Source organism: Lycium ferocissimum, chromosome 2 (assembly GCF_029784015.1).
Source record: "Lycium ferocissimum isolate CSIRO_LF1 chromosome 2, AGI_CSIRO_Lferr_CH_V1, whole genome shotgun sequence".
In the NCBI taxonomy this organism is placed as follows: domain Eukaryota; kingdom Viridiplantae; phylum Streptophyta; class Magnoliopsida; order Solanales; family Solanaceae; genus Lycium; species Lycium ferocissimum.
In genome coordinates, this window is record NC_081343.1 from 5,134,500 (window position 1) to 5,200,747 (window position 66,248).

General features: G+C 37.2%; 1 protein-coding gene across 4 annotated transcripts; it reads right to left on the reverse strand.

Annotated features, from left to right (window-relative positions):
* Positions 1–13,353: 13,353 nt before the first annotated feature.
* LOC132033098 (uncharacterized) lies at positions 13,354–41,774 on the reverse strand. 4 transcript variants are annotated; one of them, XM_059422978.1, is made up of 11 exons: positions 41,518–41,774; positions 31,872–31,936; positions 29,162–29,384; positions 28,881–28,979; positions 27,858–28,027; positions 26,586–26,728; positions 20,288–20,462; positions 19,622–20,216; positions 18,886–18,998; positions 15,368–15,611; positions 13,354–13,805 (listed from the first exon to the last, which is right to left on the reverse strand). In XM_059422978.1, the coding sequence occupies exons 1-11, from the start codon at positions 41,641–41,643 to the stop codon at positions 13,581–13,583; spliced, it is 2,178 nt and encodes a 725-aa protein (XP_059278961.1). In that variant the 5' UTR covers positions 41,644–41,774; the 3' UTR covers positions 13,354–13,580. The 4 variants fall into 4 exon arrangements, with proteins under 4 accessions (XP_059278961.1, XP_059278968.1, XP_059278954.1 ...); XM_059422985.1 differs by lacking the exon at positions 31,872–31,936 and having other exon boundaries at positions 28,881–28,967; positions 41,450–41,774; XM_059422971.1 differs by lacking the exon at positions 31,872–31,936 and having other exon boundaries at positions 41,450–41,774.
* Positions 41,775–66,248: the final 24,474 nt, after the last annotated feature.

Genomic DNA, 66,248 nt, shown 5'->3' on the forward strand with positions numbered 1-66,248 from the left:
CTAGTTTCACTAATTTTGACTTATACATTATAAGTACCTTCAGTACCGTATATCATGATCGTCCATGTCAAAAGTACCCCCATTACATTATTTACAACCCAACCTAGAAATATTCCACCGCAAGAGACTCTATGCAACAATAAAACACAATGTTTAGCTAAATAATGAGTTATAATGTTTCATGTCCTAAGAATATATATATCTATTCCGTTCAATTTGGACTTTCTTGTATTCTTTAAGAAATAATAATTGATGTGGGTATTTTACCACAATAATGTTCATATGAATTGATGTTTATTCTTAGGTCTGGGGAAATGATTTGAGAAATAATTAAGCAATTAATGTTAAGGGTAAAACATTAAGAAAAAATATATTTTTCTCTTGATATGCTAAAAGTGATAAGTAAAAATGAAAATATATTTTAGTATAGTTGACAAGTAAAAGTGAACGGAGAGAGTATAATAGTTGAGATAAAAAATATTCCACTAGTAAAAAACCTTGAGATAAAAAAAGATTTTTACAAATAGAAAAGTTAAACTAAATAAAAACGGAATAAAAAATTGATACCAAATGGGTATGAGTTTTACCTTGCCTCAGATAGAAATCCATCTCTTCCTGCAGTATACCAACATCATAATGATTAATTAGGATCAAGGTAATCTAACTTAAGTTGTTAAGGAACTAAACTGGAAAGCTGTTATTGAAAGAATTTTTTATTTTTTTTTAATTTGAAGCAAAGATTAAAGCTTGAAGCAAAGGAAAACAGAACATCACGTAAAGAAGAAGGAAGGTGGGGAGCGCCGGGGGGGCGGGGGGCGGGTTACTGTTGGAAAAGAGAAATAATGTCTTTTTCTTTTTCTTTTTGTAAAATCCTTTTTTTATTTGTTTAAGTTAAATCCACGTGTCTCCGTGTTATTGGTTATTCTAGCATGAATGACACACACTTTTTGTGTTTGGATGCATATTGATTTTGTGTTTAAATGGCATAGTAAAAGTGGTTTTGGAGGGTTCAGATGGTAGGAGTCTCAGTTGAAAGGTCTAAATGGATTTCACGGATAATTTCGAGGGTCAGTGATGATTTCAGCCTATAAAAATTAGTTCTATAAATTTGATTAAATTTAAAATTTAAATACTTTTGATAATATCAGTAGGTGTAATTTCGGTATTTAAGCATTATAAGTACAGGTCCTATAAATGGGAAAATCTTGTTATGTAAACTTGATAAGCATTTCTTGATCCATTAGCTTGTTCTTTTTGAAAAAAGAAAAATAATGAATTTTTTATTCTTAGAAAAAATAATGTCTTTGACTAAGATATATTTAATATATATTCGTATTTGCATTTTATTTTCTAAAATATATTTTGATGTTTCTCATATTTTGAAAAGAACAACAAAGAAGGTATGTGAAACTATTCCTCTTTTCTTCACCTTTTTTTTTTTTTCATTTTTTTCTTTTTCCTTTCCATTTTTCCCTTCTCTTTTTTCTTGTCTCTTTGTTTTTCTTTAATTCCTCTTTTGTTTGTCTCCCTGTATATATTTGAAAATAAAAGTTGTAGCTTACACATTTATTTTTTGGGAATCAAATGATCATGTAAATGTAATATTTGTATGAGCTGATTAAGCAAAAATAGTTTAAAAAAAAAAAAAACTCTTGGTCAGCATGAAATTCTAGGACTTTGTCCGCCTCATTACATACTGTTTGTTTATTGATTGTTGATCTGGTCAGAAACTTCTTTCGATGCCTCTTTGGTTTCCTCCCCTTTAACTTCGATCTCAATTTTACGACTTTTCTCATATTTGTCTCTCTACTTGGTTCTTCACCACATCTGATTTCGATTCTCTATTTTCACTCTCTTACAGACTTCACTCCTCCTTGAGTAATATTTTCTTCAATTGTAAAGGCATAAATAAAATCAAACTAACGACTCTTTCTCACCTCATTTGCCCACCGCATTTGTCCAAATTGTTTTCCGTCGTCGTCTGACACCTATATAACCTTCCACCGTGTGCACTTGCTTCATCGCATGTACTCCATTTCACCAAACCTTTCAAAACTTCCTCTTTTTTTCTTTATTATCAAGCCTTTTTTGGAAAAAAAAGTCACGCCCCGAACCATGGCCTGGGCGTAACACGGCACTCGGTGCCTTACTGCATGTGATCGAGCGAACCACATGGCTTGCTGAATCAACATGGGGCATAAACATGAGTGGAATATAACTTAAACATGATGAGCCTAAATAAACATGAGATGTCATAATAGTAAATAAATTACTTGATTAAAACGTGAATACGGATTGTCATAAATACTGAGCCAAAGATGGCTATACGACTATGAATATTTGACATATCTCGACTGACTAGTCTATGAAACTTACATACGAGTCTCACTAAACCATTTGTAGGGACAAGGCCCCCAAGATACCTTTACGCATATACGAAATAACATAAACAAGATAAAAACCCCAATGAGATGGGCTCACCAATAGCCGGTACGTGCGAGTCCCCAAAGAGCGATCCGTCGTCACCGTAATTACGCATCGTGAAATGCAATCCCCAGTGCAAATAAAGGGGATGTTAGTACACTTGAATTGTACTGGTATGTAAAGCAATTGAATGAAGCAAAGCATAGCACATGAAATAATAGAACTGAAACTGTAAACTGAACATGAACATGAACATGAATATCATCTGACATGAATATGTATGTATAACATGAGTAAAATATTTTAATTCTGTAAAGATATCTGTGGGAGAGCATTAGTATAACCGACATGTAACCACCACGTAAGAACGTGGCGTCTGATCTCTGCCCGACCAGCTAAGCCATTTTGTACCTTGCCGGGGTATAAGATATGAACATGAACATGAATGGATCCAATAACCACAATGGTTAAACATGAAGGTATCGTCCTAACTAGGCGGAGCAATCCTTATCCTATGTTGGCATACGTAGTTTCAGGCTATCTGAGCCTTCTCGGTAATCTGTGCAACTCCCAAAATATGAACATGGATATAGTTGGCTTAGTAGCCCATGAATTATATAACTTGCTTGTAAACATGATTCTTGCTTGTATTACAACATGAAGATAATATATAATATAACTTGTACAAAAACATGGAGACATGTAGGATTTTCATGAAAATAAGCATAATAGTTCATATCTTGCATGTAAGAACCCATGGAATGCAAAGTATGGGTTTTCATGGATTACGGATAGATTCTCAATAACCAAAATGGAACATCAAGAATACAATAATCAATACAAACATGGTATATCATGGTACATAAGCTTAGGATTATCATAAACATGTCTAGAACCCTAGTTTTGGGTGAACTTTGTATAATGATGGAAGAACGTGGCATGAGGAAGAACAATGATGTTCTCACACATAGATAGAAACCCTACATACCTGGTAATACTCCAAACTTGTAGTAAAGGTCTGAACTTTTGTCACACCCCCCCCCCCCTTTGGTGAGGCGTGATTGGCACCCGGCACCTTACGGAAACCGAGCGAACCAACTGATAACTGGTATCCTCTATGTCTCAAACGGCAAAATAAGGACAAGAGACAACTATGAATATAAAATCATGCAAACATATCTATGTAATGGGCCTGCGACGTCCACATATCCACTAACAAGACATAACTGAGTTGTACGCAGGAAATCTGTCATAAAGCCTCTATGAACATGACTGAAGTACACAAGTCGAGACAAGGCCCCCGACATACCCTCTTGTCACAAAAAAAAAAACATATACAACTCAGACTCGGCAATGCTCCAGGAGAGATGGAGCCCACCAATCAAAACTGGTACTCCGAAAGCGACCCTCGCGGAAGATCCTCGTCTCGTCTACTTGCATCTGCGGGACGAACGCAACGTCCACAAGAAAGGACGTCGCACGAACAATGTACCGAGTATGTAAGGCATGAATAGTAGTATGATATCAGAATGAAGATAACATAAGATAAAGTAAGTAGTTATACGTTGTACTTTTCTTAAGATCCCTGTCATGTAAACTACTCGTCTACAGGAAAAACATTTCATACACATCCATACACAACATGCATACATATGCATTCACATATACTTACTATACATACATCTGTCATATCGGTACTCGGCCCTTTCAGACTCGGTGTCATCCTTACCCTGCCCTTTCGGGACCCCGTGGTATCCGTACCCGGCCTTTTCGGGACTCGATGTCATCCGTACTAGGCCCTTTCGGGACTCGGTGTCATACCCAACTGATCAGTGGGAATGCAATGCATACATACATACATACATATACATAAAAATACATAAATGAAATCAACATCATCATTAGCATTAGCATTATCACTATCACTATATCCTTCCTTAGAAGATAAACTATCTTAAGGTGAAGTCGACGATGTCATGGGAGTCTCGAGAATCATGAACTTAGATAGCATTGAAAATAGAATCGTCATCGCTATATCTCACCTCGAAAGAACAAGTATTATGAGGTGAGATCAATCACAAAGAATAGTCTCAAGATCATGAATAAGCTCAATAATATCGTAAGGACCGTGAGATTCATAGACTTCTAGCATTTGTGGAAGCAAGGATATTATGAATATGGCACAAAGGCTTGTAACAAAAGAATCATACCTTTAGAAAGAAAGGGTTTAGCCTTAACATACCTTTCGATCGCCTTAGTCATTCAACGTTTATTCTTCCAAGCTCGCAACTCTACACATAAACCATCCATATTATCATTAGGCTCAATATCATACACTTGTCTCAAGAATTCAAATGAAATCTTTTTAGAATCTGTGCCAAAATTAAGAAAGATCTTCCTATATATATGCCTAGCCCGAAATCACAATCGAAATCAACAACAACAACAACAACAACAACAACAACAACAATACCAACATCAACCACAATACTATCAACACCAATATATTCCATAAAATGTCCCACTCGACATTTGTCCAATTTTTCAACCAACCATAACAACATCCATAATACCATAATCAAAGAATTATATTCAATTTAATCTCAAATTAATCCAAAATTCTCTTTCAAACTCACCTCATGGCCATCAACTTCAATTCAACTCTTTATGATTTTTCTCCTATGATTCTTTCCTCTCTAAGAATTTCTAAACCTTTATATCATCTCAATCATGTAAATAATAATAGGAAAAACATACATTATAGTAGAAGAACTTCACTTTATTCACCACTTTCCAAGATCAAGTTCATTGCCACCTTGAAGAGAAACAAGAACAATTACCTTCCATGGATTTTCTTTGAGGTTTTTGATGTTGATATTCTCTCTTAATAATATGGAAATGTTATGGAAGATTACAGAAGAATTATGGAAAATTATGGAGAGTTATGGAATGTTATGGAAGATGATGGAAAGTGATGGAAGATTATAGAACTCTCAAGAAGTGTGGAGGATGAGAAAATGGTGAGAATTGATGAAAATTAATGGGTTAGAGGGGTATTTATAGGTGTGTGTTGGGTCGGGTTACTGTAGCAGCATTTTCCTGCTCCGTCCGCCTAACTTGTAACGTCCATAATTCACTACTCCAATGTTGTATCGATGAGAAGTTTGTTGCGTTGGAAACTAGATTCGATGAACTTCATTTTAGGCTTTTGAAACACCTTAAAACTCCTAATATACTAGGAGATATACCCCTCCAAAGTTGACTAAAAATCTGCCCAAAATTCTGCCAACTTTTTTTTCAAATTTTCGACAAATTTATTTTCTTCGATATGCTTGGTCCCGGAGTCTCCCATAGCTTATTATATGAACTTAAACCCTCGTAACCTTAAGGTTAGCGCATATAATCTCATATATCCTTGAAGGTAACTCCAGTAACCGTACTTAAAACAACCATTAATACTTATAATTTCAATGTACGAAACTACGGGGTGTAACAACTTTGAAGAAGAATCCCAAAGCCTTAAATCTTGAATTCCTTAAATGGGTTTTCTTGAAAACCCTAGGTTAAGAATGATGAATTCTTGTTTAGGAATCATGGGTACACATTAGAAATGACTTGGAATGCATAGAATAGGCTTATCTTGATGTGTTTCAATGGAAAGAGGAGAAGACTTCGTCCTAAGGCTTGAAGAATGTAAAAAGTGGGAACTAAAACTGATCCCACGTATTTATAGTTTCTGGCTGAGGCGGGTGAAGTACGGCCCATACATTCTGGTCGTACTTGGAGTTCAATTTCCAGCGAACATCAGTATTCGACGGGGGAAGTACGACTTACGTGGTACGTCCCGCACTTTATTATACGGGCCAGAAGAACGACCCCTACATTATGTACGACCCCTACATCATGTATGGCCCATATAATCTGCCCGTACCTCATCTCTAATTTCCAGTGACTTCTGTTATTTTCCAGCGATGTACGCCCACCAATGTACGTCCCGTACATCATTGTACCGCCTGTACAAAATGTTGCAACACATACTTTTACCGTGACGGAGCAAATTTCGAATCCCAACATTTCCATCTTGGTTTCTAAGTCCTGAATCATGAACGTAGCTTAGTTTAAAGGTATGAGGTATTACAATTTAACTAGCATAGAATATCCACTAACACATTCATATCGATCACAAGATAAATTGTAACTATATTTGTTTTAAGTTCAAAGTATATATATATATATATATATGAAAATGGCTATTTTAGTCCCCGTGTTATTGTGTTATTCTTATTTTAATCCATGTGACATCTAACTAAGCACATTTGGCCTTCAATTAAGTAATGCATGTGGTTTTAGTCCTTTTACTACGGAACCAAACTAGAATAATAGACTGTTTAACTCTACGAAGGGCAATTCGGTATTTTTCAAGCTAAAAAATTCCAAGACAAAACAGAAGAGTCGTTCGTCCTGAATGTGTTGTTGTCGCAACTTATATATATGATCAAATCGTGCATGTTTTCAGAATATAAAATCACGACGTAGTTCATGGCTAGGCTGGGTATATTTTGCTCTGATTTTCAGTATATTCAAAGTCTATTCTCAATTTTTTTCTTTTCAATTTTAAGCTTTGTTTTGAGTCCAACATATTTTTTTCTCGGATTTATCTTTTGATACTTCTTCATTAACGTGAAACCTATTCATTGCTCAAATATAATTGTGTCAGATCCCAGAATAATCAAAACTAGTTATAATTCAATTACGATAATTTGATAGTAATTTGTGAGGATTGTGAAATAGAAGATGTCGCAGAAGTCGAAAAACATAACCCCGAGCAGCCACTGCAAATGCTTCCAACTTCACTCTACCTAGATTTTGTAACTTGCAATTTTAGTGTATCAGCATTCATGAGTCGCTAGTTCAACTGTCCCTCGGAGACAGGGTCGAGAAGTACCATGCATGGTTGCCCCCCGTCCTTTCTTTCTATCAGTCTCACACAGCAAGCCACCCCAACCCTATAGCCAAAAAAGGTAAGCGCCTAGCGCGAGCCTTATTTATTAGTTTAGTAAAGTCAAGCTTTATCTCCCTAAAGACTAAAGTAATGGATTAAAAAAGGGGGGGAGTTATGCAACGGGCTATGCCACCCAAACCAACTGAGGGAAGTCACATCCGTCCCATCGCAAGCACCTACAATGTCATGATCACATTGGTTTACCCTAGTTTCTTTGGTAGTTTAACGTACGGTCGCCCTTCCAACAAGAAAAGGTATAAATATGGAAACTTCTCTTTGCCATTTGGATCGGAGAATTTATAGGAAATCGGGTTTTAAATTCCCGAAACCGCACGATTATATAGCCAAAGGAATAGGCCACGCCTAAAATCATCCCAAGCGCTGCTAATGTGGCTACTAAGCTATTTCTTTGGAAAGCTCCCACTAAGATGAGAAATTCCCCGATAAAGCTACCAGTACCAGGTGAACTCATATTGGCCAAAATGGAAGAGAAGAAAATGGTAGAGAGATTCGGCATGGTGCTCACTGAACCTCTATAATATCTAACAAGTCAAGTCTTATGTCGGTCATATAGAACACCAACACATAGAAAAAAGGGCTGAAGAAACTAGTCCATGACTTGACATCGGTAGAATGCTACCTCTAATTCCCTATATGTTTGATAGAGCCAAAGATTCCCCCCCCCGATCGATCGAAGTACGCCGATTACCCCCCGAACCATACAAGATAGTTACCACCTATCATACGTCTTTCTAACTTCACTTCTTTTTCTAGTCGTTCCGCTCCGTCGATCGATGGTAGTATAAGAGATCCAGTAACCCCCCCCGAAATTTTGTACATAATGGTTCCTCGCTTCCTACCCATAGTTAGCATGTATCTCCCCCCCGATCATACTTTAGTATCACATCGTACTCCCTACCCCAACGCTATCTTCCTTATCGTGAACCGGAATATAGTGCATAGGTACTCTTCGATGCAGCGGGGACGAGACGACGTGACATACTACGATCACGTACAGAAGTGCTATCCTTCGTCTCGGCAATATGGAACCTCTCAACAGCTCCCGTTCTTTTATAGGGTCCTATCAGGATAGGTAGGCCCAAGACTTTTCCCTCCCTCCTCCCTCCATAAGACCCTCTTTCTCTTTCCCTCTCGGGACAGAAGATAAGAAAGGATTCATTTTTTTCTTTCATGTGAACGGCCCTATCTTGTATCGAAAGGTTTTTTGTGCTATACACCACGTTGAGAAAGAGCAACCTCCTATGTACCGTACTCTTTTTGTACCTTGAAAGGGGGGATCCTCCTTATGATGCTACGGACAGCTGTCCGAAGTGTAAGGGGTAAACTCGGACTCGGATAGGATAGGATTGTGCGCGCCGGGCCTTCGGGTCTCATATTTTGGCCGAGTTTACCGTACCTCCATCCCCTATGCTAGGCGACCGTAATATTTTATTACGTTCTACCGCTGTTACGCCAGAATAAAAGGTTCCACACGAGCTCCCGTTCTGCGGCGTGGTGGCAGGACTGCTAGGGGAGTGGCTAAAATTGGAATGGAGAAAGTGCAGATGATTAAGGAGGCTATGGTGGCACTTAATGAGAAAAAGCAGATTTTTCGTATCCAATTGTGAAGTAAATGGAACACAATCACAATGATAAGTTACTAGTGAGCTTCAGAAAGTTTTTGGTCTTCAATTGATGAACTCTGCAGGAAGAAAAAGGGATTCATTGTATGGCGGATAATCTAATCAAAATGGTAGGTCTTGAAAGTTTTTAGCTTGAAAATACCGAATTGCCATTCATAGTGTTAACAATCCGTTATTCTATTTTGGTTCCGTTAGTAAAAGGACTAAAAACACACGCATTACTTAATTGAAGGTCAAATGTGCTTGGTTAGATATCATAGGGACTAAAATAGGAATAATACAATAACAAGGGGACCAAAATAGCCATATATATATATATATATGCGAAAACCAGAAGGAAAAATGGATCATATGAGGCATAGGTTCATTTTTTTTTTTAAAATCTCCTATCATTGCTACATAATTAATACTACAAAACAACTCCAAATTTGTAACCACACCTCTAGCCGTAATTTGTTAATTGATGGATAATTTGTAATTGGATTCATTTGTTTCCACCAGAACTACTGGCCAATAGATTTGCAATCATGGTTGATCAATTTGGCAAACCCCGATAAGAAAGGGATTATCAAAAATATTTAGCGGCAAGAGCTGAATTCTTCGAAAACAAATACAATGATGCCGTTGTAATGGAGAATCTTGTTGATTAAGGTGGTGTGGCCAATAGAATCCACCAATTGGAACATACAATAGTAGTATTAAGAGCATATATCGATTTTCATCATTTGTAACTTTATAATTATATTATTAGTAGTAGTCTATATTTCTTTTCATCACATTTGCATGCACGTGATTTGTTTTTTCTTGTTAATTAGTTACTCCACTACTGTATATTGTATGGAGTAGTTTGTAACCATTTCTTTACTTTCTTTTTTTCTTCATATTAGTAACTACAAAGGGCCTATACTTTTTTTTTCAATACTTTTGTTATAGTGTATATCCTTAACAACATAAAGTTTTTAATTTCACATAGTAATATTATTGCTATTATCTATATTAGTAAGGATTAATTTAAGTTAATCATGTGTTTGCAATACAATCTGTAGGATATTGTTGTATAAAATTTATTTACTAATATGAAGATGTGAGTAGTCTAATACAAAATTCTAAAATATTTATGCAATAAAAATAGACAGTTTTTCTTTTCATTTTTTACTTTTTATTTTTCTACAAACTACAATGTTGTCTAAGCGAAGATTAAATCATGAAATTAACAATTAATTTAAAAAATTGGAGTCTCAACTTTTCAGGGGCCTAAAACGAAGGCTTCACTGGTCTCCCCCTTAAGCCACTTCTGAAGTGAACAAATATATAAATCACTATAACGACATCATAATTTAGAAAAATACAATTCAAGTATTAAACTTCAACTCTTCTCGATGAGCTTCTATTTTTTTAAATGTACCATATAAACTCATTAAAAATATTACTAAATACTTTTTTTTACGAGTCAAAAAACAACTACTAAATAACTTATAAATCACTATAGTGACATCATAATTTAGAAAAGCACAATTCAAGTATAAAATTACAACTCTTTTCGATGAGCTTTTATTTTTTGAAACATATCTATAATAAACTCATTTAAATATTACTAAATACTTTTTTTTTATACAAGTCACAAAACAACCACTCAAAAGCTCATCAAAGGCTAACTTATTTTTGGCAGCAATATGAACGTGATGGATATTGATTCACGTGGTTTAGAAACTCTGTTTTTCGGTAGGCGTCAGAGGATAAAGACCTGATGACCAGATCCGAACAATCGACCCCAATAGTAAAACTAAAGGCCGAACAATCGACTCTTTCATCAAACAATAGTTTTATTTAAACTAAGTTCGGATTATTTATATATGTATATAGATAAAAAATATCTTCGACCAAGCGGTGTCGGGTGACACCCCTTGCTCATGTGCTTCCGCTCATCAAACCCTCTTAATGAAGATCGATCGGCAAAGGAGTATCATTTTATTTATTTATCATAGCAATAGTCAAAGGCACTTGAGGGAAGCCATTTGGGAGGGGCTTATGTTGTTGAAAGCCTAGCTCATGGAGTGACGTGTATTCCTTTTTACTATGTTGCTTTTGTACTATGACATTCAGAGTATGATTCTACTGAATTGGCATTTTGATACTTTTAAGAATCAATTTGGCAGACTGATTAATCTTTAATAAGCTTTTGAATATGACACTAAGAGAAGCTACCAAGCTAATATTAACAGATTTGTGTCTTTTAAGCTTGTCTAGTTCGTACTAACGACAGCAAAAAGCTTAGACTATTAAGCACTATGATACAGCAGAAATCAAGAAATTAGAAAGTTCAATGGTAAGAGGGCCAAAAAAACAAAAGTGAAATACGCTAAATAAGTGGCCTGACCATTGAGCTATTTTTGGAAACTTTTCGGCAATCAAAAGAAGCTAGAGAAAGAGAAAAGAAATCTAATAGTGCAGTAGCAAAGCTGGTAAGAAGTTGCTAAAGAAGAAGAGTTGGACATGCGCGAAGAGTGAAAGAGTAAAAATATCAATTGCAGTTTAGATAAATCACGGTTTTTTTGCGCGGAGTGCCCTTCTTTTAAATATATCTCAATTCAATGTTGCAATGAAAGTTTTTGACAAATTATCAATTAAAATCCTTTTTATTTCGTCAAAGGTGTTTGTCTCGAAAACGTAGGAAATTTGCTTTTGCTCGTTTCAATATTTGTTTTTATGTTAAATTGTTATTTGTTGAATTAATATCTTTGTCTTCATCGTTTTTTATATTTAATTGATCCTTTTTTATTTAAAATGATAATGTCTTGTTATAGTGTCTAACTTTAGTTTCATCATGTATATATTTTAGTTTTTTGAATGTCGATTATGAATGTCGTGTTTTAGTTGATTTTGATATGCGTTTTGGTTTTCTCTTTGTTGAATCTATGTTTTATGTTGTTTACGGTGTTTTTATTTAATAATCTTGTGTTTGTTTGAGGCAACATATGACATTCAGAGTTATTGATTTTTAAGCTACTGAATTTATGGCATTTCATGAATTAAGTTAATTTATGTGTGCTTGGTTTTATGGTGTTTTCTTGTTAATAATTTTGATTTTTATGCAATCTTATGTTTTTTTGGTGTTGTTTTGTTAATAATGTTTTGTTTTGGTTATGAAAAATGAAAGTTTGCCTCTCACGGCAGACTGATTAATCTTTAGCAGAGGCTTGTGGTTTCTTTAATGAGCTTATTTTTTGTTTTGGTTATGAAAAATGAAAGTTTGCCTCTCACATACTTTGTAAGAGAAGCTACCAAGCTAATATTAACAGATTTGTAAAGTCTTTTAAGCTTGTCTAATTTTGCTTATGAAAATGAAAGTTGCCTCTAACGACAGCAAAAAGCTTAGATACTTTTCTAGTTCTTAACACTTGCGCTAAATTTTTGTTTTGCTCATACAGCAGAAATCAAGAAATTAGAAAGAAATTCAATGGTAAACACTTGTGTAATTTTTTATTTTGCAATGAAAATGAAAGTTGCCTATAACAACATACTTTGTTCTTTTGTAAATAAGTTCTAATGTAAACTTCGCCAGACCAATACTTGTGTATTTTTTATTTTGCTATGAAAATGAAATTTGCCTCTAACAAGATACTTTGTTGTTTTGAAAGTAAACTTTCTGCCTCCTCCATACTTGTTCGAAACTTTGCACGATTATTTTTTGTCAACCGAAGTTACTATAATTTCAAGTCTAAGTCATTGAGCATTGTATACTAATCAAATGAAGCTAGAGAAAAAGCAATAAATTTGATCAATTCTATGTTGTTGAAAAAATTATGATTCGCAATCTTGAATCTCAACAATAGTGCATAGTATTTGTTGTTATTTTCAAATATTAACAAATCTAAACTTAATAAAGCATGAAATTGGTTACATTCAATTGAAACGTATATATTATATATTTTATCTTTTTTCGATGTTGTAAGAAAATCAAAGAGTTGGACATGCTCGAAAGGTTTTGTTGTTGAAATGATGGATAAGAGTGAAATGTTATGAGTAAAAATATCAATTGCAGTTTGGATAAAAAAATTAAAGACAAAGGGCATTCGAATTGCCCATCTATTTTTGCATAACTTTTAAAAACGAGGACAAAAAATAAATATAAGCCATTCAAGGAAGGCCTGATTAAATTTTTGAAACTATCCTATTCATGCAAAGCTCTCTCATTTTCATATTCTTCATTTCAGTTGCCCGAAGCTTTTGGATAGCAATATTACTTTCAATTCGGATTGTAATCCAACAATTGATCAATAAAACTTCCAATTCTATCCACTTAATTTTTCATTTACATTCAAGAATATTACACAATCAATAATGTAGTTACATAACCACAATAACAGAAACCGGAAAATCTTTTACGAAGTCAAATTGGTTTTCATTGACTTTGTGCCATCTATCTTCATTGAAAATACAAATAAAGGCATCAGTATTTACACAACTCCTACGCTTAATGGTTCTTGTCCCTTTTTATAGGGTTTTCTTACTCATCTTGTCTTCTTGTCGTCAGGTTTCATAAGTTGCACCGGAGCTGCTGGTATCCTGATCCACCACTCCCTAAACCGTCGAAGATCTCTTTCACTGCTAATTCTCCTCAGAGGCATGTTGCTTGTGAAAGACTCCAAGAAAGCTAAAAGAATCAAATATTTAAGTGGCACAAAAGCAAAAGCCAAGGCCATGATCACCAGTAGAAGACCTGTCCGGTCAGTTGCCTAAAGATAAAGAAAATAAAATTCAAATAGTAAGATATCACCAAGAGTAAATATTTCGCGCCAAGTGTGACTAGAAAGTTGTAACTTCACAATGATCTTTATACGTTCTTAAAGTAGTGAGTGCAAAAATTTCAGCTTAGAGAGAATTTGTATCTAGATAACTTCTAAACTCCCAAGTTTGTGTAACCAAGGGAATAAGAACCTTCAAGTTATTTAGACCTTCATTTTAATATTTACTGTAAAATTGCACCAGTATCAAATTTCTAGAGCTTCTTCAAGTCCAGCTATTGCTAGGTTGGGAAAATATTACCATGTCCGGTCCACCCATAAGGGGTGCTAGTTAGCTCATTAGTTAAACTTTCACTTTAACCTTAACCGTTAGCCCATGAGAGACTCGTGAAAGGAGGATGATCATTGATGGAATATCATTTAGATAAGTCATAATTGTGAACACAAAAAACTATGATACATGAGATCAAAATGAGATGTACCAATGTGATTCAAATGATTTAGGGCATTAGGCATACTTTATATGATCTACTTGATGATTTTCATGATGACGACGAGATACATAATATATATAATCATGACCAAGAAATTCGTTTGGAGCCAACCGCAACCTTCGAAACACGGGATGATGGGGCCGCCCCTCTACCCTTCTCCATTTGAATACTAGAGTTAGTTCACTTGTTGCAGGGCTCGAACATGTGACCTAAGACACAAATCCCTTAACCTTCGACAATTGAGCTAAACCCTGGGGGCCGACAAGAAGCTGTATATTTCCCATTAGATGTATAGTGAAGTGCTCTCATAATATGTTGGTCGCACGACCTATTTATCTGGTATGAAATGATGCAAGAGAATTTAAAGGAGAATATGTTTTCCTTAGCTTGGTGAAGCTTGAGCACCCTTATGTGTGACGAGAGATGTTGGAAAATATTATTGGGTCCAGTCCACCCATAAGGGGTGCTAGTTAGCCCATCGTTAACCTTACACTTAAAACTTTTAACAGATTGCCCATAAATACCAATAAGGGTCTTCCTAAGGTTTCTCGTGGGAAACAAAGGACGGCTAGGGTTACCACTTACTTGCATCACAATAGGATATCTAGGTTGTGGACCAAGGGAGTTCATGTGTATCATGACGATTACGACCCGTGACTCAAATCGTGGTTGTTATCAATTAGCCTCCGCAAAAAGAAACCTATAAGTCTCCTAAACTAGTATTTATAAAATGAAATACTTTAGCTAGGTTTTCCATCACAACCATGTATGCATTAAGTACCTCAAACCGTGAAGTTATAATACAACGACATATATCAACTCTTCAACATTATCAACGGCAAAAAACAACTATGTATCAAATTTCTAGAGCTTCTTTGAGGTCCAACTATTGCTCGGCTTTCACAATCACTTCATATATGCATTAAACATCTCGAAATATTAAAGTGTAATCCCCTCCCATGTATGGAGTTTTCGAAGTTTCAACAATGCTAAGAATAAAGAAATAGTAATATCAAAACCCAATTAGCAGTTCAATATGAGGACTTCAGATGATAATACCTGAGGAAGGACAGCAAAAATGAGAGCTCGTACTTTCAGCAGAATGATGTTGCCACTTTGGATTAACGCCTCAAGTTGACTGATAGCTTCCTGCAATAACAAGAGCTGCTCAACAGCATTTTTTGGAGGAGGAGCTATGATTTTTAGTGGTTCTAATGGCCTCCCTCTTCCGATAATCCTACGCCAAAGCATGATAACTGCAAGCACAACCAACAGAGCAGGCAATGCATATTTTATCCACCCCCTGCATATAAAAAATGAAACATTTCAGAACAGCTAGGGATGACAAGAAAAAAGATGAAAGAGTCAGTATATTTTAGACAGATGAAAACAACACTGTTCTGCCAGAAGTCAGAATATCAGAATTGTCAGGTAAAAGCACAACCAATTTCCGGTCACCTCAAACCTAAGGAACCTGATCAATTTCCGTTTCACCTTCAGCAGAAAGGATTATAGTTAACTGAATCTTACTCCAGCATTACAACGCATGGAAAGTACTTCTGTATACGAAACTTTATGTAGCAACAAAAAGAAAAAAAAAAGAGAAAGGGGGGAAGAATAGAGAGAAATAGGAAAGATGAGAGCGAATAATAAGAGAGGAAGAGGGAAAGATTGTTCATTAGGTACTATTCAAAATCTTCCAAACAAATTATATGACAATCCGATTAAACTCCTGAAACTAACAGAACTCTTATCTCTAAGTAAAAAGATATAATTAGGGAAAACCTTATCTGTAAACTTTATTCCTAGCTAAAGACAAGATTATCAATTCTATTTCTAACTAAAAACAACTATGGCTACGCTTTAATTACAAGCAAGTTGGGGTCTACTATATGAATCTTCACAAACCGTGTCGCTCCATTTAAACCAATTCCTAACTAAAAAAATTAAAGAAAATAAGATTGCAATCTACATTGAGTAACATCATTCTTCCGCAACCGGAGAAAGCTCAAAACGATGATCGAATGAAGGCTGAAGGTTTTAGATGATCGAACTACTCAAAACGAAGAAGCCATGATTAAACATGGCAAGCTATTGGAACAGGAGTCAGTAAAATTGGGCGAAATAGCAGCGAATCTCAACAAATTGCAGCAGCGGCATGGATATTGTGTAAGCAGCATCGATTGCGAGTGCGACATCTGTATCGGAAGTGATGCTACATTTCCCGGAAGCGAAGGTCTGAACTACAATGAAAGTGGATGTTGTGTACGCAACATCGATTGCAAGTGCGACATCTGTATCCGAAGTGATGCTACATCTCCAGGAAGTGAAGGTCTGAACTGCGATGAAACTGGATGTTGTGTGCTCGAGAGCTTGATTCGTCTAGTGTCTACTTCAATACCTGGCTAGAAAGTACGAAATTTAAGACAACTATAGTTGCTTCCTATTTGTCTGACAAAATGGCCAAAAGTACTGGAGTGTATGACAAATGTGAAGAGGATCTGTTTGCTTCCAAGTTGTTCGACAAAATGTCGAACAGGAATGTGGTTCCTCAGGTGTGTGTAGATTCTACTTTGCTTGAGTTGGTTGAGCAACGATATAGTTTATGCTGGAATGCTAGACCTCAATCATCAAGTGTTGGGGGGAATTTTTTGATGTTTGTGCACTCCAAATTTGGTGTGGCTGAAGGCTTCCTTACTTATGGCATAAAGCTTTGGATTCACAATCCAAATCTGAGAAAGCTCTTTAAAGAGCCGAGGAAGCAAAGTATAAATAGTGTTAATACAATTAATTGGTGGCATGAGCATTACATCGGCTCACACATCTGCGGTTGGTTCGACACTGGACAGAGAATAGAGGTTTGTGGGTTCATGCATTGGTCCAATAAGCCTTGATTGAAATACATGGCAGGTTGTGTCTGTTATTTATTGAGACTCAACTTTTCGTGCGTAGCAGTAATGAATCTTTCTATTTGTAATGTGATCCCCCATCCTTCTTTAAAAGTCCCCTCAGGAATAACTGTAACTGCTCTCTATCTCCTTGTACAGCAATAATGCTGATGTACCTTCCATATTTATTGTATTTCAATGTGCCATAAAACTCTGCAAGGAGATCTTCCATCTTCCAGCATTTGACTGACATTTTTTGGATCTTTGATGCCATGTTGAGAACATGCACAATCCACTGCATAACTTTTTTTGAGAAACTAGTACTGTAATCCACCTCATAACTTTAAACTCAGACTAACTCTCTTGAACATATTCCTGCTGCGTTCCACCCAGTCGAACCAGATCTGGAATCTTGAATGTGTCCTTGTGATTTCATAAGATTTAAAACCTGAGTTAAAATAAATCTTATCTTCCCCCGCGTTGAATGTTGACTAAGTTTCTGAACAATCACTGGTAGATGACTGAGGAGAAACTATGTTCCTTGCTGTGAAGTTGCCGGAAAAGGGACTGTTTAACTTTCAGAAGAGAGAAAGCTGAACCTCGAAAACTGTGCCTGAGAGCATTTTTTATTTTGTCAGGAACCTTTTGGTTGGTACCTTTTCTTCTTTTCTTTTTCCTTTCTCCTTTTTTTCACTGAAAATTTCTTCTTTTGCCACAACCATGTTTTTTTCATTTCTCATCCTCTGTCTGGGTCTTGCTGGATCTCTCTTCTACTCTTTGGTTTACTGTTCTGAAGGAGAAAATATTGTTGGTGATGATATGAGCTTTTGACGATTTCTGTATAAATCAAAACAACTGCTTCCATGGCTACGCTTGGAAATTAAATTTTGGAAAGCAATATGGACTAGACATATATAAGAATATCATAGAAGTAGTGTTATATGTCAAACACATATCAAAGTGTAGCGAGCTCCATCATAATTCATTAACCCCTCGCTACTACCCAGTCAGGAGTGATAGTTAATCTGGACTATCCCATTTTGGCCTAGACAACCCTTGGTGCTCTATGTACCCCAAAAATGTATTTCCTCCTTCTTCAGGTATTCACAAGCTAACCGATTGTTTTATAAGTCACAAGCCAACTGGATTTTTCATCTTCAATACTCCAATATAGGTCTAACTGGCTGACTTACATAACGAGAGATTACTAGACTGTGGGAAAAGATGAGAAAGAAAAGGACTTCATAGGCTTGTAAGAGAAATGTGGCTTCTTAAAATGAACTGAGGGCAATGTGGCTTTGTAACAGCACACTCATATTGCCAAACTCAATATACAGGCTTCTTATAACTGTTTTTAAAATTTGAAACAATACAAGAACTAGGTAAATTTCAGCATTGCCTCCTCCCTCACTCTAGCCTTATTGTGATTTATTTGGATACCTAGAAAGAGTCACGACTGATTTCTATTACAAGGTAATGAGGAATGGGAAGGGATGACAATGCACATCCTAAAAGGAGAATTTCTGTTACAATTTTTTAAATAAAAAAGTCATCTAAATCAATCGAACTAGAATTTCAAGAGACAGAAAGTTACTATTAAAATATTGCCAAGAAAAATTAATCCTTCAACATGTTGGACTTGAGTTTTGTCTAACACATAAAACAAGAGAAAAGTTAAGTCTTAGATACCTGATTATAGCATAGCTTACAAACACCACAAATAACATTGACTTCCATGGATCTTTCCATGAAGCTAATAGTTGAAGGCGATTAATTGATCCGAGGAGAGGGAAAAGCAGCTCCTGCGAAAGAAAATTTCTTTTTAAAGAGTGTCATCCTGATGGAGAACATTATGTAGTAATAGCTCTGCGACTAATATGTTTCTAAGCAGCAATAATATATCACAACTCAATTATCCCCATTTACAAAGTGATACTCTTCAAAGATGAGGTCGCAGGAACTCATTTCAAATTTTACAACAAGAAGCAAAGCCAACAAAGTATCCCCATTTATGAAGTGATATTTTCAAAGATAAGGAGCAGGGACGACAACAACAACAACATACCCAGTGAACAACTTACTAAGTTAACGATAATAAGCAAAGCCAACCAAAGGGAGCCACAAATAAGTGAAGCTATTAACTATTCTAAAATCAAAGATGTACAGAAGACATATGAATGGCAGAACAACAATCATGCTACCTTCTTAATTCCCTAGAAAACCAGACTGCAGTTTTCATCTTTGCACCATTTTTAACCATAGGATGAACTGAAGTAACTCACTACGTAAGGCAGTTTCCTGTATGCGGAAGTGCCTTTAGCAGGGCTCAACTATCAAAAGGAGTACAAGCAGCAGCAATCTCCAGAATCACAGGAATGAGACATTAAGCAAAAAAAAAGAAAAAGACAAAGGAGTTCATTTATACCTTCATTACAGCTAAATTAGTATCAATTCCTTCAACTTTGACTTGGTCAACTGTCGCCTGTGCAGCTTCAGCCCTTCCAATATTCTTCATGGACTGCTTGACAGCATTTTCCAGAGGATTTACCTCACCAACAAAGACATCTCCTACTAAACTTGTTGCTTCTCCAATTATGTCAACCTCCTTGCATGAGATAATTCCAAGTCTACAAAGTGATACCCGTGATACTGGGTGTACCACCTGTCTCCTTGCACTAGGAGAACCCAATAATCCACATTGATTGCCGGCAGAGTTCATGAGTATCAAGCGGCTTGATAAAGTTTCCAAGATCGCATCTCCTCGAGGAAGACTTTCTGCCAAGTTAAAACACAGTAGGGTTTTGTAATTGGACGAAGATATTTTAAAAGCCTCTCTTACTGCCCTGTATCTGTAAATTCCAAGAACAGCCCTAGCAAGTGCTTCGGACTGCTGACCCTCTTTGAGATTATACTTCCGAGCAAAATTGTGAGCATGGAAGATCTCGAGACAGATATCCAACCAATAGTCCCGTCTTGAACTTCCTTTAAATTCTGGAAATTCAAAATATGCAGGATCTACCCTGTATTAACTAAAGTTAGAAATTCCTGGTGAGTTAAGATATAAAGCTTCAACTGAAAACATTAAACTTACATAGATGAGGACTTGTACATAACTGCTTTGTCAAAGAGGCGAGCACCTAAAGGTCCAGTTAGCTCAGGCTTAATGATTTGTTTCAAGTCGGATGCTAGATCATATCGCACTGCTTTATCATATAAGCCCATTCCAGACTCAAAGTAGAGAGCATAGTTGGTCAATGTTAACCTTCCTGGATGAAATTGAAAATGGAAGAATGAAGCATCTTAGCAACTAAGAGAAATTAAGCTTTTAGATGAGATGGTCACACAATTCAATATTGTATCAGAGTACCCAAAGGTCCTGCATGCTAGTCTCACTGCCAACCATTATCAAAAAAGAATATTCATGTGATTGGTCTATGGAAAACTATCAGACCCGCACGTGAAGGGCTGTGTTGAAGATAAAATTAAGTAAATAATAATGTGCTATCTAACCGCTAAGCCATTGTTGTGAAAAGATCGCTAAGTAATGAAGCGAAGCGAGATGAGGGTGAGGCAATGCAAAGTGAATGAATGGTCGGTTCTGTCAGTGAAGTGAGGTAGCAAAAAAGCGTCACTTCTTGGTTTCAAAAAAGCAACTTTTTAGAAGAAAAAGAAGAGGTGGGAACATGTTTGAGAGAAAAAAATTCAAGGATCTTTCTCTTCCTCTTCTCTCCCTGCGACGAGGGTTCTTCGACTGGCTGATGCTTCTTAAAAATCCATGTATTTTATTCTTCTTCTTCTTCTTCTTGTTTCATTGCATCTTCTCTGCGGTTTCCTTTTTTCCTCTTATGCTCTTTTTTTTTTTTTTTTTTGAAACTGGTAACTATTGTATATATATATATATATATGCGGCAACACAGTACATGGGTTGTACTGAAACCATATTTACAATTGTACTTCAGAAGCTAAACTGATCTACCTCATATTGAATCTAGCACATCAATTATGGTAGCAGTATCATCTGAAAATATCTGTTTACACCAAAAACTTAATAGCAAAAGACAATTCAGTTTGATCTTCTGCATGCTATTCTCTATATTTTTAAAACATCTTGAATTCCTCTCCTTCCAGATTGTCCACCAGATGCAAGCAGGGACAATTCTCCATCTACTTCTGTTCTTTGCCGTAGACCCTGCTTCCTCCCAACTCTGTAAAGCTTCACTAATCTTTCCAGGCATGATCCAGGATATGCCTTTAAGATTAAAGAAAATTCTCCACAGCTGTCCAGTCACTTCGCAATGTAGGAATAGATGGTTAACTGTCTCTGCTTTATCTCCACACAAAAAACATTTGGGACACAATGTTATCTGTCTTTTCATTAAATTTTCCTTGGTGAGGACAGCTTCCTTTGCCAAGAGCCACAAAAACAAGCCACTTTGTGTGGGATGTTAGTTCTCCAAATATGTTTCCAAGGCCAATTATCAATCTGCTGATTAGACCGATTCATCAACCTATATGCTGCATAGACCTTGAAATCACCACTGTTGTTACCTTGCCATCTCAATACATCTTCACCTGCCTGTACACCACTGAATTGTGCAAGTATGCTGTAAAATTCAGTTACTCTGTCCATCTCCAATCATTGAGTAATCTTCTGAAAGTTATATCCCAACCTTGAGGTGTCCACATTTCTGCTATAGTCTTCTGTTGGTGAAGCACGAGATTGAATATGTCGGGGAAGTGTACTTTAAGAATCCCTATTTCATGCCAGTTGTCCTCCCAGAAGCTAGTTTTGTTACCGTCCAGGACTTTGATCTTCGTTTTGCTTTTCAGTTCACCCAAAAGGTCCTGATAGACCTCCATAAACCAACCCCATATGGTGTATCAACCTCCTTGGTCATCCATTTGTCTTCCCTTCTCATATTTGGTATTTATAACTTTACCCCATAGAGTCTGATTCTCATTGGTAAGTCTCCACAACCATTTCATCTTCAGTGCTTTATTGTGAATCTTCAAATTCTGATTCCCAGACCTCCATATTTCTTTCCAAAAGTAAGAGCTTCCCATTTGACTAGATGATACCCTTTCTTTTCTTTGTTACCTTGCCATAGGAATGCTCTCCTGATTCTGTCCAGCCTTTTAATGACCCCTGCTGGGATTGGAAACAAAAGACATCATATATGTAGGAAGAGCATCTAAGACTGAGTGAATGAGCGTCAACCTACCCCCAAAGATAAGTATTGAGTCTTCCATCTAGCCAGTTTCTTCTCACATTTTTCAATAACACTGTCCCAAATTCCTATGGATTTAGATTTTGCTTCATTCCAAGATAAGTAGTTGGTAAAGCGTCAACTTCTCCACTGAATTGCATTTAGTTGTGCCATCTCTGTGACCTCATTGATGGGGAATAACAGGCTTTTCCTCCAGTTAATGTGTAAACCAGAAACACCTTCAAATAAGACTAAGATCACCCTCAAGTATCTCAACTGATCTTCTTGTGCGTCACAAAAAATGAGTGTGTCATCAGCATACTGGAGATGTGTCACTTCCATGCTGCCCCTATCACCTGTAGCCACTGCAAAACCTTGAATCCACCCATTTAAACTAGCAGTTTTTATCATATTATTGAGGCCTTCCATAACCAGAAGGAACAAAAAAGGAGACAGAGGATCTCCTTGCTGAGACCTTCTTAATAAGAATTGAGAAATTGACAGTTGTGATGCAGTGCTTGATCCACTGAATCCATTTATGTGTTCCTTTCTAATAATTTTAGTAGAAAAACCTAATTAACATGATCATATGCTTTCAATGTCTAACTTGCATAGAATTCCGGGTTTTTGTTGCTTAAGTCTAGAATCCACAGCTTCATTTGCCACTAGCACAGCATCCATGATTTGTCTTCCTTTGATAAATGCCATTTGTTGAGAATCTACCAGCTTTGTCATTTTTCAATCTTTCTGTCAACACTTTGGAAATTAGCTTGTAGAAACTACCTATCAAACTGATAGGCCTGAAATCCCTCAGTTCCTTTGCCCTTTCTTCTTTTTGTGAAAGTAGCATTGAAACTTCTTTCAAAGACTTCTTGATCATGGAAATTCTGCATAGCATTCATTATATCATGTTTCACCACTTCCCAGCATTTGATGAAAAAGCCCATGGTGAATCCATCTGGTCCAGGGGCTTTATCGGCTGCGCACAACTTCAAACATTTCAGTCTTCTTCTTCCTCAAATCTGCCTTGTAAAAGATTCTTTCCTCTGAGATGACAGGGCATCTTTCAAAATGACAAGAAGGCCTCCATTCTTCAGTTTCTGTATAAAGCTGCTGATAAAAGTCAATGATTTCCCCTTTGATTCTTTCACTTAACTCTCCTTGAACTAGCAATTGATCAATGTTGTTGTACCTCTTGTGAGCATTAGCCATTTTGTGAAAGAACTTAGTGTTCTTATCACCTTCTTTTAGCCATAAGGTCCTAGACTTCTGTCTCCATGAAATCTCTTCGTTTGACAAGTTCCTCATACTCCATATAAATTGCAGTCTTCTTTGCTATTTCTCCCCAGTTAAAGGTCTGTCACTAAGTACCGAATCCAGGTCTGCCATCTGAACAATTTCTTTCTTTGAGAGTTCAGGTTGCTCACTCTTGCTCCATTCCTTTAGCTTTGTTTTAAGAGCTTTCAGTTTGCAAGCAAGAATGTAGTCAGGTCTCCCAATAAATTAAAAGAACTCCACCAGACATTAACTCTATCAGTAAAACCTTCCAATCCCAACCACCAATTTTCAAACTTGAAATAATTTTTGTTCTGAACCCAAGTACCACATTGTAATGCTACTGGAAAGTGATCAGAAATGCTCTTTTTGTGCTTGTTTTTTCTTCTTTTTCTTTTTTTTTTTTTTTTTTTTTTTTTTTTTTTTTTTTTCTGCTTCTTCTTGACTTTTTTTCTTTCTTATGTTTCATCGCTTTGGTTTCTTTTAATTTCTTGTTTGTCTTTTTTTTTATTTTCCAGTTCTTTATTTATTTAATTGAATAATCTTCTTCAATTTGTCAATTTATTCAGTTTGATAATCTTGTTCAGCTCTTTTTTCCTTTTCTGTTTTTCATAAACTTTTTTTTTTTTTTTGGGGATAATGGTAACATTCTATCTATTAACAGGTTTACTATACCAAACTGTCTAGTCCCCCAAAGCCAGACAATTACAAAATAGAGGAAACTTCCTATCTATGTCCTCCTTACATATTGTCTAAAACATCAAAAATATCTTCAGTTCGTATGCTAAACATTCCTGTTTACACCAAAAATAATAAAGGACTAAGCAATTCATCTTCAGCTTCCGTATATTGCATTGCTTATCCTCAAAACACCTCTGACCAAATACATGCTGGGACAACCCTCCATCTCTCCTTGTGATTGGACAAAATTTCTTCTCTACCCCAACTATCTAGTGACTCCTTTGTGTGTTCCCTGGCATCACCCATCTGATTCCCCCCAAGTTAATCAAGATTTTCCAGATCTGATTTTGAAGTGTAAAAAGAGATGGTTGACTGTCTCTGCCTGTTTCCCATATAAATAACATCTGGAACATAAATTGTATCCCTTACTTTTCTTTTTAAAAAATTGTTTTGTGCTTTTGCTTTCTTTTATTTCCTTTTTTTTCTTTTTGTCCAGTTTGTTAATCTATTCAATTTGGTAATCTTCTTCAGCTTCTTTTTCCTTCTCGGTTTTCTTTGATTTTGCTTGTCTTATGGATGATTATGAGCTTTTCACTTTTTAAACAGAAAGACTTTTTTTTATAACCAGAAAAGTAATCAGCTGCGTAGCCTTTTTAAATTGAAAGATTTGCTAATAGATATTATTTTTATTCAGTTCTTAATAATTTAGTTATTTTGTTTATTTGCACAATGTTCATTTTGAGATTCTTTTAAAATAGTGTTTTACTAAATGAAGTGAGCGCTTTGCTTCTCTCGCGCTTTAAGCGAAGTGGGCCTTGTCTCTTTTTCCTGCATCGCACTTTCAAAAATGCTGGTCTAAGCCTTTAGATGAGATGATCACACACTTTAACAAGAAAACATAAGCGAAAGACTAACTACACAATGAATGATCAGTAGGCAGATACTTTCTTTTTTATGAGTACACATAAATTCTTAATTAGCAGTTAATAATTTAAAATATTTTAAATTGCCCAAAGGAAGGAGGGTGCCTTCATAAAGTTAAGGAGTTTTTATTGTATTTGCCTATATCTAACCCTATATAATATCGGAGAGTTTCAGAAACATTCTTACTCATAAAGTCTTTTAGTATCATAATTCTTCTTAGGTGGGGAGACAATATAAAAGTGAACGTCTAAGTGTATAATGGTTTATTTGCCTTTATATAACCCTATGCAAAATCATCATCAGATGGAAAGTTTTGAAAATATGCTTCTTCGATTTCTTTCTTTTCCTTTCTGAGGAAGGTAAATTTGCTTCTTCAGGAAGTCTTTAGGATCAAATTTCTTTATGGTATGTTTTGGATAGACATTTGACAATCTTTTCTCTCTTGCATCGTTTTTTCTCTTTTAACATCTTTCTTCCTCAGAGCACAAACCAGATATCTGATTTGCTTGAGCACACCCTGCAATTTTCTGTTTTTACCATTTTCCGGTTTTCGCAGAGCAATTGATCAGATCCAGAGTTTAAAGCGCAATGTGTTCTCGTCTCAACCAAATGACCTAAGGAAAACTCAACATAATCTAGGAAACTTATGCAATTTTCTTTTTCATTTCTTACTCAGATAGATGTTTCACTTCTCTTAAAAGAGGGCCTCCTGAATCACTGGTCAAGCATGTCATTTGTGTCATTGAGGTTTGGGATTCGAACCTCAACCTGGACATTTAGTTTCCTTATAATAAAAAAGGATGTTTCACTTCTCTTTACTTTGTTGCTCACGTTTTCTTAGGGATAAGGTACTTCTTCAGTCATGTTATTTAATGCACCCTAGATCTACATGAATATATAACATGAATTATTTCAGACAGAAATAGATAATTTTTCTTCTGTCTAACATGGTAAAATTTGGTGCTTCTTATAGCATTTTGGAAAACTGATCACATCCTGTCAGCCTTGCCACCACTTGTCACTGCCTAAATCTCCAAAAACTAAGATTTCCAAAGACTTCATTCAAAAATAAAAAATAAAATGAAAAACTATCATTTGCAAAACAATTTTTTTTCAGCATTCCTGCTTTATATATGCAATTTTCAATTTTCAGAGCAGAGGAACTCCTTAAAATTCAGACGCATCTCTTTTGTTTCATATTTCAAAAGAAATGTAAACTATCTTAGATGATTTTGGTAGAGTTATAGTATTCAAAGCATCAGACATACAATCATCCTTCGATAAAAAAAGGATATGGCTTACCAGGCCATGCAGCTATTCCAATATGTTTCAAAACTGGTTGTGTGGGAACTGTACCATCCACCTCTAGTATTATCTCTTCCTCTGCAAGTGAAAGGTTGGACACCATTTGAGGCCCACTGAAATTCTGGACTGCCTTTATCACCCTGCAGTAGGAATAGGAATGAGGAAATACCTGATAAGTAAACATTCATCTAAGCGCCAGATTTTACTCTGGATATACCAAGACTTTATATCAAAAGCAAGACTGCATGTGCATCCAAATAGTGTATGTAAAGTCCCTAAAACACAAAATTATCATGACGGTTCTGCTAACACAGGAGAGAGAGAGAGAGATAGAGAGAGGGAACTCAACTGGAGACAGATCTGTGATTTTTACCTGGTGACGGAGAACTTATTATATTTTATAACATAAATTAGAAGGCCAGAATCACAAAAATTCTCATCTGATGCTTTTGTTAACATATTTAATTTATAAATAGGATAGCTATCAGATAACTAAACGAAGGGATCTATTTCTTCTCTATTATATGCTAACCACGCCTTAACTAATAAATTATAACATTTGGACCAAATTCAGAATAGAAAATTAGACAATAGTTTGCTAGAGTGAGAACTCCCACTTCTCTCTAACTTTCGTTGTCGGAATAGGTTGTTTGAGATATAGAATGCAAAATTGAGGCAAATTGCTGGTACAAGTGGGTCGAACGAAAGATGAACTATGTCGCCGAACTCTGATAAACTCCTCAATGTTTATCTGCGTTATCAAGTCCTACAGGCAACTTTGCAGGAGACAAAGAAGTGGGACAAGTGCATGAATATTTTGTCTTCCAAAAATCCAACGACTTGTAGGGATATGTGTGAATTGTTGCAACAAATGGAGCTAGGAGAAGCATGATATTAATCCCCGAGATCATCCAGATTGAAGAACACATGATGAAGAAAATGCAAAAACGGCATACCCGAGATTTCTAGCTCATCTACACAGTATCACTGTGTATGAATTTTTTCATATTAAAAATCTTTAAGCGGCTTTCCAAGTTAGATCAAACTACTTTACCATCCTTAGTATCAGGTAACCTCCATTTCAACTCATAATTGAAAAAATTCTAAGTCTTGAGTGGAAGTTTTGTCCTTTACTGAGGACTTCAAACCAATTAATCTCAAAAGATCTCTGACCTGCTTGATTTCAATCTTTCGCGAAAAAGTAAAGTACCCAAAGAACAAAAAGGTAAAGAGGGGTACAACAATTTATGCACAAGTAATGGAGCATACTTTTCAAGACTCCGAAGGTACTTGTCGTATATAAGAAAATGGAGCCGTTGACCTGAAGAACTTGCTAGGACATCGAAAAGATTGTGAACTGTTATAATGTCTGCAACAATAGCACAAGCAGGAGCTATTCGTGAAAATGAATCTGCACCAACTGTCTTTTTATCATCAACCTGACAAGAGACAAAAAATAAAACGGATAAATAAAGGGCAGTTGAAAACTGCAGGACAAAATCATATGATGCCCTTCTGAGAAAATTATTTTGCAATTCAATGCAACCCCAAGAGAGAACATATTTCTCTTTCTTTAGATATAAACAACTTTTTTTTCTGTGCCCTTCAAAGAGGATAGAACCTTCTACAGTGGAGGTATACAATTTCTGTCACGGATAAAAAGTAGTAATGTAAAAATTTAACAACAACAACATAGCCAGTGTAATCCCAAAAAGTGGGGTCTGGGGAGGATAAGATGTACGCAGACCTTACCCCTACCTTTGTGTGGTAGAGAGGCTGTTTCCGATAGACCCTCGGCTCGAAAGAGAAGAAAGAATTTGAAGCAAGGTAGCAAGTAAAAATATGACAGCACAATAGCAAGATACAAGACAAACAAGACAGTAAATAATAACACACATTGAAGGAAAGAAACTACGCGATTCCTAGCTAGATATGACTAATAGGGAGAACCCTTGGCGACCTACTAACATTCTATCCTAATCCTCGACCCCCGCATCTTTCTAACTATTTCTACTCCAAAAATAAATTCTCCCTCCATCCCATGTAATGCACTTTGACTATGCATGGAGTTTAAGAAACATGGAAAGATTTTTAAGACTTGTGGTCTAAAACAAGCCATAGATATTTGTGTGGCTATAAACCATCTCATTAAGGGTAAAATGAGAAGTTTAAAGTTAAATTGTTTATAAATATAGAAGGTATCATTCTTTCTGGGGCAGACTAAAAAGGAAAGTGCATCACATAAATTGGACGGAGGGAGTACTAAATAAAGGAAAATGTTACAGTTACAACCTGAACAGCCATGTTTGTGGAATCTGAATAAAACAATGACCAGCTATCTTCATCCTCCACTTCCCTCTCATCAGAAGCAGCAGTTTCCTGTGACGACATCTCCATAAGGGTATTGTTAGACAGTTAGACTTACAAATGGACAGCCAAACCTATGGCATAGCAAGCGGAATTTAGAAAATCAAGAAACGAATACAGTCTTGCAAAATAGAGTATATCTTTTTCTTTTTTTTTTTTTTTTTTTGATAAAGGCAAAATAGAGTATATCTCATGTAGTTTAGTACTTGATTTCCAACACCAGGGGCCTCCCATGCTAGCATCATATCGAACATCAACCGACGGAAGTCCTTATCGCTCAGATAATCAGGACGGATGGTTTCCACTTGAAGAGCTTGGAAAGAGCAAAATTCCAGAAAGTTCCTTGCATACACTAAGGGTTGTTTAACATCATCAAGAAGATCTGAATCAAATTGATGTTGCAACTCTTCAATCTGTACCTGCAAAATCCTGCACTTGAGGGACAATAGACAATAAGTAATAAGACATCTCATAAACCAATATCTTAGCTTACACGAAAGATCAAAACTCCAGTGGCACGCACATCACCAGACAGATTAAGAAAAATTATAACAAATATTGAACCTAAAGAAATGTGTGATGCCCTGCGCTGGTGATGCCTGATTTTAGCAAACCTTTCACCATTGAAACTAATGCTAGCCACCAGGGAATTGGAGCCGTACTAACTCAAGACAACAGACCTACTATAGCAAAGGCCCTAGCTCCAAGACATGTGGGAAAGTCAATGTATGAGAAGGAACACATGGCAGTGATAGCAGCCATAGACAAATGGAGGCGCTACATTCAAGGAGGACATTTCATCATTAAGAGTGACCATCAGTTTAAATATTTTTTGGAGCAGAAGGTAACTGCAGTCATTCAGCAAAAAGACCAGACTAAATTACTTGGATTGAATTATGAAATCGAATATAGGAAAGGTTCTGAAAATAGAGTGGTTGATGCACTTTCCAGAATATCAAAGGACCAAGGAGAGACTTATGCAATATATGGTGTCCTTCCTACATGGATACAGAGGTTGAACAAAGTTATGGAGGAGATGATCACGTTGGAAGGATTATAGCCGCAGTTGTAGTCAAGTAAGGAGCCAATTCTCACTATAATTGGTCACAAGAGTGTTGAGATATAAGGGCAAGATATACATAGGGAAAACCACAGCATAAGGTAACAAATTACACACCCTGCAAACTAATGCCTTTGTAGGTCAACCGTGAAGAGTTACAACTCTGTTTTTACTATCCAGCCATGAAGAAAGATGTACAAAAGAAGCAAAGATGAAACTGTGGCAGACTTAGGAGGCTAGGAGTACAGCAACCTCTGGAAATTCCCTCACAAGCTTGGAGTGATATTATCTTGGATTTCATAGAAGGGTTACCCAAGTCACAAGGAAAAGATGTGATATTGGTGGTTATTAATAGATTTACCAAGTATGGACACTTCCTGACTCTACAGAATCCATTTATAGCTGTGCAAGTAGCAGAGTTATTCCTTGAGGAGATTAAAAACTTACATAAATTGAGGAAATTAAAAACTTACATAAATTTTCCTAACATTATGGTATCAGACAAGAATAAAGTGTTCACTAGTCAATTTTGGCAACATTTATTCAAGGGAAGCAGTGACTCTAAAGACTGCTAAAAGATTGAATAGATGTGTTGAAGGAGCACTTGAGAGCCATGGTATTGTCCAAACCCAAGCAATGGGCAAGAACCTATCTGAATGCTGGGATAACACAAATTTTCACACCTCACTGCAGTGCACTCCTTTGCAAACATTATAAGATATGAACCTCCTCAACTTCCTATGGGACCAATTCCTAAATCTCCAGTCCAATAAGTGCAGAACCTCATTCAACAAAGACTGCAAGTTCAGGTGGTCCTGAGGGATCACTTAGTTCAATCCCAAACTAGGATGAAATGGTAGGCAGTTTAAAGTTGAAGATTAGGTATATCTGAAACTGCAACCTTATAACAGCCAGGAAGCAACTTAAGAGCAGTAGCATACAAGCTGCGACTACTAATCATTCCCCAGTTTATCCTGTGTCATTACTGAAGAAGAAAATTGGGCATGCAATGCAACCTCAGCAGAAGTTTCCCTTGAAGTTAGAAGATGGACAGATTTTGGTTCGACCTTGTGCCATTTTGCAGAGAAGGATGGTGAAGGAGAATAATGCAGCAGCAGTCAAGGTGTTTCGTTCAGTGGGAAAACTTAGCTCTTCAGATTTTGTGCAGCAAATAAATGCACAGCCCTGAGGACAAGGATGATATTTAAGATTGGTGGATGGAAATAAAGAAGAAAAGAAGGGAAATAAATACATGAATATTAACAGTAATATAAGCTACAACTCTCGGTTAAACAAAGATGTGATATTGGTGGTTATTAATAGATTTACCAAGTATGGACACTTCCTGACTCTGCAGCATCCAGTTATAGCTGTGCAAGTAGCAGAGTTATTCCTTGAGGAGATTAAAAACTTACATAAATTTTCCTAACATTATGGTAACAGACAAGGATAATGTGTTCACTAGTCAATTTTGGCAAAAAAAAATCAAGGGAAGCAGTGACTCTAAGCACTGCTTATCACCCTGAGACAGATAGACAAACTGAAAGATTGAATAGATGTGTTGAAGGGGTACTTGAGAGCCATGGTACTGTCTAAACCCAAGCAATGGGCAAGAACCTATCTGAATGCTGGGACAAGGATGATATTTAAGATTGGTGGATTGAAATAGAGAAAAGGAGGGAAATAAATACATGAAGCGACTTAATATTAGTTTCATTAGCTAGACATTGTTATTATTTCAATATAGTTGAACTTTCAGTTGTAATAGTAGCATGGTTACATAAATATTAAGTAGTAGTTCAGTCGGTAAAAATGAAAATAGAAGTAATGTGAAGAGAAGGGAATAGTATATATACTTGGAGCAACGAGAGAGAACAGAATTAGCGAGTGGAGAGAGAAAAGGTAAAGGCTGGTAAGGAGGAGTGGTGGCTGCACCAGCAGAAGCATCACTCTTGAAAGAGAATAAGGATTTCAACGCCAACAAACTCCTCCCGCTACCATTCTTCTTCTTCTTCTTCTCATCTTTACTTTTCTCATTCTCCATATTCAGATCGATCGCCGGCGTGCTGGTCGACGCCGGCGAATAAATATGATTCTTTCTTCTTCTTTTTTTGGTTTCTTCAATTTAATTGTAGTAATTGGTTTCAGATTTAATCGTAGGGAATTGGAAAAGCAAGAGCGCGCTAGTGCTCAGCCCAAATTTGTCCGGTGGCAAACTTTTTGTTTAGGTAGCTTTTAACTGCCGAAAAGAATTTTGTATATTACAGCTGTACTGTGATGACCTTCCAAGTGATATTGCCACATGAGCACATATTTTAGACATGTGGATGCTTACGTAAACAAATGCTAGCGTTTATGGGAAGATTAGAGCCATGGAGAGTTTTCTTGGAGGCTAGAATTCTTATAAAATATTTAAAAAGACTTTCTTGAGAAGTCTTAGAATATTCTAGGCATTGCAGAGAGGGGGACCTACTTGTAAATATAGAGGGCTTGTGTAACAATTATTATTTATCCATTAGCCCCTAGGTGAGTAGTATAAATAGAGGGGCATACGTTTGTAAAAAACCATTCAATCGAGTCTTCATAATAAAAAAATAGAATTTCTATTAATATTCCCTTAGCGATGTTGAGTGTAGTAAACTAAGTGCCTTGGCATATCGAGATCGTGAGCAAGTTGTGCAAGAACGTGAGCGAGTTGTCAAGTGCCGCACGTGCGCTTAGTTGAAGACTAAGGACGTGACAACGTGGTATCAGAGCCAAGGTTACGACTAAGGAAATGACAAACGACGGAGAAATCAACGCTGCTAAAACCCAACCCAACGTCATCCAGATCTTTGCCGGCAAGAAGGATCGAGAAAAAAGGAATGCCGCCAACAAGAGCCGGGGAGGTCTTTGCCCGGATGTTGTGCCGAATGAAGGGCTTACATCCCAAGAACCATCTACCGGCTGAGGCGAGCAAGGATGGCGTGGAGGTCTGTCAGGGGCGTCTTTGCTCGAAAGTGGGTTATGAAAGTTAATGTGGGGATGGACGCCATCGACATATTTGGCCAACGTTTGGGCAAGGTAGAGGGCACTCTTAGCGTTCTTGAGGAGCATACTCTTGAAGAAATTGAAAGCATCCGAAATGACTTGGAGGGGCGAATGCGGTGATTGAGGTAAAGCGAACCATCAACGCCTTAGAGTGCGGACTCGTGGAGGCGTTGAGTACTATCGATGCCATGAAGGCAAAGATAGTACTTGAAGAAGCGAGTCAACGTTGGTGTGGCCAAACAACGTTGTCGTGACGAGGAGAGCTAAGATCGAGGCTCCCAAGCCACCGGTGTTGAAAACTTCGTGATGCACAAGAGGTGGAGAACTTTTTTGGCACTTGGAGAACTATTTCGAGGCATGGCAAAGTGAGGGACGATCGAGCCAAGATCAACAATTGTACCTAAGACTCCATGCCATGCTATGGTGGAGAAAAAGGTCGCCGATCTTTGACGGACCGTGCACAATCAACACGTGGGATCGGTTCAAGAATGAGTTCAAGCGACGGTTCTTCCCAAATAATGTCTTGTACGAGGCAAGGCGCAAACTTAGAGAGTTGAAGGGACGGGAGCATTCGCGACTATGTCAAGGAGTTCGCCACCCTTATGCTTCAAATTCCCAACCTCACGAGCGATAACTTGTTATTTCACTTCATGGACGGGTTGCGGGCGGGCTAAGCAAGAGTTGTAACGCCGAAGTCGAGGATATAGACCAAGCCATAGGAGGCCGAGTCTTTAATGGATTTCAAGCATGACAAACACGACAAAGGCAAAGGTAATGAGTCGAGGGGTGGCATGCCAAGGTGGGGAGACCGTGGTAAGAACAAGGACTCTCAACAACACTACTCCAGGACTCAAAATGCCAACAAGTTCGACGAAAAAGTCAAGTGGTCATCGGGGCTATGCGGGCAGAAGGCGCGGATCGAGAAGAAGGGATGCTACATATGTGGAGGACCACACGGCTTCGGTTGTCCCGACTCTCTGAAGAGCCTCAATGCAATGGTCCGTGAACGAAAGGAGCAAACGCAAGAGAGTTCGGTGCACGCACGGCTAGGTATGATAAGCATATGTGGCGGCATCAAGAAGCAACCTATCCAACCCAACGAGAATAAAAATCAATACGTGGATCTCACCATAATAACAAGCTCGCTCGTGCATTAGTGGACACCGGAGTGACTCACAATTTTGTGACCGAGGTGGCAGTGAAGAGACTAGAGTTGAAGCTTGCTACAATTAACGCCTCGTGAACCGTGAATGCTAAGCCGTAAAATGCTCGTGGTGTAGCTAATGGCGTTAGTGTCAAATTGGGCGACCGGAAAGGTACGACAAATTTTACCGCCACTACTATGATATCTTTGACATTGTTCTGGGGAAAGAGTTCTTTAGACATTGCCACGTGATGATCGACCCCTACCTTAAACGTCTCTTGGTCTTGGAGCGAGAAGGAGCTTGCATGGTGCCCTCACAAAGGACCATGCCGCATGCAAAGGGGCAAACACAACTTTCGGCCCATGCGGCCTAATCGAGGTCTTAAGAAAGGAGAGAGCGACATTCATGGCAACCATTGCAAGTTTGGAAGAATACAAGGGCCCCCGGAGACACTGCCGCCTTTGCATGAAGAAGTTGCTCGAGGAAAACAAGGATGTCATGCCCGATGAGCTATATAGATATGAGGTGGATCATAAGATTGAGTTGGAGCCAGGGGCTAAGCCACCCGCATTTTCCCCTTATCCCATGGCACCGCCTGAGTTGGAGGAGCTTAGGAAACAACTAAAGGAGTTACTAGATGCCGGCCACATTCACCCATCGAAGGCACCCTTTGGTGCACCGGTGTTGTTTCAAAAGAAGAAGGATGGATCATTGCGCTTGTCTATAGACTATCGGGCACTTAATAAGGTCACTGTGAAGAACAAGTACCCAATCCCGCTCATTGCTGACTTATTTGATAGACTTGACAAGCCAAGTACTTTACCAAGGTGGATCTCGCAAAGGTTACTACCAGGTTCGGATTGCAGAAGGGGACGAACCAAAGACAGCCTGTGTGACAAGGTACAGAGCCTTCGAGTGGTTGGTGATGCCCTTCGGTTAACCAACGCACCCGCGACATTTTGCACTCTCATGAACGAGATCTTTTATCCCTACCGGATCGCGTGGTAGTCTACTTGGATGATATAGTCATCTACAGTAACACCTTGGGGGAGCATGTGGAACACTTACGAAAGGTTTTCCAAGTGTTGCGAGAGAACGAGCTATACATCAAGAGGGAAAAGTGCGAGTTTGCACAATCAAAGGTGTACTTCGGGGCCATGTCATTAGCAATGGCGAGCTACGACGGACGAGGCTAAGGCACGGCTATCCAAGAATGGGAGGCACCTACAAGGGTAACCGAGTTGAGATCCTTCCTTGGCCTTGTTAACTACTACCGGCGTTTTATCAGTGGCTATTCAGGCAAGGAAGCACCCTTGACCGAGTTGTTAAAGAAGAACAAATCATGGGATGGATCGAGCACCGCCAAAAGGCGTTTGAAGACCTTAAGGCGGCCGTGATAGAGGAGCTAGTTCTGAGCGTTGTCCGACTTTAGCAAAATGTTCGAGCGTGCATACAGATCTTCCGACCCTGCCATTGGGGTGTCCTCTCAAGATAGGCACCCCATAGCGTTCGAGAGCCGCAAGTTGAACGATGCGGAGCGGCGTTACACGGTGCAAGAGAAGGAGATGATGCCATTGTGCATTGTCTTCGCACACGGGAGGCATTATTTGTTGGGGTCGAAGTTCGTGGTCAAGATCGACAATGTGGCCACTAGCTACTTTCGGTACAAGAAGCTCACACCAAAACAAGCTAGGTGGCAAGATTTCTTGGCTGAGTTCGACTATGTGTTGGAGTATAAGCCGGGCAAGGGTAACGTTGTAGCCGATGCCTTGAGTACAAAGGCCGAGCTTGCTGCCATTAGTTCAGCAAGTTGGGATATCCGAGAGGCTATAAAGGAAGGCATGAAACATGATCCCACGGCCCAAGCGACATTAGCCACCTAGGGGAAGACGAGGCGCTTTTGGGTGGAAGACGGTATATTGCTCACCACGAACAGTGTCGAGAGTCTACGTGCCGAAGTTTGGAGATATTGGCGACGTATTATGAAGGAGAGCCACGACACCTATGGGCCGGTCACCCAGTCAATGCCGCACCGAGCCTTGGTCGAGTCGGTCTGTGTGTTACGCGTGAGCGGACGAGAAAGTGTTATGTGCGAGACTTGTCTTGTGTGCCAACAAGACAAGGTTGAGCAAAGGCACCGGAGAATTTTAGAGCCACTACCAATAGCGGAGGTCCACGGAGAGCGTGACTATGGACTTTATCACCTGTCTACCAAAGTCCGACGGTTATGGAACTATCATGGTGGTCGTGGATAGATTTTCGAAGTATACCACTTTCATGCCCGCTTCACCAGGATGTATAGCTAAGGAAGCCGCCAAACTATTCTTCAAGAACGTGGTAAAATATTGGGGCTTACCAAGGCATATCATCAGTGATCGAGACCCCCGCTTCACTGGAAACTTTTGGAGGGAGTTGTTCGATATACTTGGCACGGAGCTACACTTTTCCACTAGTTTCCACCCGCAAACGGATGGACAAACAGAACCGGTCAATGCCTTATTGGAGTGCTATTTGAGGCATTATGTGTGCGCGCGAGTAAGAATTGGGCAAGGTTACCTAGCCTATATAACCCGAACGGGCCGAGTCCACGTCGGACACCATTTGAGCTAGCCACGAGCCAACAACCACAAACTCCACATTCACTACCGGCGAGCTGTTCGAGGGAAGAGTTTGGGGGCTTACCACATGGCCAAGGGGTTCGAGGAGCGGCCTTTTCGACACCGTAAGTCCTACTTGGACAAGGCAAACAAGAAGATGAAAAAGTTTGTCGACCGCAAGCGTCGTCACGCATTATAAGGTTGGGGACATGATTTTGGCGAAGTTTAATCCGAGGCAGTTTAAGACACTACGGGACGTGCACCCGCAACTCCGGTACTAAGTATGAGGGCCGTTTAGATCGTTGCGGGAAGATCTCGTATAAGTTGGAGTTACCGCCTCATCTTAAGATTCACCCCGTCTTCCATGCTAGCGTGCTCAAGACATACCATGAAGACAGGATGATCCCGGCCGAGGTCGGTCGAGTGGCGCGGGACACATTACCGTCTCTCATGATCGGAGATTGAGGCTATCATTGATTACCGAGCCGCGAAGACAAGGGCGTAAAGCCACCGCCATGTTTCGGTCCACTAGAAGGGGCATCACGGAGGAGGCCACATGGGAGCGATATGAAGACTTGTGGCACTTTAAAGATAAGATCCAAGAGTTTATATAGCGGTAATGCGCCGCAGTCGTCGCAACACCATGTGATGACCTTCCAAGTCATCTTGCCACATAAGCACATATTTTAGACACGTGGATACTTACATGGCAAAGATGCTAGCATTTGTGGGAAGATTCTAGAGCCATGGAGAGTTTTCTTGAGAGACTCCATTCTTATAAAATATTTAGGAAGACTTTCTTGAGAAGCCTTAGAATATTCTGGCATTAGAATATATATAAATATAGAGGGACTTGTGTAACAATTATTATTTATCCATTAGCCCCTAGGTGAGTAGTATAAATAGAGGGGCACATTTGTAAAAAACCATCAAGCAAAATCAATCAAGTCTTCTATAATAAAAAGCTTCCTTCTAGCAAATTTCTCTTGTCTTTCTCAATTACTATTCCCTTACGATGTTAGTGTAGTAAACTAGGGCGACTTGGCACAGCAAGATCGTGAGCAAGTTGTGCAAGAACGTGAGCGAGTTGTCAAGTGCCGCACGTGCGCTTAGTTGAAGACTAAGGACGTGACAGCTGTACCCTTCAATTTATAACCCCCTCCATCACAAAATTTATTTACTTAAGGATTAAGGACTATTAGCATTAGGACAAAAAGATAGTTCTAGTCTCTAAGGCCTCATTTGTTTTCATTAAGATTAAGACGTCTGAATCTGAATACATATCTGAATGATTAAGATGTTGTCTCTAATTCGAACATTGAATGATTGAGACAACATCTGAATGTGCATGATGTATTTATTTAAACACAATAAATATAAAATTCAAATAAAATCGAAACTAAAAACTAGAAAATAAATATAAATTTAATAAAATAAAAATATTATTTGATAAAAATATGAAACATTTATGTTTGCTAGTAATGATGGAGATGGAGATGTTTGTAGTGATGGTGGGTGGGGTTTTTGGGGGGAGGGGCAGAGGAGGCGTTTGTAGGTGCGGTGGTAGTGGTGGGGGGGGTAGGGGTTTGGTGTCACGTCCCGAACCATGGCCTCGGCGTAACATGGCACTCGAGCCTTGCTTGCATGTGTCCGAGTGAACCTCATGGCTTACTTGTCAACATGGGCATCAAAACAATATAATCTATATGATGCAATTTAAATGAATCATGAAAATGTAATTTGCGGAATAAAGTCTTGAAATCATCTCATAGATGTAAAATTCATGAAAACGTAATAGTCTAAAGCATAACCGACTCGTGAACTAATATCTGCTTATGAAACCTCTAAAACATGTCGAATGCTAACTACGGGGACATGGCCCCGGACTAACATTAATCGAATACTAATGCATTCCATGTTGAACCCCGAGAGAGCGGGGCTCACCAATAAGCCGATCCGAGGTGATCTACCGCGTTGGTGTATGCTCTTCGGTATCCGCATCGTGAAATGTAGCCCATGGGGACGTTAGTACATGGTGAATAGTACTAGTATGTAAAACTTGAAAATGGCACAACATAGGTATAGGATATGAACCGAAACCGAATATAACTTGAACATGAGCATGAAACGTGAGTAAAGTCCGAAAACAAATCAATGGAAATACATGTATTTAAAACTGCTTGTAACGTGGGGAATGCTATAGTATAACCGACAACATGATGCGATACTTGCGTCTACCAAAGCAGAACACTCACACCTTGCTAGGGATATGAGATTTAAGTAATAATAAGCATGTAAGGATCCAACCGCATAATAAAGGTGTTGCCTCCGTCGACAACCCTTATCCTACGGTGGCTACGTAGTTTCAAAGTTATCCGAGCCTTCTCGGCAACTCCCAAAAACATGAACATGATATGGTTGGCTAAGAAGCCCATTATTTTCGTGAAATAACTTGTAAATAACTTGTAATCATGATTTCACGAAATAACTTGTAACATGGTTTCATGAAATATCTTGTAATATGGTTTCATGAGATAACTTGTCGTAGTCTTGCAAACGTGTTCTTGATTCATGAGTAATAATAATAGTTCATAATTATATATATAATTGACTTGAAAACATGCTTGTAACTTGCTAGATAAAATCATAAAAATTTCATATAAACATAATGAGAACACATGAGGAAGAATTCATGATTCATGGATTAAGCTAGGGTTCCTAATAACCGTAATGGAAGATTAGGAAGACAATAACGAATATAGATACAAAATTCATGTACATAAATACATAAATACGGGCTACCAATATGTTGGGTTTAATGCCCTAGGATTTGAACTTCATGGATATCAAGAACGGAGCATGGGGAAGAACGTAGAGATTCCCACATGTGGATGGAAGTTCTACATACCTTAATTGCTCCAAAATCTTGAATTAAAGACTTGAATTTTGGAGAAGATTTCCTAAATCTTGATTCTTGAACCTGGGATGGGTTTTCTTGAAAACCCTAGATTAGGAACAATGATTTCTTGCTTAGATTATTAGAGTATATGTTAGAATTGAGTTGGAAGGGTTTGGATTAACTAACCTTGATGTTTTGGATTGTTTCTAGGGCTTGGAATTGTGAATAATGAAATAAAAGAACTCAAGGCTTGAATTTATACAAAAGTGAGGCGGAAGTTATATGGACGTATTATACGGTCCGTATAATATGACCATATTTTATCATGGCTGGACATAACGTCGATTTGAAGCGTCATGAATTACGGACAAGTTATACGGTCCGTATAAAATTATATGGGCCGTATAACAAGTTCGTATAACATGATCGGTGAACGGACTGCACCGTAATCCTTCGCAAAAATGGCCATAAATTTTTGTCCCCTTTGACCCCCATAATATACCGTTGGAAAGGCATTTCAAAGGGCTACAAATTTCAAGAAGGAAGTTTTCACAAATTCCTAACGCAAGTACCCGAAAACAGGCCATAAGTACAAACTGTCCTAGACTTAGACGAATTTAGAAGGCCTTAGGAACTTCACCTTTTGGTTTGACTTCCAAACGACTATTTATCACCTGAGTTCATCCCAAATAGATTCGTATTGCTAAAATATCACCTTTATACTAGATTCATACATTCATACCTAATTCGGATTTACGGGATGTTACAGTTGGGGTGTGGGTAGTGGAGGGTTGGGGTGGGTGGTGGTGGGTGGGTAGGTGGGGTGGTGGGGGGTAAGTAGGGGGTGGGGGGAGATGGAGCCGGTGGTAAAAATTATCCATACAAAATATCTCTTAATGATATTAAGACTTTGTTTAAGATCTTAATGATTAAGACCTATTCAGACCAAATAAGTGCTTAGATCTTAATGTAAACAAATGCACTTAATGGTTTAAGGTTTGAACCATTCAGATTCAGACCTCCATTAAGTGCAAACAAATGAAGCCTAAGAAAGAAAATGGGAATTTGGCCATGTCAACAACAATTGAGGGCTTTGGAAACCTACCCATGTAATTGAAATTGGGTTAATTACACAGTTTGACATGTTTGTCAGGCCAAGTAATTACATGGTCGCGTGTAATTGGGTGTAATTAGAGATAGTAATTACACTCTTCAATTCACAAGGGGATTTGAGAATTGGGTGTAATTATATGGTGTAATTACAAGGTTGCTTCTTACAAGGTTGCTTCTTAGTCTTTTTTCTTTTTATTTCTATTACTTTAATTTAAGTTTATACTTCTATTATTCTAAATTCTAATTTATTTTTTATTTCTATTATTTTAATTATTGTTTTTGACTTTTAAATTGTTTTTATTTTTTAAAATAATTTTTTTACATTAGTTATCTTTTATTTTCTTTCTTCTCATTTTCCAACCTTTACTTCTTGTGATTCTATGTAATTGCTCATTTTTATTTTATTTCTGATTTGTTTTTCTTTATTTTCTTCATTTAGTGTAACTAAGTTATTATTCTAATTTTTGAAACTATACCTCCTAATATTAGAGAATATGAGTCATGAACGAGTGATGACATTAAAGTACAAGTTAATTGTTGAAATGAGGTTATAGACTTATGTTTTCCTTTTTCTTATGAATATATTACTTTAAGTTATGTTAGAATAGAAGAAATATGAAGATGTTGAGAGAAGGGAATAGTATATATACTTGGAACAACGAGAGAGAACAGAATTAGCGAGTGGAGAGAGAAAAGGTAAAGGCTGGTAAGGCGGAGTAGTGGTGGCTGCATCATCATCACTCCCTAACTCACTCTTGAAAGAGAATAAGGATTTGAAGGCTAACAAACTCCTCCCACTCCCATTCTTCTTCTTACTTTTCTCATTCTCCATCTTCAGATCCATCGCCGGCGTGCTGTTTGACGCCGGCGAATAAATATGACTTTCGTTTTTTTGTTTTCTTCAATTTAATTGTAATTGGTTTCAGATTTAATCGTAGGGAATTGGAAAAGCACGTGCGCGCTAGTGCGGGAAAGCTCAGCCCAAATTTGTCCAGTGGCAAACTTTTTGTTTAGGCAAAAGTCATAGATAGCCCCCTAAATTTTGTCACATTTTTCTTTGGGCTACCTAAATCGAGGGTTGTACCTATTGGGTACCTAAACCAGTCTAAATTGATCCTATTGGGTACCTTTTGCCTATGTGGCGCCTACGTGGCGCAACAATTGATTCCACTTTTTGTTGGGCGCGTGGACAGCCCCTTTCATCCTTAATTTTTTTTTTTTTTGTTAAAATTTTACCTCTTTTAAATAAAATTTAATAGATAAATTAATAAAAAACTAACCCACCTCCCCCCCCCCCCCACCGCCTGTCTGTCCCCTGACCCCACCCCACTGTACGTTCCTTTTTTTCTCTTCTTCTTCACTGTAGTTCTCTTCTCTTCTCCTTCTTCTTCCTTTTTTTTTATCCACTGTACGTTTCTCTTCCTTTCTTCTTCTTCTTCTTCCTTTTTTTTTTCTCTTCTTCTTCTTCATTATAACACTTCATTTCTTTTAATTATTTATATAAAATTAATTTTTGAATTGGATGTTATTTTTTACCACCATTTTTTTTGTCCTTTTTAAATTTGAAAAGTAGCATTACCATCTTGTTCACCGAAAAAAATGGGGATTCACCATTATTATGACTCGTTCACCGGAAAAAATGGGGATTCACCATTACTATAACTCTTTTTTTATCTCACCTTTCATTAAAGGTTGGTGGGTCTTGTAAAGACATTGATAGACCTAAATAAGAGAAGAAAAGGGAAATAAATTATTGGTGGGGTGGGGAGACGACAGTTGGGGGCGGTGGTGCGGCGGCCGCGCGGGGGGAGCGGCCAATTGGGGGGGGGGGGGGGGGCGAGGAGATGAAAATTGGGGGGGAGGGGTATATAGTTTATTTTTAAATTATTATGATGGACCCCACCGCCACGTGTCACGTTTTCATTGGACAGAGTTGCCACGTCATGGAGAGTGTAATACACTCTCTTAATTTTGTTGATTATTGTGAAAAAGGTACCCAATAGGATCAAATTTAGACTGGTTTAGGTACCCAATAGGTACAACCCTCGGTTTAGGTAGCCCAGAGGAAAATGTGGCAAAGTTTAGAGGGCTATCTATGACTTTTGCCTTTTGTTTAGGTAGCTTTTATCTGCCGAAAAGAATTTTGTATATTATTACAGCTGTACCCTTCAATTTATAACCCCTCCTCACAAAATTTATTTACTTAAGGATTAAGGACTATTAGCAGTAGGACAAAAAGATATCTCCAATCACCAAGAAAGAAAATGGGAATTTGACCATGTCAACAACAATTGAGGGCCTGTTTGGAAAGCCATTCATGTAATTGGAGTTGGGCTAATTACACGATTTCACATATTTGTCAGGCCAGGTGACGACATGATCGCATGTAATTGGATGTAATTAGAGATAGTAATTACACTCTTCGATTCTCACGGGGTTGAGAATTGGATGTAATTATATAGTGTAATTACAAGGTTGCTTCTTAGTCTTTTTTATTTTTATTTGTATTATTTTAATTTAATTTTTTTATTTCTATTATTCTAAATTCTAATTTCTTTTTTATTTCTATTATTTTAATTTCTTTTTCTTTTTTTACTTTTAAATTGTTTTTATTTTTAAAAACTAATTTTTTTTTACGTTATTTATCTTTTATTTTCTTTCTTCTCATTTTCCAACCTTTACTTCTTGTGATTCCATGTAATTGCTCTTTTTTTATTTATTTCTTATTTGTTTCTCTTTATTATTTTTTTCATTGTTACTAAGTTATTATTCTAATTTTTGTAATTACACCTCCTAATATTAGAGAAAAAACGACTGGTGACATTAAAGTACAATTTCATTGTTGAAATGAGGTTATAGATTTATGTTTTCCATTTCTTATGAATATATTTACTTAAGTTATGTTGAAACTTATTTTATGTTATGTAGAAATTTGACATCAGAGTATTATGTTAAAATGTATTTTGAATTTATGTTATATTTCGATTCCAATTTATTTGTTTTAGTAGTATTGATTTCACATTGCATGTTATTCTTTTTTCAATTAGAATTGATAAATTATATTTTTGTCATATTTGAATAATGTTTGACATTATATTTATAAATATTAATCTTTTTCTTAAACATGTCGTCCATGATATTCTTACAAAATTATGCTTTTAGTTTTTAAAATTAATTAAATTAAAATATTATTAATTTGAGAAATATATATTAATTATTTTTTATAATATTATTTACAAATATATAGTAATTATTAATATATTTTTATTAAACAATATATATGTTATATACCTAATTTGATATTATTTAAAAATGTACATATCTGTCAAATATTAACTTTTAATTTTGGATAATTAATTTTATTTTTAAAATTTAATCACACTGTGTAATTACACTTGTGGAACCAAACAGCACGCTTGTAATTATACTGTAATTATATTATGACAAACAAACAGGTCGTCGTAATTACTATATTTTGTAATTACCAGGCTGTATAATTATTACCTTAGTAATTACACCAATTCCGATTACCTAGTGGCTTTCCAAACATACCCTAAAGGCACTTCGGGGACATCCTGTTGACACCTAATTTTGGCCCTCTATAATTTTATTTAAATATTCGGAGTTCTTGAGTCTCAAACGGAGTGAAATATGTATTTTACAAATCAAAATGATTTTTACAAAATTATTTCAAAAATATTTTGCTATTTCATTTGGTAGAATAGATTCAAATATATATTGTAGGTCATTTTAAATATGTTTGCATATTTTCCCATAAATATTAAAAGCATTTGTCAAAATTAATTCAAAATAGCTTAAGACAATTATTTAATTAATTGTTTAAATTATTAATGTTAAATTGACAAGTATTTTACTCCGTTAATTCAAGGAAATTTATTAATTAAATAAGATAATCAATTGCATCTCAGTTTTATGATTTATTTGGCTATACTTGCAATTATTTCCAAATTGACTATAATTTGATTTTTCTGATAAATTGTTTGAGTTAATTGCAGCTATAATTGACATAGCCACTTATTTGCTATGTGTTAACTAAGTCTATAATTGCAATAAATGATCATCTTGTGCATTTGGCCTTATTTGAAAAGAATTAATTAGTTACCATTTTAATTTGGCTATAGTTGAAATGTTTAACTAATTGTCACTTTTTAAAAGCGCTATTTAAGTAATTGCACATTTTGGCCTTTCATATATACACGTATATACACGGATATATATGTATATATGCATATATACATGTATACACGTGTATACATATATATATTTGGGCCCCTTTTCCTTTCTTTTAAAATTGGTCGAGCCCAGTCCGTGAAGGACCTGACTCGACCCAATCTCTTAAGTCTACAAGACTTAACCAAACAAACCCTATATACGCTTCAGTATAGAAATGAGGGTTTCTACAACAAACCCTAGCGCCGTCACGATGTTACCATTTTCTCTCATCGTCATCAGCCAAAATGGACAAAGCCACAATGTACAACTGCTTTGATACAGTCTTTGCTCAACCAATTTGGGTAAATGCTTTACCCTTTCTCCGTCGTAGAACCACCCAAATGAGGTGTATCTTTGTATTTTTCATTGGTTTTCAGCCTTAATTGTTTTTGTCTCATTTTGATTTTGATACCCAATTCTCATTGGTTGTTGGAGTTTTGGCGGGATTCAAGATGAATCACTTGCAAATGCCACTTGTCCCACATCGAATTAGGGTTTTTCAACTTTCAGATTATATAGAACCCCATATCTCACTTCAAAAGATCCATTCACAAATATATACACACAAAAGTCTAAGATCAGAGCAAAAAATAGGTTCAATATACCTAGGGATCTAGCATTTGCTGGAACCTTTAATTTATTGAATCCTTTCAGTTAAAATTTTAACTAGTTCTTTTGTTTGTGGCTGAGCTTTGGAGGAAAAGGGTTTTCCAATTCCAAATTTGACCAAGGCTTCACTCAAAAAAGGTAATTCTTTTCCCTTTTAGTTTAAATTCCAGTATATGTGTTCATAGTTTAGTTTCTTATGTGCTTATTTGCCTAATCTCTATTTAATTTAGTTGTTTGTTCATTTAGGTAGCATTAATATGTAGTTAAGTCGTGTTGTTTGCTTGTTAGTTTAATCATGTGTTATTAGCATATTTATGTAGACCATACAGGCTTAGTTCAGTTCCATATAGTTTAGTAATTCATACATTGTTTAGTTGTTAGCTTAGATCATTTTTTATTCAGCTTAGTCATTTTCTTGTGTAAGCATGTTGTTTACCTTGTTTACTGTTAGGTAGTAGCACTGTTAGCATAACTGCTTTTTCAGTTTAGTTTAACTATTTCTGCTATGTGTGTATTTATTCAATTTTGTTTATCTTAGCTTACTGTTAGATAGAAATAGTTCAGTATAATCATGTGTCCAGATCTAGTTGTTACCTAGCTGAATATGTAGTGGTTTAATCATTAATGTGCCGGGTTGTGAATGGCTTAAAGGTTTGTTACGATGGCTGTTGCTATTGGTTTAATCTTGTTATCAGTGTGCTTAAGAGTCTGTTTAACACTTGGTTGCTTAAATGATTATATGGCTTCTCATTTGTTGGTTCATTAGTAGGCCTAGTCTAATCAATGTTGCAAGCATGAGTTTAGTTTAATCATCTATGGTTCATATATGTTAGGATTAGGTTAAAATGGCGTGAAAATGTTTAGTTTAGTCATTTAAGTATGGTTTAAGTTATTTTGATGAGTACAACTTAATGATTTTTTTGTTGAGTCAATATGTTTTTATGTTTTAGTCTTTTGATAAGCATTCTATATTTATCTCAATCATCTTGGGCTTAGTGTGAACGTGAGTCTCTATTTAACCTTACAAATGACCATATGCTTGTTAATGTTGGTTTGTGTACTTGCTTAAATGTCTCCATGTATCCCCCTGAGTGTACTAGTGTTGGTTCAATTCATTTAAGTTGGTTTATGTGTTGTCTTAATGTCCTTGCAAGATCTTGTATTGGCTTTATTCTCAGATCTTGGTTATTTTGAAATACAATACTTATGTTGTGGTATGAATTATTGGTTACTGGGTTTAAGGAACTGAAAATGATGCTAAATCTTTTGCTAGTTTCTATAGGGGAATCATATCTGCTTGTCTTTCACTTTCATGTTGAAATTGTCACCAAGGACTAAATTACCCAACTTAAGTGTTCCCCTGCTTAAAACAAGATCTAAAAGGAGATTATGTGGAATTCTCATAATTGTCTATGGTTGGTTCATTAGTCCAATTCTGTTTAAGGACAATATGCCACGACTCAACCAGAGGGCCATAACGGGCACCCGGAGTTAACCTACTGAGCACCTCTGAACATACATCTCATAACCATCTCTAAGTGAACCACAAAGATATAGCTCATGGGTATCATGGTCTGTAAGGGCACATGCCACAAGATAACGGCACATTTCTATATAATCATCAATCAACAACTATGCCCATCGTCACAAGCCGACAAGGCTGCCAAAATATTATACAACAATATGAACTGGTAAGGTTATAGGACATCTAGTAACATACATCTGTCTACGAGCCTCTATATAGAATACAGAAATCCATAATGCCGGGGCAGGACTCCGCCATGCTCAAGTATATACACAAAGAGAAATACCAATAGACTGCAGCTCCAAAGCAAATGGAGCACTCCTGAGACTCCGGCATGAAGCCCCTAAGGATCAGATCCGCCTACCTCTCTACCTGCGGGCATGAACGCAGCGTCCACAAGAAAGGACGTCAATACGAATAATGTACTGAGTATGTAAGGCATGAATAACAACATAATGAAAGTATAAAGATAAAGTAATATAAAAGAGATCAACCTGTGCCTCTGAATGCCCTTTTAAGGTGGATGTCATGCATGCTTAGCTTTTTTTTTTTTAAACTTTTCCATATATACATATATAGCATCCTGCCCAGCCATTGAGGCTCGGTGTTGTATATATATAGTATCTTGCCCGGTTGTTAAGGCGAGGTCAAATATGTATAGTATATTGCCCGGCCGTTAAGGCGCGGTAATATATGTATAGTATCTTGCCGTAGTTAAGGCGCGGTAATATATGTATAGTATCTGCCGGCCGTTGAGGCTCGGTAAGTATCTAAATTACACATATATAAATACATATAACATGCACTAGAGCCCAATTAAATGTTACTACTCTATCTGAGTGACGTAAGGTTGGTAACCTCCGATTTATATTATGGAGCAATCATCATCGCTATATCTCACCTTGAAGGAACAATTATCATAACGTGAGATTAATAACAATGAATAAAATCAATAATCATGAAATAAACTCAATAATCTCATAATAGCATCAAATCCATAAGCTTTGGAATCTCTAGAATGGAATCATCATCATCATCATCATCATTATCATCATGGAACATACTTATCTTTAGAATCATAAGAAACTATAAGAATCATGAACTTCTAATATTTGGGAATAAGAATGTTATCATGTATGGGTTAATAAGAAAAGAATCATGCCTTTAGAAAGAAAGGGACTAGCCTTAACATACCTTTTCGGTTGCCTTAACTTTAACAACTTTACGCTTGTCCTCCCAAGCTCGTAAATCCACATTCAAGAGAGTTATACCACTGTTAGACTTATTGTCATATGCATATCTTAAGTCTTTAAATTAAACCCCTTTAGAATCTGCCAAAATTCGGGCAGCATTTCCCCTATATCTTCTACTCCCTCCAATCTTCAAAATAACTCCCAAAATACAATAAAATATCAACAATTCCATAATCAAAGGATTACATTCAAAGTATACTCAATTCAATCCCAAAACTTCTATTCATAATCAATCCATAACAACAACTTCATACAACCCCTTATATACTCGTATATGATAATTTTTTAACATCATTATTATCCCTCATAACAATATTGTGCTCAAAACATATTAATAATTATAACTCGAGTCAATTCACGACTCAAAATATCATCAATTGCATATTTGAACTTTTCCTCCAATTTCCTTCTCAAATCTTAACATAATTACCAAACAAACTCATAATCAGAAACTAATATGAAATCTTACCTCAAAATTCAAGAACACTTCAATTCCATGGTTTCTCCACCTTAAAAATACTCACCCCAACATCTTTAAGAGGAGACAAGTGTGAGACCTCACTTGGAAACCTTTAACCACTTTAATCTTCACTTTGATCCTTGGTTTGGGCTTGGAACATGTTGGAATATGTTTGGAGAAATTTCTAGGACTTGATGCTATGTTAAAAATGAAATATAAATGACCCAAAATTGTCATATAGACTTGTAGGAATATATATGCATGTTGTAGAAGTTGGAAGAAGGTTCTAGAGGATTTGGGATAAGTTTAGAGAGGTTTAGAGATTGGATGAATATTGTGGGAGATTCTAGAGAGATGTGGAGGTGAGAGATGGTGAGAAATTGGTGAAAAATGATGAGTTAGATGGCTTAAGGGGTATATATAATAGTCCAATTCGGTTTTGGGCTAATGGGCCGAAATTGTTGGGCCTTTTTAAGTGGTTTCTAGAATTTCCGCGTAGGTTCGCGGGTTTCTGATTGTCCGTTTTAAAATGCCCATAACTCCCTACTCCAATGTCGTATCGACAAACGGTTTGTTGCGTTGGAAACTAGACTCGACGAACTTTATTTTAGGCTCTTGAAAAATCTCAAAACTCCTGATATACCCGGAGATATACCCCTCCAAATTTGACCCAAAATTTCTGTCCAAAATTCTTCCAATTTGTTTCCAAATTTCCGACAAACTTATTTTCTTCGATTTGCTTGGCCCCGGAACCTTTAGGAACTTGCTTAACACTTGTAAAGAGTATTCATTAACCTTATAAGGGTTCCATGACCTCTCCGAGCTTACGTTAGTTTACTTACAACGCAAACACCGCGAAAATTTTTCGAGGTGTAACATTCCTCCCCCTTAGGAACGTTCGTCCTCGAATGTTAAGCTCTTAGGGATTTCTACAAAAATTTTACCAGAGTTTCCCCTGTAATTGTACCTCTACCATCCTGTCACAAGAACTCAAAATATACAATGCCTCACAGGGCTACAACATCAATACCCATATGCGGCCACATACGACCAAGAAATCATTTAAAGAAGCATCGCATACCTGAGGATAATGGTCTCTCTGTCTGAACGTCTTCTGGAAGTGGAAACAAATACGGGTACCTAGATTTCATATCTTCCTCGTACGATAATTGTTATGTACTCCAAATATCAGTAATTGGTACAACTATGGGGGAATTTCTCAATACACTTGCGAAGCATACACATGTAAAAGACTGAATATACAAATTTCAATTTTTGGTGTAAATCTAGTAGGTCCTTCGACTATCATCTTACGAAGTCTAGGGTATCCAAGGGTCATATTTACCCTCCTTATTACTTCTCATAAATTTCTCCAGAATGAGATTCCAAATTCCAAACAATCCGACATCCTCCCATTCTTATAGAATTTCATAGGAGCCATATGGATATTGGAATGATGACTAATACCATATGCAAATTCAATCCATACTAATTGGTCATTCAAATTTTCTTCGAGGTTCTAATATACATACTCATGACATATCCTCGGACGTTAGAAAAATGTGTTCTACTTATCCACTTATCTCAAGGTGGGAAGGAATACTGAAGTAATCTATATTCTTTAGGTTTCTCTATATATACTAATCCTCATGTGCTGGTAGAGAACTGAACATCTTAATCGGGTAACCAAAGCTACTAGATAATCAATAATTCCATATTGATCATTTCCTGAACATTCTATGCCTGGAATTCTTATATCATCATCATACACACTTGTATCATCAAATAATCGCATTCCTCCGAATATTTTATTTTCATTTTAGTCCTTCTCAATTGATAACTCCACTTCCGTCCATCGACAAAATGTTACTAAATTCTGGCTCGAATACTTTCGCCTTTAAGGCTTCCCTGTACAATGCTTTCCTAACTGTTCCGTGATGCTGGAACTTTGTATCCACACAACTAGCTCGCGGTGGCTGTTTCACTTAACTTTTATCTTAGTCTATTATCTACTTTGAATACCATCATACTCAATCCTTCTCTGCTTTTTTCTTTTTTGAACTTCCTATTACACTTTTATCTTGAAATTCTGAGTAATTTCTTCCTCGGTGTGCTCCCTTTCAGTCTTTGCTTAGCCCTGCACATGACTGACTCATGCATATGATATCGGTTATACTTATCCTCAAATAGTTCTTACATCTTATGTTCCGCTAGTGTAATATCCCTTTGAGGTAGTTTCCAATTCCTTTATTATCATATTTCCATCTTTTAACAAGGCCTACTTTTGATCCAACATTTGTTTGTCTCATCTTCCCCCCTTAGGGTGTTAGCCCATTATTCTATACTTAACATCCCATTAGTTATCCTTTTCTTTGCAAGTACATTCTCTCAGTAACTCCGTAACTAATCTTAGTCATGACTATTCGCCGTCTAAATTTATCTGGTCAGTTGGACCTATTTGTAACGAGTCACATATTCCCGTAGACATACTGGTCCTGAAAGGGCCTAATCTTTCCTCAAAAGGATCTTCATAGTTTCTTTACTGTTCTTCCAAAATCACCTTTCTCCTATTACTCACTTTTCCATTTCATCACCGTGATGGTATCTAGCACCAATTTTATTCTCAAAATATGCCCTGATTGTTAATGTTCCTCCTTCTCTTTGCCACATAAACACTCGGTCTTTAGACAAACCTCTTTTAAACTACAAATTCATCTCCTTAATGAAGGGTACATCTTATATCAACTTACAACTTCAAACTCATTCATATACCATCATACCACTATTTTCTTCAAAGCATCATTCACATCCTTCATTAGCTATTCAAATTCCTTATATTACTAACTCAATAATCTTGTGACAAGAGGACTTCGAAAAGAATCTTTACGTACCTTAGTCCTAACTTTGTCTTATATCCATATCCCCCATACTGCATTCCGTACAACATCCTTGTCAATATATTTTATGTGATAAAAAAGCCCTTGTCGATATACGCTTAGTAACGTACATCGCTCTCTTATCTCTTCTACCCCTTTGTACTCTTAAATCATTAGCATATTTATACTCAAGGGTCGTATTTAAACACATACTTATACCCATCCACTTCTTACTTCGAGAAGAAGTTACAACTCCCATCTAATCATACTAACATCTCATTAATGAAACATTTTGAAAGGTTTAATCGACTCAAGTTTCGCCCCTATCGAACCAACAATATAAGGAGTAACATATAACAATGTCGAACTCGGATCAATCAATGCATATACATCATGAGAGAATACTAACAATATACTTGTGATAACATCGGGGGAGGACTCAAGATCCTGTCAACCCGTCAATGCGTAAATACAGTTCTGAGGACTGTTCAAGCTGGACGCTCTCCCTTTACCTCTACCACGACCTGCAGATGTCTAAGTGTTTCATCCCAGAGGGCCCACCCCGGCTGCCGATTCGGTAGGCTGCACTATCCTTCGACGGCCTAGAAATGGACACTTACGCATAATATGGCCTGGCTGACCACAGGCATTGCAAACATCCGAACCCAAGCGGCATGGTCCAGAATGTGGCTTACCATATTGATTACACCAGGGTAAGGGCAGTCTCATATGATCGGATTCACCTCTATACTGGGAACCCGAAACTTTGGAGCTCTAACCCGGTTCAGAATAATTAGGATGATCAAATATCTTGCCTGCCAATCGAGAAGGTGCACACTAGAATGTCGCTCTCGACGAACTCACCGGCGGCACTCGAAAATCGTTCTTACTATAGAATGTCGTTCTTCCAAATTCGGGTACGGGTCTTAATACGAAAGATATCCATTCCTTCTTGGAGTGAGGCCGTCAAGCACTTCTTAATCAAATGTGGCCCCAACCCACTCACAAACCAGTGTACACGGTCACCCATATTAGCTACCAAGGTTGGGGCATACCTTGCCAAAGAATTAAAACGAAGACTGTACTCTCTAGTAGGGGTGGGCGTTCGGTTTTTCGGTTCGGTTTTTTTAAAGTTCGGTTCGGTTTTTCGGTTTCGGTTTTTTGAAAGTGGACACCGAATTAGTTCGGTTCGGTTCGGTTTTTTGAAGTTCGGTTCGGTTCGGTTTCGGTTTTTTAATTCGGTTTTTTTAGCAATTACAAATCTCTCCATTTATTTCCATTTTTCCTTCTTGATTGCTTCGAGTTACGGAGGTTTACGCTAGACTAAATGTTTGAAGGTTTGATGACTTTAGAATCCAACCATAGTGATCATCCACACACATACAAGATAATATCTTCTATATACAAAATATAATGTATTATACAACGTATAATAAAATCATACAAAGTATAATAAAATCATACAAAGTATATAAAATTTTATATAGTGTATAATCAAATTATCGTCGAGTTATATCTAATTTATTATAATAGGTGAAATAAATTATATGAATATTATTCAATGTATAACATTTTTATTATACTATATATAACAAAAATCAACACAAATTATTAGTATATTTGTATTCAATATCTTGTAGTGTTAAATGAAAACGAGATTTTATTTTTTATGGAACAATGAAAGAAGTTGAGAATAAGGAGGAAGTAGAGAAGAGTAAGAAAAAAAGGCTGAAAAAAATCTTACCGTATAAGGAATGAAATTGTATAATAGCTATTATCACTATGAACAACAAATAGGTATTGGAGTTATTCCGTCAATTTGATTTACTATAAAACATTTAACTTGTCATGTAATGTTTAATAACATTTAGTTACTAAGAGTATGTAAATATTATAATATTATTGTCTACTTATGTTTTTTTTCCCAAAAATAAATTGTATTCATGTAGTAAAAAAAAAAAAAAAAAAAAAAATAAAAAAAAAAACTTCGGTTTAACCGAAAAACCGGTAAACCGAAACCGAACACCGAACCGAACACCGAAATTTTTATTAAAAGAAACCGAAAACCGAACCGAAAAACCGAAACCGAAAAACCGAATTAATCTTTCGGTCTCTTTTCGTTTATGCCCACTCCTACTCTCTAGCACTCATATTCCCTTGTCTAAGATTCAAAAACTCATTAGCTTTGGCTCATCGAACCTCGCGCAAGTAATAAAAGCATCCACAAACTCTTGCCATACCGGTGGAGGAGACTTGACTCCTCTAGAAGACATCCAAACCGTATACCAATGAACCGCAACATTCCGTAATCTATAGGAGGCCAACTATACCGACTCCACATCTGAAGCATGTATTATCCGCAAGGTTCTTGATATTTCGTCTATAAAGCTCGCGGGTTCTCATCTAATTTTGACCCAAAAAACTCCGTAGGGTTCAAACTAATGAAATCACGGCTCTAAAAGACCGATGCTTCCGTCACCATGTCCCGTACTTTGCCGCCGGGCCTCAGCCGTAACCGAGTCGCAAAAAAGAATGGCCTGTTTCATCTCTTGGACCGTGGCATCTGGTGAGGGAACTGGGGGTATTAGAGCTAGAGCTGAGGCCCCTTCTTACTCCTCTGAAATGGATAAAGTTGGAGAGGTCCGAGATGGAACTTCATTGTGGAACTCACCCTCCTCCATATCTGCCGGTGGCTCCCATTCAGTCCGTCTTCCGGCTACTGTTTTGCCCTTCTGGGCCGCTGTAGCTTTCCTCTTCACATGCATCGCTGAAATCATAACACACAATTAGGAAAAAAAGGGAATCCTGATAACATAGCTCTCTCGCATGATCTAGGATGAGAAAGAAAGGTCAATCATTCCTAAATGCCCCACAGCCTCCTGTTTATAAGTGTGGTGCGCTTCACACCTATAAACAAGACGCTACTGGACACGGCTCGTAGACATACCCTAGGACGAACTGCTCTGATACCACTTTTGTCACGACCAACCAGGGGGTCATGACGAATACCCGGATCTAACCTATCGAGCACCTCTGAATATACATCTCATAACCATCTCTAAGTGGACCACAAAGATAGCTTATGGGTATCATGGTCTGTAAGGGCACATGCCACAAGATAACGGCAAATTTCCATATAATCATCAACAACTATGCCTATCGTCACAAGCCGACAAGGCTGCCAAAATATTATACAACAATATGAACTGGTAAGGTTATGGGACATCTAGCTACATACATCTGTCTACGAGCCTCTATATAGAATACAAAAATCCATAATGACTGGGCAGGACTCCGTCATGCCCAAGTATATACACAAAGAGCAATACCAATAGACTGCAGCTCCGAAGCAAATGGAGCGCTCCTGAGACCCCGTTGATGAAGCCCCTAAGGATCAGATCCGCCTACCTCTCTACCTGCGGGCATGAACGTAGCATCCACAAGAAAGGACGTCAGTACGAATAATGTATTGAGTATGTAAGGCATGAATAACAACATAATGAAAGTATGAATATAAAGTAATATAAAAGAGATCAACCTGTGCCTCTGAATGCCCTTTTAAGGCGGATGTCGTGCATGCTTAGCTTTTCTTAAAAAAACTTTTCCATATATACATATATAGGATCCTGCCCGGCCATTGAGGCTCGGTGTTGTATATATATAGTATCTTGCTCGGCCATTATGGAGCGATAATATATGTATAGTATCTTTCCCGGCCGTTAAGGTAATATACGTATAGTATCTTGCCCGGCCGTTAAGGCGCGGTAATATATGTATAGTATCTTGCCCGGCCATTAAGGCGCGGTAATATATGTATAGTATCTTGCCCGGCCATTAAGGCGCGGTAAGTATCGAAATTACACATATATAAATACGTATAACATGCACGAGAGCCAAATTAAATTTTACTACTCTATCGGAGTGACGTAAGATCAGTAACCTCCGATTTATATTATGGAGCAATCATCATCGCTATATCTCACCTTGAAGGAACAATTATCATAAGGTGAGATCAATAACAATGAATAAAATCAAGGAAATCATGAAATAAACTCAATAATCTCATAATAGCATCAAATCCATAAGCTTTGGAATCTCTAGAATGGAATCATCATCATCATCATTATCATCATGGAACATACTTATCTTTAGCATCATAAGAAACTATAAGAATCATGAACTTCTAATTTTTGGGAATAAGAATGTTGTGGAAAACATGTATGGGTTAATAAGAAAAGAATCATGCCTTTAGAAAGAAAGGGACTAGCCTTAACATACCTTTTCGGTCACCTTAACTTTAACTACTTAACGCTTATCCTCCCAAGCTCATAAATCTACATTCAAGAGAGTTATACCACTGTTAGACTTATTATTATATGCCTATCTTAAGTCTTTAAATTAAATCCCTTTAGAATCAAAATTTAACAAAGATTTCCCTATATCTTCTACTCCTCCAATCTTCAACACAACTCCCAAAATACAATAAAACATCAACAATTCCATAATCAAAAGATTACATTCAAACTATACTCAATTCAATCCCAAAACTTCTATTCATAATCAATCTATAACAACAACTTCATACAACCCCTTATATACTCGTATACGATAATTTCTTAACATCATTGTTATCCCTCATAACAAGATTGTGCTCAAAACATACTAATAATTATAACTCAAGTCAATTCACGACTCAAAATATCATCAATTGCATATTTGAACTTTTCCTCCAATTTCCTTCTCCTCAAATCTTAACATAATTACCAAACAAACTCATAATCATGAAACTAATATGAAATCTTACCTCAAAATTCAAGAACACTTCAATTCCATGGTTTCTCCACCTTAAAAATACTCACCCCAACATCTTCAAGAAGAGGAGACAAGTGTAGACCTCACTTGGAAACCCTTAACCACTTTAATATTCACTTTGATCCTTGGTTTGGGCTTGGAAACATGTTGGAATATGTTTGGAGAAATTTATAGGACTTGATGCTATGTTAAAATGAAATATAAATGACCCAAAATTGTCATATAGACTTGTAGGAATATATGTGCATGTTGTAGAAGTTGGAAAAAGGTTCTAGAGGATTTGGGATAAGTTTAGAGAGATTTGGAGATTGGATGAACATTGTGGGAGATTCAAGAGAGGTGTGGAGGTGAAAGATGGTAAGAAATTGATAAAAAAATGATGAGTTAGATGACCTAAGGGGTATATATAAGGGGAATTAACAGAATTGCCCTTCTTTTGGGGTGGTCTTTAAATTTTGCCCTTCATATTTGTGGTCTTTAAATTTTGAATTTTGCCCCTCATATTTGTGGTCTTTAAGTTTTGCCCTTCGCTTGGATACCTAAGGTTTTGGGTTCGAACCCCCGCTCAGGCATAAAATAAAAAAATAATTTCGCAAGACAGGGCTGGGGGTAGTGTATGCCGGATCCGGCATCAAGTCCTTAAGGAAAAACTAAAGTTATGCCGAAGGGGGCATAACTTTTCCTCAAGGCATAGTTTAGTTATGCCTTATGGGGCAAAACTTTTCCTTAAGAAACTATGTCTTATGGGGCAGACTTTTAATTAAGGCATAACCAAAAGTATGCCCCATAAGGCTGAACTTTTCCTTAAGGCATAGACCTTGCCTTATAAGGCAAACTTTTAGTTATGCTTTAAGGAAAAGTTCCGCCTTATGTTGCATACTTTTAGTTATATCTTATGGGGCACACTTTTAGTTAAGGCATAACTAAAAGTATACCCCATAAGGCGGAACTTTTCCTTAAGGCATAACTAAAAGTTTGCCTTGAAAAGTAAAAAAAAATAAAAATATATGTCTCAAGGCAAAGTCTGCCCCCTCCGGCATAATTTTATAAGTTTTCTCATTGCCAGGGGATTGTCGGATCCCAGATACACTCCCCCCCATCCCCGTCTTGCAAAATTATTTTTTTATTTTATGCCCGAGCGGGATTCGAACCCAGAACCTCAGGTATCCAAGCGAAGGGCAAAACTTAAAGAACACAAATATGAGGGGCAAAATTTAAAGACTACCCCAAAAGATGGGAAACCCGTGCAAAAAAATGTATATATAATAGTCCAATTCGGTTTTGGGCTAATGGGCCGAAATTGTTGGGCCTTTTTAAGTGGTTTCTAGAATTTTCGCGTAGGTTCGCGGGTTTTTGATTGTCCATTTTAAAATGCCCATAACTCCCTACTCCGATATCGTATCGACAAACGGTTTGTTGCGTTGGAAACTAGACTCGACGAACTTTATTTTAGGCTCTTGAAAAACCTCAAAACTCCTGATATACCCGAATATATACCCCTCCAAATTTGACCCAAAATTTCTGTCCAAAATTCTTCCAAGTTGTTTCCAAATTTTCGACAAATTTATTTTCTTCGATTTGCTTGGCCCCGGAACCTTTAGGCACTTGCTTAACACTTGTTAAGAGTATTCATTAATCTTATAAGGGTTCCATGACCTCTCCGAGCTTATGTTAGTTTACTTACAATGCAAACGACGTGAAATTTTTTCGAGGTGTAACATAATATGTCTAGTTTAAACACCAAAACTATGCTCTTGTGCTCATATTGAACAAAAATCTTGAATCAAATAAGTCTTGTTTAAAAACCTGTATACCATTTTCCTCTATGTGGTTGTTGTTTAAGTTCGTGCCAACAAAGATACCCCCGTTTAAAATGCCTTAAGTTGTCTAAATGATTGGTCATGATTATACAAAGGTCAATCGCAATCTTACTACATCTCTAATGTATTGTAGTATGTTGGTTTTAGAATGATCAGAATCACTTGTCTAGTTTTATGAGTATACATATGTCCACAATGCCTAAAAAAAGACTTTGGAGATCCATAGCTGCATTGATGTGTCTGTTAGAGTGAAAGCTGATGTCACTAAACTAGCTAAGAAATGGGAAAGATAAAAGGCTGGACCTTCTTCATGGTATTGTGAACCGATAAGTCTCATTAAGGGTAAATGCTGGAACTGTTTACAATCATAAGTATAAGTGAGGTTTGAGAGGTTGTCACTTGTCTTGTAATGAAGCAAAGAAAATGTTACACCTTGGAAATTCCGTGTCGCTTTTATTATGAGTAAACTAACAAAAGCTCATAGTGTTCATGAAGCCCTTGTAAGGTTAGGAAGGGTATTTGATAATTTTAATTGTATATCTTAAGGTTTCAGAGTCATATGAGGCGGTGGAAGTAAGTTTGTTGGAGATATTGGGTTTGAGTCATATTTTGGGAAGATTTCGTAGCATTTGAGTGATACATTGCTTAGAATTACATTGAGGGGAAGCAGTAGGGCCCCTTAGATGGTTAATGAAGTTTTCTACAAGTGCCAAGAAGGTTCCGTAAGGATTGGAGGTTAAACCAATCGAAAAGAACGCAATTTCGCGAAATCGCATACTAGCCGCAAACTCCCCATTTTGGGTGAGCTTTCCACCTAACATCACCCCCAAGTTGTGGAGGGAGTATGCGGCCGCATGCTCACCGCAAATTGGAGCCGGGGGGGGGGGGATTTTGCCACCTTTTTAAATCCCCAAAGACCTCATTTTCATTCCAACTTCCCACACTTATTTCCCCACACCTCTAAAGAGTTATTGAGAGTTCTTAAAGGTTCCATGACCTTCCAAATCTTTCCACACCATCAAGAGAGAAAATCAACATCAAAACTCCAAGATAAACCATGGAAGGAGATTGTTCTTGTTTCTACTCCAGGTTGTGATGAACTTGGTCTTAAAAAGGGTTGAGTAAGGTGAAATCATGCTATTATAAGGTATGCTCTCCATATTATTAGTATGATTGGGTTGGTTTAAAGGTTTAGCAAGTCTTAGAGAGGAAAGAATCATAGAAGAGAAGTTATAAAGTGTTAAAGTGAAGAAGATGACTATGAGATGAACTTGAAAGGGGTTTTTGGACAAATTTGAGACTAAATTGAATATAAATTCTTGATTATGATATTATGGATGTTGTTATTTCTGTTTGGGAGTTATTTTGTAATATGGTGGAAGTTGATAAAATAGGGGAAGTGCTGCCCAAATTTCCTTAGCTCGTTAGTTATGCTAGTTTGAACTTAAGAGTGTTTCCAAGACGTAACTTTAGTATGAATCCTCTTGAATATAGATTTGCGAGCTTGGGAGGAGAACGTTAAGTAATTAAGGAGACGTAAAGGTATGTAAGGCTAACCCTTTCTTTCTAAAGGCATGATTCCCTAGTTGTGAACCTACACATGATATCCACAATATTCCTATTCCTAGAAACACTAGAAGCTCATAATTTTCATGATTCTTATGATATTGTTGATAATGTTCTTTGTGATGGTAATGATAATGATTATAAGGATGATTTCAATTCTAGGGTTGCCAAAGCTTAAAGTTCTTAATGTTCACATGATACTATTGAGCTTGTCACATGATAATCGATTGTATTCATTGTTGTTGATCTCATCTTATAATAGTTGTTCTTCCAAGGTGAGATATAGTGATGACGATGATTCCATAATAGAAAATAGAGGTTTACCAACCTTACGTCACTCCGATAGAGTAGTAGTGTTTCATTGGGCTCTCATGCATGCTTTATATATATATATATATATATATATATATATATGTATGCATACATAGTACGTACACATCAACTCATAGCCGGTAGCTTATAATATCATGCCGGACGCGAGATATATGGATCGGAACACGTTCCACAGCAATATATATATAATGATGACATGATATATGGATCGACCGTATGTTCCGCAACAACACATATAATGATGATGATATGACGACAACATCGCGCCTATGATATCGGGCAGTATATTGTGTATATATATATATATATATATATATATATATATGATGTTGTTTTGAAAGAAAAAGCTAAGCATGCATGATATTCGCCTTAAGAGGCAATCAGATGTACAGGTTATCTCTTTTATCTCATGCTCCTTATATTTTTATTACGTTGTTATTCATGCCTTACATACTCAGTACATTATTCGTACTGACGTCCTTTTCTTGTGGACGTTGCGTTCATGCCCGCAGGTAGGCAGGGAGACAGATCAGATCCTTAGGTGCTTCATCAGCGGATTCTCAGGAGCGCTCCACTTATATCGGAGCTGCAGTCTATTGGCATTACCCCTTTTGTGTACATATTTGGGCACGGCGGGGTCCTGTCCTGTCCTTATAATTTCTTGTACTCTATTTAAAGGCTCATAGACAGATTTGTATAGTTAGACGACTCACAATATATATGGGCACAGTTCATGATAACCATGTAGATGAACTATTATGTGATAATTCATGTCCGTACAGATTATGATAACTATGAGATAGCCATGTGGTCTACCGAAATACGTTTATAGGAAGCATGTTAGTAGGTGCTCGGTAGGTTAGCTCCGGGTACCCGTCATGGCCCTCCGGTTGGGTCGTAACAGAAAACTCTTTGAGCAAATAATTACAGCTAATCACACATTGAAGCTCATAAGTCAATCGTATTATACAGATCCTTAATACTAGGGTGCTTAAAATCTTCCCTAGGGGATCACCAGAACCCTTACCTTGAACTCTGGTTTAAAAGGAATTTTTATCTTGTTTGGTAAAACCCTTTTAACTTGGTTTTCCTAATTTCCCTTATAAATTAGGTGGCGACTCTAAAAATATAAAAATCCCAATAGAATCCACAAATATCAAAGTAGCTTTTATGCCTCGCGTAAAAGTGAACCGTAACACATCAGATAAAAAATATATCTAAAATATCTTAAATTTTATACGAATTATTAGTTGTATATCGACTAATCCTAATTGTATAGGTAAAATCTGGATAAAGCAGTTGTGCAAATCAGAGATTGACGCATGGAAGACAGAGACAAATCAGTTGTGACCCAACAGAGGCCGTCCTCTGTCTGTTCGGGGAGGACATCCATATACGTACAAGGTCTAGGGCCATAATACAGACTTTCCGACCCTCGGAGGTTCGTGATCGCGGTTGATGGAGAAGTCAGTCAAGATAAGTCTTGAGGAATCGAGGATTCTCTCTTGAAACATCTCAACCGTGTGGTAGACGTGCAGAAACTGTTCAACAGAGTGGGGCACTAAGCACGGAGTAACATTACTTAGGGTTAGGCTATAAAAACATCTCATCTCATCACTTGTAAGGCATCTGATTTGAATCACAAAATGCTATTACACTTTTTTAACATTATCTTCTTTTAACTCTCAAGCTCTCAAGCTTTCTCTTGATCGTTGTAACCCGAAGTCACTACCAGTCGACAGCCCCGAAGCCATTTTAATAAGCATTTCTTATATTACTTTGTTTTATTTCTTTGCTCTCTATTTCTTATACTATTCAATATTGCTCTACATAATATAGTAAGTAAGAATAGTTAATTTGGCCGACCTTAACCTGCTTGTCCTTAGGCCATTAAACAAATTCAATTGTTATTCTGAATTATGGATTTAGGGGTAAACAGTTTGGCGCCGTATGTGGGGATAGGATAATTGTAGTGTTATTTCGACCCATTTACCTACTCCCTCTAACTTGCTATAATTTTTTTTGCAAGAGAAACTGATATCATGACTGGGATCGAGCATAACGTGTTGAACTCCAACCAATATAATAATTATCTAAATAATGGACTATTGCTTGTGAACAGGGCGGATGTAATCCCCGATTTTGCCGGATTGCCTTTGACTAGAGAGTTGAACAAGGATTGAGATGAAAACCCTACGTGAACCCGTGTGCACAACAAGGGTCAAAGCGAAGATCCCATGAGAACCTCCGCATCCAGCATGGACCGAGATCATCATTGTCATGACCCAAACTAGAGGGCCGCAACGGGCTCCACCTGTTACATCTTGGAAATTTCGTGTTGTTTGCATTATGAGTACACTCGGACCTTACTTGTCAGGCACCACCTGTTACATCTTGGAAATTTTGTGTTGTTTGCATTATGAGTAGGCTAACTCAAGCCTAAAGTGGCATGAAGTCCTTATAAGGTTAAGGAGGGTATTTGATAACTTTAAGTGTGTACCTTAAGGTTTTGGAGTCATATGAATCGGTAGAAGTAAAGTTTGTCGAAGGAATTGGAATTTGAGTCATGTTTTGGGAATATTTCGCATCATTCGAATTATACATTGTTTATTAATGCCTTTAGGGGAAGGGGGGATATAGGGCCCCTTAGATGGTTAATGAAGTTTTATACAAGTGCCAAGAAGGTTCCATAAGGATTGGAAGTCAAACGAATCGAAAAGAACGCATTTTCGTGAAACCGGGAAAAATGGGGCCATATGCGGCCGTATACTCAGTATGTTGGATCGCATATGGGCAGAAAACTCCCCAAAATATCAGCCCCCACTTCCCAACCTCCACCCCATGGAGAGGAGGGAAGATGCGGCCACATATCCCATATGCTGAGCCGTATCTCCACCACAAGTTGGTGCGGGGGGGGGGGCGACTTTGCCACCTTTTTTAAATCCCAAAAGATCCCATTTTATACCAACCTCCCACATTTATTTTCCCACACTTATAGAGAGTTCTTGAGGGTTATTGAAGGTTCCATAACACTCCAAACCTTTCCATATCATCAACAAAGAAGATCAACATCAAAACCCAAAGATAATCCATGGAAGGAGATCGTTCTTACTTCTCTTCAAAGTTGTGATAAACTTAGTCTTGAAAGGAGTAGAATAAGGTGAAGTTCCTCTATTAAAAGGTATGTTTTCCTATTATTTACATGGTTGAGTTGATGTAAAGGTTTAGTAACTCTCGGAAAGGAAAAGAATTAAAGTGGAGAAGTTATAAAGTCTTGGAGTGAAGAAGATGACTATGAGATGAATTTGAAAAGGGATTTTGGGAAAATTTGAGACTAAATTGAATATAACTTCTTGATTATGATATTTGTGGATGTTGTTATTATTTTTTGGGAGTTGTTTTGTGATATGGTGGAAGTTGACAAAATAGGGGAAATGCTGCTCAAATTTCGTTAGTTCGTTAATTGCACTAGTTTGAACTTAAGAGTGTTTTCAAGACTTAACCTTAGTGTGAATCCTTTTGAATGTAAATTTTACGAACTTTGGAGGGGAACGTTAAGTAGTTAAGAAGACGTAAAGGTATGTCAGGCTAACCCTTCTTTATAAAGGCATGATTTTCTTATTGTAAATCCATCTAAGATATCCATAATGTCCTATTCCTAGAAATGCTAGAAGTTCATGACTTTCAAGATACTTAAACTATTATTGGTAAAAGCTCTCCATAGTGATGATGATAATGATGATGGTGGTGATTCCATAATAGAAATTGGGGGTTTACCGACTTAATGTCACCCCGATAGAGTTGTAATGTTTCCTTTGGATACTTATGTATGTAGCTATGTTTTGACACCGAGCTTATATGGCCGGGTATGATATCTATTGAGCGCACACCACTGAGTTGGGTATGGACAACACCGAGCCTTGTTATGGCCGGATATGGATGACACCGAACCTACATAGTCGAGTATGGCATCATTATATGTATATGTATGAAATGTTTTCTTTAGAGAAAGGTTAAGTAAGCATGATGAACGTCTTAAGAGGTATTATGAGGTACAAATGATTCATTTATATTATGTTATTCATCATGCTTTTACCATGTTACTATTCATGCCTTACATACTCACGATATTGTTCGTACTGACGTCCTTTTGTTTGTGGACACTGCATTCATGCCCGCAGGTAGACAGGGAGACAGACCAGACCTTTAGGCTACTTCATTAGTGTTTGCATAGAGGTGCTCCATTTGATCTGGAGCTGCAATAGTTGGTATTATTCTTTTGTGTATATATATGGGCATGGCGGGGTCCTGTCCCGCCTTTATGATATTACATACTCTTCATAGAAGCTCATAGACAGATGTACATAGCCAGATATCCCATAGCCTTATCGGTCTACATTTTGTATATCATTTTGGTAGCCTTGTCGGCTTGTATATATGGGCATAGTTAATGGTGTTTATATAGATGCGCTGATGTTTGATGGAACTTGTGCTCTTTTTGGTTCGAGGTAATTATGAGTTAGCCATGTGGCTCACCTAGATGTGATTATGAGAATATGTTAAGAGGTACTTGGTAGGTTAGCTCCAGGTGCCCGTCATGGCCCTCCGGTTGGGTCGTGACACCACCATAATGTACATCCCTAGTCATAATAACATACATAAGTGAGCAAGGGGCCGCCATCAGAAAATCTGAATAGGATATAAAGAATACTCGACAAGAAATGACCCCAACATGATATACATAAGATATACGGGCCTATAAGGCCAACATGGCCATACAAAACATCTATATACATGACATTTGTCTACAAGACTCTAAGGAGTACATAATCGTCATAAGGTCGGGACAAGGCCTCGCCATACCCATAACATAAATGCATAGTCATATTGACCCAAAAAAGCGAGCAAGTAGAGTGTGATGACACTGTCTGCTGAGCTGGTAACCTACTGGGGGGACCGTTAACCTGTACATCGGGACATGTGGGCATGAAACACAGCGTCCCCAGGAAAAGAGACATCAGTACGAATAAAGTATTGAGTATGTAAAGAGGATAACAACATAAGGAAAGACATCAATGTAATAGAGGAATAAGAAACTCAACCTTGGCTCTATATTGCCATTGTGATCATGATATGTATGAATACAGTATATACGCGCATATAGCGTCATCATCATATATATGTATATACGCGCATATAACGCCGTCAAGCCTCTGTGGGCATCACATCATCATCATAATATTCACTTGATCAGGGGTGCGTCTATAGAGTCGTCGTACCATATATATGCGTATATAACGTCATCAAGCCATTATGGGCATCAATATTAAAATATATGTATATATATGCATGTGCAAGAGCCATAAAGAGACATCATGAACTTATCGGAGTGACGTAAGGTCGTTGCACCTCTGGTTAATGTTATGGACATCAATACCATCAATATAAACCTCAATACGATTCAAGGATCATATATACATGCTTAGAATAACATTATAAAGAAAGAAACAACATGCAGTATTAGTTGCTAGGAGTAGATCCGTTATGAAATAGCGTATCGTTTAAGTTCGTTTAACTTTAGATCATGCCAAGAGAAAGAAGGAAGTGCCTTAACATACCTCAATATCCTCGTTTCCTCAATACTTCCGATGCATTCCACAATACAACTTAATCTACAAAAGCACAATGAGGTCTATGGTTAATACCGTTACGAGACTTAGTCGAATCTTTACGTTTGTAGCTTATCTATATAAATTTGGGCAAAGATATCCCCTATAACATTGACTTCCTCCAAATCCATATGTCACAACAACAACCAGAACAACACAACAAATATCAACAACATGACACAATATATCAATAACAACTTATTAACATCTCACGACATGCAACAAGCTCGGATTGAAACCCGTACAACCCATATCATCCGTTATAACCTTTTACTTTAAAACCCCCAAACCAA

Coding starts and splice junctions, on each gene's coding strand:
- LOC132033098 (XM_059422971.1), bottom strand. CDS start 41,643: ATGGATCTGAAGATGGAGAATGAGAAAAGTAAGAAGAAGAATGGGAGT. Junction 20,217..20,287: donor ATGTACAAGTCCTCATCTAT/GTAAGTTTAATG, acceptor TAGTTAATACAG/GGTAGATCCTGCATATTTTG. Junction 15,612..18,885: donor GTAAGCTATGCTATAATCAG/GTATCTAAGACT, acceptor TTTTATATGCAG/GGGGTGGATAAAATATGCAT.